Source organism: Pleurodeles waltl, chromosome 6, assembly GCF_031143425.1.
Source record: "Pleurodeles waltl isolate 20211129_DDA chromosome 6, aPleWal1.hap1.20221129, whole genome shotgun sequence".
NCBI lineage: Eukaryota > Metazoa > Chordata > Amphibia > Caudata > Salamandridae > Pleurodeles > Pleurodeles waltl.
The window spans coordinates 788,361,670-788,433,758 of NC_090445.1; the positions used below are offsets into that span (position 1 = coordinate 788,361,670).

The window sequence follows — 72,089 nt, forward strand, 5'->3', positions numbered from 1 at the left end:
GCTGACCTAGACAAACTACACCCAAAACAGGCATTTATCAACATTCCGAACAAAGAGAAGAGGGCTTTGTCATCTTTGTCATCAGATCCTGATATAACCATCAAGCAAGCTGACAAGGGTGGGGCGATTGTGGTCATGAACTCTACCGATTATAGGGATGAGTGCCTACGCCTCTTGAGTGACTCTTCTTATTATGCCAAAATAATGCATGATCCTACTACTAGATTACAGACCCAGATCAGATGCCTGATTGAAGAAGCCAGGAACAATCAGTGGATTTCACCTAAGGAGGCTGAATTCCTGGATACAAGCCATCCTAGAATTCCTTATTTTTATAGCTTACCCAAGATCCACAAGGGTAGGATACCACCCCCAGGTCGCCCCATTGTTTCCGGGTTGGGCTCAGTTCTGGAACCATTATCTATTTTTTGTGACTATTTTTTGCAACCATTAGTCAAGGATTCTTCAACCTATTTGAAAGACACAAAAGACGTCTTGAACTTAATTGAAACCATCAATAACTCTGAGATTGTACAAGGCATCATTACTTTGGATGTGGAGGCACTTTATACGAACATTCCACAAGAGATGACTTTACAGGTCGTCGAGACAGCCCTACAAGCAGTATCCACCAATCTCTCTTCACCTGTGCCTTTCATCATGCAATGTGCAAGACTGGCCTTGACTGAAAACTTTTTCCTTTTTGAGGATCAACTTTACCACCAGATACAAGGAACATCCATGGGCAGCACATTCGCCCCAAGTTTGGCTTGCCTGTATATGTACGATTTTGAAAAAACTTATATCTTACCCACCACTAACCCCTTCCATAGCCATATCACATTATGGCGTCGTTACATAGACGACATTCTGATAATTTGGCAGGGCCCACTGACATTGGCAGATAACTTCACAACCTGGGTCAACACCTTGGATCCCTTTCTGAAATTTACTGCCACAGTATCTTCTAGTTGTCTACCTTTTCTGGACTTAATGATTACTATTAATGAGGGTAAATTATCCACCAGTGTATATCAAAAACCCACTGACCGCAACTCTCTTCTCCTCTACGAGAGTCACCACCCTAAATCTTTGAGGGATAACTTACCGGTCGGGCAGTTTTTACGGTTGAGGCGTAATTGTAGTACGTCCTGTGAATTTGACCAACAGGCTACTTCCCTCCAAAGCAAACTTTTTGACCGTCATTACCCCCCAAAGATAGTCAACCAGGCTCGTAAGAGAGCCAGAAATAATAACAGGGATTCTTTGTTAGTCAACATTGAGAAGAAACCACAAACTAGATTAACATGTGTTTCTACCTACACTCCTTTGTCAAACACAATCAAGAAATTGATTAATAAGAGATGGACAATCCTCACTAGTGTGGGTCATGATATAAGCAGACCATTATTTGCTTTCAAACGTACCGCGAACATTAAAGACCTTGTGGTCCATACACGCCCACGAGTCCAAAGAGATACACCTACCCAAACAACTCTATGGAACCTTCCCCCTGTGGAAGGACATCATCCTTGCGGTAATTGTAATGTGTGCCCCCTTACCAGACATCTGCTGACTCTTAATTTGGACCCTGCGGGTATTTGGCGCCTAAAAAAACACACAAATTGTAACACTAGGAATTGTATCTACATGATTACATGCCCTTGTGATTTACGTTATATTGGGATGACAACCAGACCTGTAAAGTTACGTATCAACGAACATAGAAGTAACATTAGATGCAACAGAACAACGACTAAACTTAGTGCTCATTTTTTAGAATTTCCACACTCCCCGGACGACCTATGGTGGGTGGTAATAGAAGCACCTACCATGCGGTCTGATCTGCCCGGGACACTGTTAAGGATTGAACAAAGATGGGTGTACAAATTGGGCACTCACTTACGGGGTCTAAATGATGACATCCCCTGGCCATCCCTCTCTTTACGAGGATGAATGCTATTATACGCTACCAGGTCCTCCTAAAAGACGACCACTACTTCCTTTCATTATAATGACTTTGTGGTTCATCACACATCATAGCCTACCTTTGGAGATAGTGTAGCCCATACACTGGTTAATACATCCACATACCAGTGTTTATACGGTGGGAGTATATCTTTATCCCTGCTTTATAATGATACATACACGTTTATATTTATTTTTATTTTTTTATTTATTATTATTAATTTTTTGAGTTTCACTGCCAGTTGCCTCCCCCATGGCCCCGCTTTTTCTTGTGGCGTTTGTCTATAGGATCCTTTTGGCTTTATCACCAGACCTGAATTGAGAAACTTTCTCAATCCGACAGGGACCTCGTATCTCCGATATGAGTGTCCGTTTTCTATTTTCATTTCTGTTCTAGAGACTACAATCGGGTAGTCCCTCCTTTATTTTCATTATTACGAGACGCGCGTACACCGGAAGACAGTGTTCTTCCGGGTTCACAACGCCGCATTTATTTCTCTGACGGAGCCCGATGCAGGTTGTCATTCGGGACACCGTTCCAGAGGGTAGGTCCGGAGTTATGGACCAGCAACTAACTGTAAGTTCGACATGCGGCGGCGAGATTTGGGTTAAGATGATTGTTATCTACGTCAGGTTATATTGACTTTACACTGTTAATTTTAAACCATGGCACAATTTGACAGAGCTACACGTTTGTTTATGCGGGATTGCAAATTGTTTTAGCAAGACCTACCCACCTGTGGGCGGCATTATATTACAGATAATCTGCTCCTTTTTCTTTTCTTTTAGTAAATTGAGCATATATACGAATGGTAAACTTTATTCTTATTTGTTTATGTTCAGAGTCTATCTGAGTCCTAGGAACGTGCTTCCCAGGGGGCCCTTTCTCAAATTTGGGGATGGTAAGCCCATTTACACTCATTTAGTTTGGACCCATCACCTGTTCTATATAGATGTTCATTGGTTTGAGCACCACTAACCACTTCATGGGTTTTTCTTTGGTGTACTGTTTGTCTATATGTTTATATTCTAGGGTGACCTGATGTAACCAAGTGTACTTAAATGTAAGTCATTGGTTTTTCTACCTTATTAGAGGTGGTTTTCTTTATTTCTCTATATTATGTGAAGAGGTTATCTTTTGGTCCTGATGAAGCGTCAATGGATCCTGGAGGACCGACAGACGCGAAACATGTTGACCTGTTCCTAAAAGCCCTTAAAACATTCGGAGCCTTTAGTATTTTGTGAAAGTACCACGAGCATTACACTCGATTTATGACTTTCAATTTTTGTTTTTAACCTTGGTCTTCATCTTCACTACACTGATTAAAATTTATGATGTTGTTTGGGAGATGTATAACCAATTTTAAATTCTTTTGAACCTCTCTCTTTTTGCTCCGTTGCCTGATTAAAAGCACCTTTTTGACTATATAACAGATTTTAATCAATTTTGATTATATGAATATGGTCTAGAGCCCCCGTTTGGGGTGCCCCCCAGGCATTGCAGCGCCAGCTTGGTGTGGAGCATTTCCCGATGATGATACCCATCCATTGTGATGCTTGAGAGTTCTTGCTCCTGAGACTAGTGGTCCCCTAGATGGTACATATTTTTGGAACAGTGTACTTTGTATAATTTTGGTTAACTTTTAATGTACTTATGTATGGTTACATGTTTTTAGGGTTTCTTTAACTGAAATAAAGTTGTTATTGGCTGGACTATTTTTAACATACTCAAAAAACAGTTACAGATCATTCTCAATAACACACAGTCAGCATGGATGTGTACGCACACACACGTACATACGCGTATGTCAAATAGCAGTCAAGATCATTCCTTTCAACACAAACTAGCCAACAGCCATCAATATCACTGCTACAACAAAACATTAGTTAAAAGATCACGTTGTGTAATTCCCCTATTGCTTTCTTGCCTATGTGCTTCTCCCCTGTCTATCCACATTGCTCTCCCACCCGATTCTTCTCCTCCCACCCCGCCGTCTATGTTTCTCACCCCAAACCGCACCCATCTTTTCTCTCACCCATTGTTTATTCTCTCTACCCTGCATGTTACTTCCCCAACCAGCGCCCTCCTTCTCTCTCACCTACTGCTTTCCATCCCACATCTGCCCTCTTTGTTGTTTTCATTGCCCCCTACATTGCTTATGCCCACCTATGCCCTTCATGTTGCTTCACCCACCTCCACTTTCTGTATTGTTTCCCACCCACCCTGGCCCTCCGGTCCCCACTTCACACAGCCCCACTCCCCAAACATGAATCCTTTTGGCTTGTTTTCCCCAATCCAAATTGGTGTGTAAAAAAAAAGCACGCATCATTTTGTAGGTGCATACCTACAAAATGGCACGGCTGCCACATTATAGCTCATTTTTTAATACTTTTTTTTAGCCATGCTGCACAGCATCAGAGATGCTGTACAGAAAGGCTAAGTACCATTTGCTAAGGCAGTAGGAGGGAAAGGTGAGACCTTTTGAATTTGCCAGTGCTTATTGTTAAAAGACAACCATCCCGGAACAGTTAAGTTCAACAGCTGAGATGCCTGGAATGAAAGGGACAAGGAGAGGATTTCCTCTGCTGTAGAGGAAAGAGTGAGACAACTGAGAGCGAAACAAGAAGGTGCTTCCTGCCTAGAAAATAAGAACGTGTGTGATTGGTTAATCAGCAAAAGTAAAAGGCTGTTTGGAAGCTCCTCTTGACTTTGATTGATGGAGTCAGTTAAAGCCTCATGATGACAACCATTATCCACCAACTAAGATTTAATGTTGTGGCCCTCTGGTTACACACAGATGCCTTTTGTGATCCTTTAATCAATAGAGGTTTCAAAACGTAAAATCATGCATTTCCCACCGACTAGCTTACCTGGAATGACTTTTCGTTTAAGGTGGTAGCATCGTTTTATATCAGAATCCAGTAAGTGAAAGACCACAAAATAGTTACAGAATACTTTGTTTCAGCCACTCCTTTGACCCCCGCCACCCCCACACACAATTACTGACCTCCCACTCACTATCACAGTACTCATTCCTTTTTTTACTGCACTTCGACAGCAGGATTAGAAGGGCCTTTCCACTGCCACCCCCCTCCTTAACATACATTTTGATTTTAACAAACTATTGGTTTACTGGTACCTCTCTGCCACTTTATTCAAACTATATACAATACTTCCTATTGTGTTCCTTGGATATAAACACAAAAACAAAGAAATGCCACCTTGAGAGTCTAGAGAAGCACGGCTTTCATATTCACCAGCAAGGTGCACAACTATTCGTTTTGCAGCTTGTAGCTCAGAGGATTGGTATAAGACTGGCCTCTTTGCAAGCGCACACAATAAACGTTGTCCTGTGCCACTTAAGTAATAAAAGTGACTTTAATTCCTTTCAATTGTGCTCATGTGATCGAGTTCAGAAGGGTACAAAGTTTGAGGTTAGTATGGCGGGGCTCAACCCTGCAGCTCGCATTTCCCACAGAGAACACAGCAGCAGGTGGCGCATTAGCCCACTGGGCTGCATTCGCATCTTCATAATAGGCACAGGTAATGTTCGTGCTCCTTAGAAAGAAAATGAGTCATAATCGGAGTCCGGTGTCGGGTGCACAAAAAAAACGTTTAATCGTCAACAAGTGTTACCTTTCATGACCATCAATAACTTCCGCTTGGCTGCTCTCCGGCCTCACCCGCAGAGCTGCTGAAACCGGTGGAGCAGTTTGTTACTGCTTAGGGCAAATTATCTGATTCACGGTCACTTGAGCAGGTTTCTTCATAACAGCTGAAAGTAGCCGGGCTCCACTGCCCTTTTCCGGCTAACCACTTCCTGTTGTTTCCTTTGCACCCTGTTTGGCACTAATGAGGCCCCTGCTGGGATATATAATTGCACATCATAGAAACACACAAGAGCTTAGTTTACTATGCTTCTAAATCTGAAAAATGGCCTGGTGTGACTTGGATAATTAGCAGCTTTACACCTCAGACCCGCCTTCCTCTGCCCTTCCAGCCCGATTCATTGGCTCTCAAACGCGAACTAAAGGCTCCTTTTTATTTATGTATTTATTGAGTTATTAATTCAGTCATTCAGGTGTTAGTTAAGTTTACTATAAACAATCAGTAGAGATCAAGATCTCTTTACGAGGTAAATACCTTGTAGAACAACATAAGGATTAAATTAGGGCTGGAATCTCACAACCATATTCCAATGTAGTTCATCACTCTTCATTCTCAGACATGAAGAAGGAAATAGGAGGTCGTTGCAGAAAAAGCGGCGGGCGAGGGAAAGTGGGAGAAAAGAATAGAATGGAATTGAGAAGCCACATGGTAGGATGCAGTTTGAAGAGGCACAGTTTCAGGTTTTTCCTGATTTATTAAATATCATCTTATCATCAAAGGATCCATAGGAATGGAAAGACACAGGGAGGTGGGCATCTCTGAGAAGGACTAAGAAGCAGTCAGGTGAGAGGAAAATCTTTGGGCAGGTGTTCTTAACACTTTAGTGATTACAAGCCCTCCGATTCACTGACTCCAAGGGAGCAAGTGCTAAAAAGCTCTTTTCTATTTATGAAACCAGCTTTAGGTGTCAAGTTTTACAGACTTCTAAAAAAGTTCAGAAATGGTTACTGACTTGCAATTTGGATGGGGGGAGGGTTTGGGCGTCCCTTCCAAATTGCGCCTTGGTACCATACGTATCAATTTCAACTGTAAATATGCTTATAAATAATTGATTAGTTACTGAATACCAAGTTGGGGTGGTAACAGATTTAAAAAAGGGAAGAGGTTCCCCCTTCAACCTCTTGCCCTTTTGAAATTGTGAGGGCAGCTTCAGGGAGAGTACAGTTGTCCAGGGGCCACTTTGACTGAAGTTTTACAAACATATTCTTTTAAGCAGCCCTGTTTCCTTTAAGGAAATCTGACTGTTACAAAAAGCAGTTTTGGAATGCAATAAAAGGGTGCCACCATTGTTGTGGTCTAGCCATTTGGAGGGATTCACAGTTTGGGATCTGCTTAATTAAAATTCATTAAGCAGGCGACTCCATTTCTTTCACACATTAATCCATTGATTGATTTACAAAATAAGATACTGAAGTAGAATCGCAATTTACAACCACTTTTTACAACCAGTACATTTATTCATTAGTTTCAAGATAGCATTTTCTTTACCCCTGTGAATCTTACTTTTTCTTCACAATTTTAACAAGTATAAGTGATAACGTGGTAGCGAGTGATGAAGAGCCTTGAACTTAAGACAAATCATTCTAAACATAATTCTAGCTTTAAGCAGAAATCAGTGAATCTCTCTTAGAATGCGTGTGATAGGTTCAAAATGTATTTTTCCTTCCACTGTTGTAAAACTTGACCGGGTAGCTCAGATGCACAATGTGTCTGCTGAAGAGTTCTGTGTATAACCTGTTTTCAGAGGGAAGAAAATTATCACAGCCACCAACATGACTGTTATATTGTGTAGATCACTTTAAGTACGTATGTTTATGTTCAATCCTGATCTCATGCCAGCCTTTGGAGAAAGGGGGTTCTAAATCTAGAATGATATGTTCAGAAAAGTTGTGCTGCCTAAGCTTCAGGCTGGGACTGTGCTGTTCTCAAATAAATCTTAAAATGCTTCATTTGACTCCATTGTTTTGGATTTAACACTGGTGACAAGGAAAGAAGACATACCTTCTACCTACAGCACAGTACAGGAGTGGTATCATCTTCTAATATTATGTTCTGGACATTTTAAATGGATTTGAGGAGGAAGGAAGATTTTGGAAAGCCATCTATATTACTTATTTCTTGAAGCGGGATCTACTCCTGCATACCTCCTGAAGCAGGATCATTTTTACAGATATTTGGTTAAATTGAAGTTTATCGCTGGATTTATTGGTCATGCATTTTTCAATTTCACAGAGATACGTCGGCCCCCTGCTGTGGAGCGAGGCAGCATTCAACGAGGAAAGTGAACTAACAACACAAGACAAGCCATTGCAGTGACGTGTTACCGTTCCAAGAGGATTGCAGTGACGTTCTATGCACTGTTGTCAGGTTGACAGATGATGCTAGCAACGTTGGAGTGACACTTATGGTAACCATAACAACCTGGATAACGTGAGCTGCACAGCACCATCTTTGATTGGTTGTGGCACAGCTTTATTACTTGCTGTTTTCTGTATGCATATTGGGAATCAGACATGCACATGGCTGTAAATTCTGTAAAAACACGTCAATGCGCACTGTTGAGCACGGTTTTTGATAAAAATCATAGGAGTCATTTTGAGAACATGCCGATGCACATGGCTGTGCATGATTGTTTACAGATACTCAAAGGCTCATTTTGGAAACACACCAACGCCCACAGTGCTCATGGTTGTTTATAAATACTAAGGGCTCATTTTAGAAAATGCTGATGTGCATGGCTGATCTTAATAGATAGTAAAATCTGAAAACACGTTCCAGCATTGTGCTTCATCGGATTTTCAGTCATTGTAAATCCATCACATATATCATGCGGACTGTAGTATGACGTGACTCTATTTTCATTTCAAAGTTATAAGTATGCAGTTTGATCCTCCTCCTACGTTTTTACAATGTAAAGGTGATTCCTCCATTCCTTGGACTTGATAGAAAGAGGAATTCCTAACATACCTGAAGGCTATTGATGGGGTAGGATGGGGGCTGAAAGGAAGACAAATGTTTTGCTTCATTGTTTAGGCTTGGAAGGGAAAGTAACTTTTAGGCCCCTACTTCAGGTTGTTCCTCAGGAAGGTCAAGGAAACCCTAAAGTGTTTGAGGAGGCTTTATTGCAAATGGCACGTAGGATCAAACCTACCCCCAGCATAGCCTTGGACAGGTTTCAGTTCTATACCAGAGTTCAATGAAACAGAGAGTCTTTTTTGAGGATTTCCTTACCGCTGTAAGGATGCTTTCCTTGAATTGTAACTTTGGCAATATCAGTGATGAAATGATCAGGGATCAAATTACTGTGAATGTACAGTAAGAAAATATAAGAGCAATTGTGGGTAATGGGAAGCCCAAAGCTGCAGGATGCCACTACTACAGCTAAAGCTCTTGAGGAGTGTGAGAAATGCTCACTGCTGCTGCCTGACGCCTGCCTGCCACTGCTGATCCCGCTGACGCCGCTTCCTCCTCACCAGCGCTGACCTCTGCATCTCGGAGGTACCGCCCTCCGCTCGCTGCTCTCTACCTGCTGCTGCTGTCCACTCTCCTCGCCTTCTCTCCGCCGCCGCTGCCCCGGTCACTCTCCTTCCTGGTTTCCCGCCGCTGACCCCGCCGCTGACCCCGCAGTCCCGCCTCTCCCCCCTGCCCATTGGCCACCCAGCCTCCCGCCTCCCAGCTGACCCTCCCTCCCGGCTCCTTACTTATGACGCCCACCCAGCGACCGCGCAGCGGACGCGCGCAGCGGGAGCACCGATTGAGCACCGATTGAGCGCCGAAGGTGCGCCAAAGGTAAGCCCGTCTGCGCCCGTCCGCACCTGGACCGCGCCCAGCGCCAGAACCCCTGGCCCCCGCGTCCGCCAACCCCCCCGCAGGACCTACGATGCCGCCACACTCATCGCACTCAACACCGCCCGAGCCCCCAGGTGCTACCGAGCATCCCCGCGACGCACCCATGGACCCTTCGCCTGCCGATCCTGCAACTTCTCCTGCCTCCGAACCGGCACCGCACCCATCAAGACGGGCAACAGCAACCACCTCAAGTGCATCCTGATCAACACCCGCTCCGTCCACAGACACGCCGTGGAACTCTGGAACTTCCTCGACACCACATCTCCAGACGTCGCCTTCCTCACGGAAACCTGGATGAACGCCTCCTCAGCCCCCGACATCGCCATAGCCATCCCGGACGGCTACAAGATCATCAGGAAAGATCGCGTCAACCAGACCGGAGGGGGCATCGCCATCGTTCACAAAAGCACCATTCGCATCTCGACTGACTCCATCGACGCTTTCAACGCCGCCGAATACCTGCACTTCCAGATCCACACCGACCCCAAGACCACCCTCAGAGGCACCCTCATCTACAGACCCCCGGGACCACGGGCACAGTTCTGCAAAGACATCACGGACTTCATCAGCCCCCACGCCCTCCCCTCCGCCGACTACATCCTCCTCGGGGACCTCAACTTCCACCTGGAGAACAACAACGACCGCAACACCACCGCCCTGCTGGACAACCTCGCCAACCTCGGACTAAAGCAACTGGTCAACACCCCCACCCACTATGCCGGCCACACGCTCGACCCCCTCTTCTCATCCAGCAAGCACGTCACCTTCAGCCACTCCACCGGACTTCACTGGACTGACCACAGCTGCGTCCACTTCAGCTTCAAAAAGAACACGGTCCACCACCACCCGAAGCAGGTTCCCCACAGAAACTGGAGCAAGATCACCGTCGACCAGCTCGCCACCTCCCTCAGCCAGAACCCACCTGTCAGGACAACGGACCCTAACACAGCAGCCCTTGACCTCACGCAATGGCTGACCTCCTGTGCCGACGACCTCGCCCCACTGAAGAACCCACTCACCAGGCCCAGAAGCAAGAAGGCCCCCTGGTTCACCGACGAACTCAAAAACTCCAAGAAGGCCTGCCGCACCCTCAAGAAGGCCTGGCTCCTTGACAAGACCGCCGACAACATGACCGCCCTCAAACTCGCCACCCGCAGACATCATCAGCTCATCCGCACAACCAAGAAGAAATCTCTGAAGGAACGACTGGACAAGAACGCCCATGACAGCAAGGAGCTCTTCAACATCGTCAAGGAGTTCTCCAACCCCAGCACCGGCAACAACGACATCACTCCCTCACAGGACCTCTGCGACTCCCTCGCCTCGTACTTCCACTGCAAGATCGCCAACATCCACAACAGCTTCGGCGTTCCACCCCCGCACCCATCGGTCGAACCCACGCACCTCGCCGCCATCCTCCAGACATGGACCGAGGTGACCCCCGAAGACACAACACGCATGATGAACACCATCCACTCCGGATCGCCGACAGACCCGTGCCCCCACCATGTCTTCAACAAGGCCGTCTGTACCATCGCACCCCACCTCCGAGACATCATCAACACCTCCTTCGACACAGCCACCTTCCCGAAGAGCTGGAAGCACGCCGAGCTCAGCGCACTGCTGAAGAAACCAACAGCGGACCCGACCGACCTCTTGAACTTCCGCCCCATCTCGCTCCTTCCCTTCCCTGCCAAAGTCATCGAGAAGGTCGTCAACAAGCAACTGGCCGCCTTCCTCGAGACGAACGGATCCCTCGACCCATTGCAGTCCGGATTCAGAGCCAACCACAGCACCGAGACCGCCCTCATCGCAGCCACCGACGACATCCGAGCCCTGCTCGACAACGGTGAAACAGCGGCACTCATCCTCCTAGACTTCTCTGCAGCATTTGACACTGTCTGCCACCGCACCCTAGTCCAACGCCTCAACGACACCGGCATCCAAGGGAAGGCCCTGGAATGGATCATCTCATACCTCTCTGGCAGAACACAGAGAGTACGCCTCCCTCCATTCCTCTTGGAGGCCACCGAAGTCATCTGCGGCGTCCCGCAAGGATCATCGCTCAGCCCCACTCTCCTCAACATCTACATGAAACCCCTCGCTGCCATCACACGCCAACACAACCTCAACATCATCTCCTACACCGATGACACCCAGCTGATCCTCTCCCTCACCAGAGACCCCGACACCGCCAAAACCAGCCTACACAAAGGGATGAAAGACGTCACCAAATGGATGGACATCAGCCGCCTGAAATTGAACACGGACAAGACAGAAGTTCTCATCCTGGGACCGTCGCCCTCCGCATGGGACAACTCTTGGTGGCCCCCGGCCCTAGGCACCGCTCCCAAGCCAACGGACCACGCACGCAACTTGGGCGTCATCCTGGACTCCTCCCTCTCGATGACCAGAGAAGTCAACGCCGTCTCCTCAGCTTGCTTCCACAACCTCCGCATGCTCCGTAAGATCTTCCGATGGATCCCGACCGAGACCAGGAAGACGGTCACCCAGGCCCTCGTCACCAGCAGACTAGACTACGGAAACACCCTCTACGCCGGTACAACAGCCAAGCTTCAGAAAAGACTTCAGCGTATCCAGAACGCCTCCGCCCGACTCGTCCTGGACGTCCCCCGACGCAGCCACATCTCAAGCCACCTGAGAGACCTGCACTGGCTCCCTGTCAACAAGAGGATGACGTTCAGACTCCTCACCCACGCACACAAATCCCTCCACGACCTGGGCCCAAGGTACCTCAACGACCGCCTGACCTTCTACTCGCCCACCCGCCAGCTACGTTCCGCGAACCTCGCCCTCGCCGTCGTCCCTCGCATCAAAAGAGCCACCGCCGGAGGAAGATCCTTCTCCTACCTGGCGGCTAAGACATGGAACTCCCTGCCCGCCCACCTACGGCTGACCCAGGACCACCTCGCCTTCAGGAAACAGCTCAAGACCTGGCTGTTCGAGCAGTAGCAGACCCCCTCCCCCAAGCGCCTTGAGACCCTTCCGGGTGAGCAGTGCGCGATATAAATTCCTTGATTGATTGATTGATTGATTGAAGATATGCATACAGGATAGTAGCACAAAAGGTGTTAATGTGACAGAAGATGTGTGTGCTGTTAGTGATAGTTCGAATTGCAAAAATATGCAAGCAGGGATGAAAGTTGACAGAACTGTAACTTGTTACCAGTGTGGAAGTTATAACCACTTAGCCTCATCATCTCAGTGCCCGGTTATTGGAAAAGAATGTAACAAATATGGACATGTGGAACACTTTGCACATTTGTGCAAAGATGACAAGAAGAGAGTTTCTTATCCACCCAAGGGTAAGACTTTAAGTGTGAGGGAATTATCTTGTATGAGGTATGTTTGTGATGGAGAAAAGAATAGTGAGAAGGAAAAAGGACTAGTATTAGCCATGAGTACTTATGAAGACAATCAAGAGGAAGGAGACTTTAAGAATTCGCCCATGTGTAAGGTTCTTATACTTAACAAAGATTTTTAACCTATAGCAGATTTGGGGTACCCATGGACCATAATTACCAGACAGTATTTTGCAGAAACGTTTGATGATGTTATGATTCTACATGATTTGAGAGAGTCAGACATTGTGGCTCAGAGTTCTGACAGATCTGCTATTAATATGCTTGGCTTTGCAGAAGTAGTTATAACATTAAAAGCAAGGGAAGCTCAAATTAAATTGTATGTAGCAGAGAAAGGAGCAAATGTTCTAGGATGGAGAGGATCAGGAAGGGAAATGCATACCCCTGTTTGTTTGCAGAATCATATTTTGTCTTTAGCTCATGAGGGGCATGTGGGAACGTCACCCATGAAAAGATTGATAAGAATGACTTTTTAGTGGCGGGATCTTGTTAGAGTAGTGGACAGAGGTGTACAGGAGTGTGATGTGTGCCAGTAGTGAAAAAATGCTTAGAGTAGCACCAGCACCTTTGTGTCCTGTGGAACGGCTGAAGTTTCCTTGGCATGAAGTAGGGTTTCATACTTCAGAACCTTTCAATTCATTACTGTAGGAATACAGGTTTGCCCCGGTTTTAGTAGACTACCATTCCAAGTGGTCTGAGGTGAAATTTGTATCCTGAGTTACTACTGCAGCAGTCATTGAGTTTTTAGAGGAACATTTTGTCAGGGAAGCATACCCAGACGTTTTAATGGGGTGATGATGGGATGCAGTTGAAATCACATGATATGGAAGGTTTTCCTAAATACTGCAATATTTGTTATATCACCACTGTACTGTATGAGCCTCAAGGAAATGGACAGGTGGAGAGATCTAACCGCGTATTAAAGGAGAGTATTGTGTGGGCGCGTGGTTTGGAGGGGTGTGGAAGGATAAACTGAGGGAGAAGTTGTGGTCATATTGCATTACTCCACATACCACCACAGACGTTAGTCTGTTTAAAATACTCATAGGTAGAGATCCAATGTCTAAATTGTTCCCATGGTGGTTTGAATGAAAACAGAAAGGGATGGAAGAGGTTAAGGGTAATTAGGAGGAGGTAGTAAGAGTAAAAAGGAAACAGAAGAAGCTCAACTGTGTTTATGATGCCAAGTGGAAAGTCAAAAGTCTGATATGAAGTAGGAGATTGGATCAGGATTCACAGACCTAGGGTTTTGGGTAAGAGTGATTCAAGGTTTGGCAAGGCTGTGAGGGTGGTCAATGTCAACAGAAACAGTGTGGCCATGCATGATGGCATGGTTTGGAATGTCAGAGGAGTGACCTGATGTGAATGTGGTAGGAAGGGGTGTCACATGCTCATTCAAGTAGTGGGGACCCGAGTGAGAGTGTGGCATCAAGGATCAAACAAACATTTCGTGACAGATTGCCTTCCTGAAAATTTGTAGATTATGCATAAAGATCACATATTATTTTGTTTTGTTTCTTCAGTCCTTTTGTGTAAAATGCTTTGTTCCCTGCTGTCTTTCCTTATTTTGTTAGATGATTTTATGTGTGTGGTAAAGGGTATAAATGTGTTATATGTTGTAGTTCACTTTTAGTGTGTATGTTTATGTTCATCCCCGGTCTCATGCCAGCCATTCGCAAAAAGGGTTTCTAAATAATGGTGTGTTCAGAGGAGTTCTGCTGCCTGGGCATCATGCAAGTACTGTGCGGTTCTCTAATAATTTGTAAAATACTTCATTTGATGCCAGCATTTTAGATTTAACAAAAGCCCAATTCATATGTGACACTTTCAGCTAGTCTAGCTTTGAAGCCAACATCCACAAAGCTTGAACTATTGGAATTGAGGCTTTTCTTTATAATCATTGTCTTGGTTTAATATGCCAGTGTAAGATATTGGATTATTATTTGGTGTGGGTGACCGCCCACTTCAAAGAATAATCACAACCTTTGTCAAGGTGAACCATCTAAGTTACTAAATTAAACTGAGCTCAGCACTCTAGTAGCTATGGCACAAAGCAGACAGGTTGAACTTAGGGGAATATGTAAAATATTTATAATAACAAAAACAGTAATAAACTCAAAACACTGAACAATAAAAATTCCAAGCCAAATTAGAAAAATTGATACAAATTAATTAAACAAAATGGCACGCATTGGCAAAAATCCAATAAAAGTAACCAGAGATATGAATTTTTACATTCGGCCCAGATCCACAAAAAATAGGTTTTGTGATAGCTTCCTACACCCTCTAATAAGGGAAATTACCTCATACTTAAAAGACACAAGAGATGTCCACAGTGTTGTGAATACATGAGACCCTCACAGTTCATAGCAGACTCCGTACATATGGTATTAACACAGTTGTTTTATTTTTTAATACGAGAGACAGTTCTTCCTAAAGGTACATGGAACTTCCATGTGTAGCACATGTGCACCCAACCTGACGTGCCTCTATGTGCATAATTTTTAATCAGATTAGAACTTTTTCTAAATCCAACCCCTACAACATACAAGTGGTCCTGTGGAAGAGGTACTTGGGTGGTATCCTCCTGATCTGGAAAGGGTCACAAGAGGAGGCAAAGGCTTTCACTGAATAGCGGAATGTGCTAGACTCCTTCTTGAAATTCACAATAAACAACAAAGAGATATACTTTTTAGACCTGGGAATTTACCCAGAAGAGGGGACCTTGAAATTAAAGATGTACAGTAAACCCACTGACTAAAATAGCTTACTGCAATATGGACATTTCCACCTGCGTATCCTCAGAGAGGGGCTTCCTGTGGGTTGATTCCTGCACATGAGGCAAAATTGTACCAATACTGATACCTTCAAAAAACAGGCTAAATATCTAAGCACCAAACTGAATGCGAACCAGTGCTGGAATATCCTGAACTCAGGAAGCCTCAACATTGAGAAACTAATGTTTTTCTTCAGGAGATGCAAAAGCCTCTAGGACATCCTTCTACATACCCGCCAAAAGAACAGATAATGGGGGTCAGAACAACTACCCTGTGGAACATGTAAACTCCTCTGGGGCATGCCCTTTGTGGAGGATGCAGTTTGTACAACTTCATGGGTGTCTAAATGGTCCAACCAATTGCAATTGCAATTCACAGAATGTCATCTACATGCTTAAGTGCCCTTTTTCACTTATATACAAAGGAATCACAAACCGTAAAGTAAGACTAAGCATAACAAACATAGAAGCACTCTTAGGTGCAAGAGAGACAACACAAGACTAACCAGACATTTTCTAACAAAGAAACACCAGGACAATGAATTTGAGTGGTATATGATTGACAAACATAAACCACTTCATGAGGATATGATAAATGCACTGTTGATGGAAGAACAATGGTGGGTTTATAAACTACAAACAAACATGCAAGGTCTAAAAGATGAGATCCTCTGGTGTCACAAAGGAATTTTCACATTACACCAATGGTCACAATGATTGTGTAGAGAAAGGAACACAAGATAGCCTTTGAGGAATATTTAAGCCTTTTTCTTCCCTTTTTTTAAGAAATAGTTGAGGCTATACCAGGTACATACCACATAGTTTCCCAAATTATCAGGAGAATCATCTCAGTATTACTCAAAATCACATCCGCCGCACACAGAGTTAAGGCTAGACACCTTGGGAATGATCTTTCTCTCCTTTAGTGATATTACTGGTAGATGTGTTCTTCCAAACTAACTGCCAGCCAACTTTCAAACTATGATCACATGTGCAGTGTATAGAGCCCCCGTTGGTGGTAACACTGAGGGCCCGCACGATAAATAGACTTGGGAACTACATATACTATGACTACTATGACTCATGATTGACACTAGACCAATTACATTGTAGCTGAGCCCTCAAACTTGGAAACTACCTTTCCGATGACTACAGTCACTCATGTGACAGACACTTGCACCAATCATTCTGCAGTAGGGCCTTCAGATAATGAGAACACTACACATCAATAACCATGTGACAGATGGTAACCAGCCATACTGCAGCAAGGCCTTTAGCGAATTGGGGCATTACACATCGGTAACCAGGTGACTGACAGAGCTCTGCCCAAAGTTGGGCCCGACTGCATAATATTGTCAGTAGCACTTCGTCTCAAGCATGAGAGAGGTTGACTGGCACAAAGGAAGATAATATGTGTTTACACAGGCCAGTTCTCCTTGACAAAATAAGTACTTGACTCCTAAACTGATCCTGGTGTCCTCTAGATCGCCACAATAGATCAGATGTTTTTATATTGGAGTTAATGATTACTCATACCTTTGCTACCATAAACTTTAACATATGGATTAAGGGCTGTAGGTTTCTAAATTTTTGAGTATAGATCTAGTAACAAATAATTTACTTTAATTTAAAGATGGCATACAGTATCACAATGTTTCCACTAGGTGCCCAACCCTGCCAGACTATGAAGTAAAGAATAGCCTGGGGTGGCGTGGCCAAGCAGGTGAGCATGGCAAATGCATTGCGGTATTGCTCCATACCTTCCACCCTGTTATCCTTCAATCCTCCCAATCGGGACCCGGCATCCAAGGGGGAGAAGTTGCCGGTGCCCCACAATGACTTGCTGCATTCCTCGGCTGCTGAACCACCCTGAGAGATGCAGCCGCCCCGACATTGCCACAGCTATGCCATAACAAACATGGCAGTCGCGCTGCACTTGTCGCCCATGCCTGCTGCTACCTACCCTGGGGCAGCAAATTGCAACCCCCCAGGGCGCAACAGAGCCTTGACACCGCTGAAGCATCCCAGGCCATGCCAGTGGCCCAGAAAACCCTTCTCCCACTGAAGGCCTAACTCTGCTGCCCAGGACGGACTTCCCTGTGGTCACTGAGACAGAGCCTGGACCCGTACCGAGAACCTCAGGGTAAGTCCGCTCCCAGGTGTCAGGGTCCAGGTGAGCTGCAGCCCCTTCTGTGACTATCTCCCTGCTCAAACTTTCCATTGCCTTATGCTTGCAAAACGACAAGCTAGAGAGATCTTCACCCCACACTGACCTGTATAGATCAGCTCAGGGGAGTGGCGCATGGGGGAGCTGGATGGAGGAATCCTCCCTTTTGATATCCTGTGCTCAGTGTTGGGACTTCACCCCATGCCGGCCTGTATAGATCAGCTCAGGGAAGTGGCGCATGTAGGGGCTGGATGACGGCATCTCCCCCTATTGACATCCTGTGCTCAGTGTTGGGCCTCCTGGACACCTTGGGTCTGGACCATGGGGGCCCCCCTTCCATGCTGCACTCCCTGCCTACAGCTCATTTGGCCCCCACAGCAGGATCTCATTAGCCACACTGGAGACATGCAGTGGACACTATCAGACACTACAAAAATTGGGAGGCGCAGACCACTGGTCAACAACCTGAGCTCTCCTTTCACTAGTAGTACATTTCTACATTATGATGACTCCTCTCCCATAAGGCAGGGATCGCTGGGAGTGCCTGGGCGGCCTAGGGGTGATAGTGGAAGCTTCCTCAGATATATAATTATATCGCCCTCCTCTTTTAGCTAAGGAACCTATCTGCATTTTTGACTGTGCTTGGCAATACTGGGTGCCCCCCGCTGACCTGGACCTGCCGACAGAGTCCATTACTCCTGCCCTAGGGTGTGGTTCGAAAACTACGCAGGTGGAGGGCATCACATGAGAAGAACCTATTCCTGTTTACTACTGGCCACCATGGGACATCTAAAGGCCTCCACGTCCTCACTGAAAACCCTACAGCCACACACCCATGCACGATTCCAGACACCCTCCTCCAGGGCTCATCTGCCGCCCTGTCACAGCCCTCACCAGACCGCCTGTATCAAATATTGGCAGTCACACAAATACATGCAGACTGCCTTAGGATCATTGGCCATGGAGCTCACCTTCCTTAGAAATGACCACTGGAAACTCAAGCATGGTGTGGCTGAAGGGGAGCGGACTTTGGCCTCTCTAAAACTGCAAACCTCAGACAATGCACAGGCTATCCGTGATCTACCAGACATAGTTTGCAAAGTCGCAGGCAGAAAATGCAGAGGGTCGCTCACGTAGGAGCAACATACATATTATTGGGTTGCCAGAGGGTGTGGAGTGGGCGGATCCACTCCAATTCCTGGACACTTGGTTCCGCTCATTTGTTCCATCCTCAGACCTCACTGCCTTCTACTCACTGGAAAGGGCTCACTGGTTCCTTGCCATCTGGGGTCCGCCAGGGGCTCCTCCCCAACCCATGCTGGTGAAACTCCTCCACTACAGAGACTGTGATGATGCCATTCTGCAGGCAGCCTGCTTGAAGGGACCCCTCATACTGGAGAATGCGCATGTGATGATATTCCCTGACTACACTATCCCAGTACAATACCAATGCAACACATTCCTTGAAGCCAAGAGGTGCCTCCGACAGTTAGAAGTCCAATACTCCTTGTTGTTCCCAGCTAGACTGAAAATCAGGTACCCAGGCAAGACTTACTACTTTGCAGACCCTAAAGAAGTGTGGAACTGGACTGACAAATATTTTGGCATCTCACTAGCAGACTCTCCCTCCAAAGCCAAGACATCCACAGGCCCAAAAGTAAATGCATTTCCCATTCAGGGAAAAGCCTTCCATCTGCCACCGTGGAGTCCCCTCCTGCCCACGGCTCCAGACCTGGAACAAACTATAGTTGACCACTGCCAGGCACTACTGGCAGCGGCGCAGCTGAACTTAGAGACTGCACTCTCCGACATCAACAGCGGCTCTCACATATTCTCCACGGAAGGAGACTCAGATTCCTCCCAGGGGTCCACCCTTTCATCTCTCACCCTTCCATTGGTGACCCTCAAACAGCAGAAAAAATAACTTAACACCTGTACACCTAGTGGCTAACTGAAAGGGCCTTTGTATTTGTGTTTTTGTTAGACATGATACACCATGTATGCCGCTGAACTATTGCCAATTAGTCTACTGCTTGCAACCTTTGCTGCCTGTTAGACCTGGGATCCTTAGGGTGGTTTTACCCCAGACCTTTTGCCTTTACCGCCTGTTTTGTTGCTACATCGTTTTGTTGCCCTTAGGACTCTAAGCACTTTACCATTGCTAATCAGTGCATGCGCTTCTCCTTCAAAGCATGGTAACATTGATGTATCCACAACTGGCAGATTTAATTTACCTCTACGTCCCTTTTAAAGTGGTATACCATGTACCCAGGGCCTGTAAATTAAATGCTACTAGTGGGCCTGCAGCACAGATTGTGCCACCCATTTAAGTAGCTCTGTAAATATGTATCAGGTCTTCCACTGCAAACCCTGTGTGTGCAGTCTCACTGCCACTCACACTTGGCATATAAAACCTCTTGCCAAGCCTAGAACTCCCCTTTTCCTGCATTTACGTCACCCCTAAGTTAGGCCCTAGGTAGCCCATAGGGCAGGGTGCCATGTAAGCAAAAGGCAAGACATGTACCTTTAGGTTTTTCATGTCCTAGTGATGACAAACTCCTTTTTCATCACTGTGAGGCCTACCCCTCTCATAGGCCAGCAGGGGGAATTCCTTATAAACGTCTCTAAAGCTGTAATTCCTGAACTGAGAGGTGTAGCTGCATCATGTGTGGTACAATTGGACTGGAAATAATAAATCATATTTACTGGTAAAGTCAAATATATTATTACTATTTTAGAAATGCTACTTTTAGAAAATAAAAGCTCTGAACTCTGTGCTCTATGTGCCTACAGCCTATCTCCAATACACGTCTGGCTTGGGCTAGGTAACAGCTATACTTGTGCATTCCCTTCAGACACCCACAACACAGGATACTCAGCTACATCTGCATTCATCTGCATACTGGTGGGTCTTTCTGGGGAGCAGGTTGGGAAGGGCTCACACTTACATTTCAAAGGGTAGTGACTAGAGTCCACACCAAGGGTCTGATTACCTCCCACTGGTAGTCTGAAGCTGAGGCTGACCTGACAGGGGGACCTGTGCACTTCACAAGAAGTAGTAGTCATCCCCCCACTTCAAAGGCACTTGTCAGTATAAGTACTGGGCCTCTTAACCCACTCAGATAGTTCACTCCTGGATCAAGAAGAAACTCTGCTGGAGTAACCGCTGCATCAGCATCAGGATTGCCACTTTGCTTTGCCTGACTGTCACTAGGGACTGCTGTCCTGCTTCATGAGCCACCCTGCTGCCTGTTGACCTCTACCCAGCCCAACAAACTCTCGAGTCAATTCCAGGGTGACTCCAGGAGCTTGACAGCTAGCTCCTGCCCATGCTTGCAGTCTCAGGATTAACACCGCGCTTATGACTGCAAACTGTTCCCCCTGCCTGGCTCGTCTGCATTGTCGTAAAGACCTGATGAGGTAAGGGCCGTTCACCATCTCCTCCGACTCCGAGCACAGTTGCAGGACACCTCCTCACTTTGTCGGCTATACTGTGCCCAATAATGCTCCCCCGGAAGGGCTGTGTTCACATGCCAGTGAAGTGGCACCACCCGTGCCTCACTTTGAGCTTCACCATACCCGGTCCATGCTCCCCTCCTCAAGCTACTGAGCATGACTGCTGCACTTACCTGACCTACACCAGCCTGGCTGCTGCATCACGACTCCTGTGGACAGGGTAGTAGTGCCTTGTGATCAGGCAGCCCGTCCGCCAACTCTGCAACCGGGAACCTCCACTGTTGCAGCTGGTGCCATACATACCAGAGGAGAGGTGCAGTTAGGATCGACATGGGGCAGAGCAAGGAGGCACTCCACACCTGCACTGTATTCTTGCTGCCAGAAGTGCTGTGTACTTCCTCTGCTGACATTGTGGTACTGTATTCACTCTAACAGAGGCACCTACGGATTTGCCTCTCACCAGTTTGCTTTTTTTTCCAGAACCTTGCTGCATCAGGACAGCTCGATGCCTACAAGGAACTTTTCCCCTCCTCCAATGTTTTTGCTTCTCAAATTACTGAGACTATTTGGGAATACTCATTTTACTAAAGCACTGCTTTGATTGCACTGCTTGAATTATTGAAAGTAATAACCCAGAATTTGTTGATTGGATCTTTTTATCATTTTGTTCTCGTTTTAAACAGATACATTTTGTCTATTTTCTTTAAGCCAATGTGGAGTCTTTTTGGAGTGTTTCTCTGGGCTTGTTTGTGTGTTGCACAAATACTTTACACATTGCCTCTTAAGTTAAGCCTGTCAGCTCTGCGCCAAAGTACCAGAGGAGGGTGAGCACAGGTTAATGTAGGGTGTGTATCTGACTTAGCCTGACTAGAGTGGTGGATTCTGCCTGGCTTAGGTGTACACCCTAGCCAACCAGAAACCCCAACTCTAACACTGGTGATCATCGGTGAGGATAGGACTTCGGTGTTTGTGCAATACCACATAACTCTGTGTACACTAGAACTCCATACTTAGACCTTCTCTTCCTACTTTCCTCTGACCTATACCAACTGGCATGTTTCCTTTTTGATTTTATTTTTCAATTCTCCCTCACTGGCCTTTTGGACTTTTTTCTGATGAATTATGTCTCGCTGTGGAGAGGCCTCACCTGCACCTGCAGTAGTTGACTTTGAGCTGACCAGGTTAGAGTCTTACAATGTGCAATGACTGAAAGACCTCTGCAAGGACTTTCAAGTGTCTACAGAGGGGTTCACCAGGAAGGTGGAACTACATAAAGCCTTGATAGCATGGAACAGAGACCCAGGTGTGGGGGAGGATATCGCAGAGCAGAAACAAGAAATTAGGGAGGAGGGTGACCTGATCCTGGATTCCCATGAGGAAGCGGAAATGCCTGTGGAAAGGGCCAATGGTTTGCCAGTAGCAAACATGGCTTCCAGACCAGGGAGCAGTGTCTCTTCTAGAAACCTGTCAACAGATGAGCTGGCAAGCAGGAGGGAGGAACGAAAACTGAAATTGGAAGAAAACTGGCTCTTGAGGAGAGGAAATTAGCCCACAAGCTCAGTTTGAGAAAGCTGGACATAAGAGCCCTGGAAGTAGGGTCCAGCAATGGAAATGGTGGCAGCATATCAGCAGTACCTGCAAGTAAGTCCAGTGTCCACATCCAAAAATGTGGCATCCAGTTTCAGTGTGGGGGATGACTTAGATATGTGGTTGGCAGGTTATGAAGTGGTTTTAATAGCACACAGGGACCCAGAGGAATTCTGGGGAGGTAATCTATATCAGTACATGTCCCCAGTGGGGAGGGAGACTCTTCTTACTTTAGAGAGGAAGGAGAACACCCACTACCCTGCCATGAAGGCCATCCTAGTCAAGACGTTTGGTCTGACACCTGAATGTTACAGGCACAAGTTCAGGGCCAGTCGCAAACTCAACACAAAAACCTGGGTAGATTTTCTGGATAATGTTGGAAAGGTACTGCAGGGCTGGGTGAAGGGCAACAATGTGAATAATTTTGATAGGCTGTACTATATGTTTTTGTAGGGAGAACATGATTGATAGTTGTTTTACAGAGCTGCACCAACACCTGGTGGATAGCAAGCTGATTGATCCCAGGAAGCTTGCTGAGAAGACGGACACCTGGGTCATCACCAGGGTGTCCCAAAAGGTATCTGTAGGGTACTCCCAAACGGGTGGTCAGGGTTCCCACTAGAGGAGGTAGGGGGAGATAAAAAGAAGTTCTCCAAAGGCCCCCAAAACCAGGGAAAGGGTCTAGTTCATATTCCCAATCTGACCATCAGAAACCTAACTACCTTGACAAAAGTAAGCAGCCCAAAATGCCCATGAGCTATGGTTGCGGTGAGTATGGACACTACAAGGGGGACCCCAAGTGTCTGAAAAGGACACACCCTTCCATTGGATGTAAGAACCCAGTGTAGGAGGCTGGCTCATTATCTAGTGAACAAAAATGTTGTGTACTTTCCAGTGACTCCAGGCAACCCCACCTTGGTATTCAGAGGCAGAAATAGACAACCCAATGCTCTATTTTTGTGGTAGGACGGGTGAGCAGTTAGGCTTATCTGGGAGTTGTGCTAAGTATGTTTCACTCACAGTATCAATAAATGAAGACACACACACTCAGAAGAATAACTTGAATCCAATTTACAAAAATAACATGGATTTTTATATAATTTTTCAGATTTCAGACCAAGAACTTTGTTACAAGGTATGCAGTTTTTAAATTAAAAATACATTTCAGTTTAAAAAATCAACACAGTGCAATTTTCAGAAACTTCAATGTTAACCTATAGGATGAAAACAAGAATATAATTTTGGAGGTAAGTACATGACTTAAAGATGCAGTCTTTGGGGTTTTAGATCAACACCAGGCAAGGTTCAAATCAGCACCAAGAGTGCATCCACAGTGGCACAGGGGTAACCTGGTGCAGAGGTCCAATTTGGAGTCAGGTGTCCAATGTTAACCAATGGAGATTGGGGGTGAATGAAGATGGACTACTCACAGGTGGGTAAAAGCAGCATCAGAGGTTGGCCTCTGGGGGATGAGTCAAGCCCGGGGGCCACAAGGCAGCCCCAGACTTAAACCTCAGTGGCACAGGGGCGGCCTGGTGCAGAGTGCCAACACCGCATCAGGTGCCCATTGTTAACTAATGGAGATGGGGTAACCGGAGATGTGCTGCTCCCAGGTGAGTAGAACCGGGTGAGGGGTCAATCTCCTGGAGATGAGATAAGTACAAGGGGGCCACAAGGCTGTACCAAACATACACTCTCAACGGCACAGGCACAGTCAGGTGCAATATGCCAACACAGCTTCGGGAACCCAATGTTATCCAAGGGAGGAGATCAGTTTCAGAACCAGGCTGCAGCCTCTAGCCAGGAGGCAGAGCCAAGACAACCCAGAGCTGTTCAGGTAAGTAGAGATGCCAGGAGCCATAGGGACACTGACAGTCCAGCTCCCCAAGGCCCAAGTGCTCTGGGTACAGGGGTGTCTTTTGTCATCGGAAACACCTTACTGGGCAGGTCAAGGTCAGGAGAAGTCTTCAGATTGAGGCTGCAGGCATCACTGTGGAGTCTGGCCGGGGTCAGCCCATGGTGGACTCTTGCGCAGAAGCGCTAGGGAACCTTCACAGAACCGATGGGCCAGTTAGACTTGGGCAGTAGGCGTCGGGTGCAGAGGTGGGTCCAGCGGTGGTTTTGCGATTCCTCAGGCAGACTTCTTTTTCTTTGAGGTTGGTTTCATTTGGACAGGTCCGCTGTCCACAGGAGATCTTGGTCTTTAGCAAAGGCAGGCAGTCCTCCCAATGCTTTGGAGGTCGCTGGGCTGCAGGACAAGTCGCCTTTTTGTGCAGGGTCTTCGAGGGCTGCAGACAGGCTGGTAGAGGTAGGGCCAAGTCAGTTGGTGTCTTCAGTCTTCTCTGCTGGTGTGACTCTGTGGTATCCAGCTCTTCCTACGTCATCAGGAATCTAATGTTGTGGTCAGGTGATGCCACCTAAATACTGTATTTAGGGAGCATTAGGGGGAGTACCTGGTAGTAGCCAATGGGCTACCTCCCTTAGGGTGGTTACACACACTACGTGACCACATCCTTTGGGAGAGGGACACAACCCTTCCCTAATTGGCTACTTTTTTTTCCATTCAAAGGAAGGAAAATGAAATGGAGGGGTCACCTCACCTGTCACACCTGAGGGGTGGTGCTGCCTGAGGGTTGTTACTCCTCCTATTTTTTCTAGTTTTCCCACTGTTGTTTCCTCCTAAAGTAGGGGTTGAATCATGGGTGCCTTTTGCTTGTAGCAGCAATGACTGGAGTCGCATTTCAAAGGCAGTATAGCCTTAGAAGTTTCCCACCTGAGCAGGGTGGTTGCCTGGGGGAGGAGGTGTGATACTTCCACACCGGAAAGGCTTTGTTTTCTGCCTCCAGAGAGCAAAGGCTCTCACCCCAGGAGTCCAGAATCATGTCTGGTAGTGACAGGCTGGCTGAGACCAGTCAGCAACCATGCCAAGGCTGTTAGGTTTTCATTTCAGGGGGCACCTCTAAGGTAACCTCTGGATACATTTTATAATAAATTCAACACTGGCACCAGAGTAGATTTATTATGCTGACATGTTTGATACCAAACAACCCAGGACTCAGAGTGACCAGTGTCCAGAACATGCACTTACTATGGCTCCCCCTGTACACTTACTATGTCTAAGAATTGACAAAGACACAGTTGGAGCATATTTGGTCATGCACATATGCCCTAACATGTAATATAGTGCACCCTGCCTTAGGGCTGTAAGGCCTACTAGAGGGGTGACTTATGTATACTGCATGTAGTGACTGAGGACATGGCCCCCAGGCTGAGTGCCATGTTGTGTTTGCAATATTCTGGACACCTTGTCAAGCAGCCTGAAATGGCAGTCTGTATAAGGCTGGTGCTCTTCAGTACCCATGCCCTAGGTAGCAGGAGCTCCATTTACTAGGGACTTACTAGGGTGGCTGAAGTTGCCAATCACAGTACAGTTTTTGGGTAAGAGATCTGGCCCTGGGAACCTGTTTAGCAGGGGCCTAGGGCACTTATAGTTTGAAGCCAAATCATGTTCCAGGTAAAAGGTGGTGGTCTAACCATGTCAAAACTCACTCTCAGAGGTGGCTAGAATAGTGCTGGTGAGGGGGTTGTCCAAATTAGTGGGGAAGAGTTTAGTGGGGTTAGCCTAGTATTCCTGAGTGACCAGGAGATGGTTCCTACTATCCATGTTCCATGAAATACTACTACGTACCTGAAACCTCTCTCCACTCAAATGGAACCAGAGCCACTGGATGATGACCCTCCCTTTTGTCAACCACCACAACTTGGTGAAATTCATTGGGAATCACATGCTCTGGGGACACCAGTTGACTCCTTACCATAGTCATACTGGCACCATCAACGGGTAAGGTGTTGAGGCTTTGGGGGATATTGGTGCCAGTATGACTATGGTAAGGAGTCAACTGGTGTCCCCAGAGCAGGTGATTCCCAATGCATTCCACCAAGTTGTGGTGATTGACAAAAAGGAGGGTCATCATCCAGCGGCCCTGGTTCCATTTGAATGGAGAGAGGTTTCAGGCCATCCAAGAGTTGCTATGAGCCCTGCCCTGCCTGCAAACCGTTTGTTAGGTAATGACCTAGAGTCTTCTGCCTGGAAGGAGGTAGCACTCAAGGATCATATGGAGATGTTGGGATTACCTGTCTGGATCTGTGCTACCAAAAGATCCATTGCTGCCCGGGAGGGAAGTCAAGAAAGGCTGCAGCATGGAACAATGGCCTAGATAGCTGTTAAAAAGGGGAGAGGCATAGGGCATAGGAAACCAGCCCCTGAGTGTACTCCTAGTGAGATGGATGGGGTACCCACTGAGGCCAACCCGGAGACCACTGAGAAGGACACTGTTTCCCTAGGGGAATTACCTACCCCTGCAGACTGGCAGGTGAATGGAGGACCAGCCAAGGAGGAGTTCTGTGAGGAACAGAGAGACGGTCCAACCCTTGAGGGCATGAGGCGACAGGCCTAAGCCCAAGCAGCAGGTGATGTCTCTGGGAGTTATCACATTTACTGGGAGGATGACCTCCTATTTAGTGAGCCTAAGCTTTGAATGCATCCTACTCAAGGAATTTATTGGAGGCTTTGCCATAGTTTATTTTGAAGTAGATGTGATTAGCAAGGTCCCTGACTTAGCCAAAGAATTATTTCTACAAACTGATGCCTCAGACCATGGTGTGGGGCAGTTTTGTCACAGCTCAACGAAGAAGGCCTGGTTCACCATGTGGCCTTCATCTCTGGGAGGTTACTCCCCTGGGAACAGAGGTGGAGAGCTGCAGAAAGAGAAGCTTTTGCATTATTTTGGGTCCTAACGAAGCTGAGGTTATATCTGTTTGGCACGCACATCCCAATTCGGACTTATCGCAGGCCCCTCAGGTGGCTAATGCAAATGAGGGGGAAAAATCCCAAACTGTTGAGGTGGTTCAGTTCTCTACGGGGTATGGACTTCAAGGTGGAACACAGACCTGGGGTAGACCACGTCAATGGTGACGGTCTGTCCAGGTTCTTCCGCCTTAGTAATGAGAACTTCCTAGAGGTTGGGTAGATCTGCTTCTCACGAGTTCCCTTTTTTTCCACAAGCTTGATCTACTAGGAAAGCACAATGCCCACAAGTAATGTTACCCCAAAGTCCTCCAATGATTCTGCTTCTCAAATTACTGAGACTATTTGTGTACGCTTAACTTACTAAAGCACTGCTTTGATTGTACTACTTGAATTATTGAAAGTAATAACTGATAATTTATTGATTGCATCTTTTTATCACTTTGGTCTTGTTTAAAACAGATAAATATTGACTATTTTCTCTAAACCAGTATGGAGTCTTTTTGGAGTGTTTCACTGGGTTTGTGTGTGTGTTGCACAAATACTTTACACATTGCCTCTGGAGTTAAGCCTGTCTGCTCTGTGCCAAGCTACCAGAGGGGGAGCACAGGTTAATTTAGGGTGTGTATTTGACTTACCCTGACTAGAGTGGCAGGCTCTGCCTGGCTTAGGTGTACACCTTAGCCAACCAGGAGCCCCATTTCTAACACTGCCACACAGGTGCTCAGTCCTTCCCGAGCCTCCCTAGGCCTCCGGGACCCGACATGATACCCCACACTGTAACACCCGGGTGAATAATCCCACTTCCGCCTCTAAAAAGCACAGTGGTCACCCCGCACACACTAAAATTTGTTCTTACTGTTACTCAGTTTGGGCATTCTTCTTCTGCGGAAGGCTTAACTTGTTTGCACCTCTCCCCTCCTACATCAATCAACACTGTCCATACCCCAATACCATGGTTATACCTGGCTCTCTTGCTATTTCAATACCCCAGGGGTTGTATCATGGGCGGCTGCAGCGGTACCCAATACACTCACACGCCTTCCCAGCACTATCACGACTATTATCACCCCATCACTGACACGTGAAACCACTGCCAGCTTCCTCACACTCAATGTCAAGGACATGCACACTGCCCAGAAGCATCACTCCATTTATCCCTGTCTCAAACGCCAACACCCTCACATAATCTTCCTACAGGAGACAAATACGACTTCCGTTAAACTACCCAGACTACAAAAGTGCTGGCGAGGCTCCATGTACGCAATCACATACTCAGCGTATGCCAGAGGAGCCATGATATGGATTTGCTCTGAAACTCTTTACCAAATGCTTGAGGTTATTACGGACAAGGAGGTAGATGCGCCTTCCCAGGTGGGTGCCTGAATGGCATCCCAGTATTAATTGGAAGCATATACGTTCCAAATGTAGACTAAGATGCCTTCTGGACTACACTATCCACAGTGCTGTCCCAGAAGACTCACCTTCTCTGAATCCTGGTGGGAGATTATAACTGCACCCTAAACATCAACCTTAATTGCTCTCACTCGCCGCTCCTCCGATCTCCCCCATCCCCACAAGTTTCCAGATGTGCAGAATGGACAAAAAAAACTGGTCACTCGTAGACACTTGGAGATCCCTCAACTCCGCGGCTTGGGTTTACTCCTTTCATTCTCTGCCCCACAACTTATATGTAGGACTAGACAGCATACTCCATTCCTGCCCACTTACTCCCACACTCCAACAGCTAGACTATATGGGAAGAGTGGTCTCAGATCACAAAGCCCATGTCCTTGACATTCACTGGGCCACTCCTCATCCTGACTCCTACTTGGCGTCTTCTCTGTGAATGCTTGGATGACCGAGCGTTACGGGATGCCCAAGCTAATCACATTTTCTTCAAAATAAATGATGGCAAAGCCTCAAATAAATTCTTTGAGTAGGATGCATTCAAAGCTGTCATCTGAGGCTATTGCCTACAGGAGACTGTTGGAGTTCGACGTGTGCTAGACAAAGAGATTGAAGAAGTTGGGACCTGTATTCCCACATTGGAGCACCACATGAGCATGAGAGCATGAGTCCACCTGCGTTCCAGCTTTGGCAGAATCCAAACAACTACTTGCCTCCCAACTGGAATGGCTCAGTTGCTACAACTTAACTGCTTACACAAACAAAACTCATGGAGGGCGATAAATCAGGTTGCCTTTTTGCCTGGCTCATTCACCTGAAACAGAGAGAAACCCCCATTCTTGAATTGCAGTCCTCGTCTGGGACTCCCCTTTGTACACAGTCCAATATTCTGTCGGCCTTCCACAGCTATTATTCCTCCATGTATCGCACACAGAAGAAGGCCCCAAGGAAGCAATCACGGCATCCCTAACCCTGTCCCCCTGCCACGCATTGACATAACTACACAGACAACACTGGACATGCCTATTACCCCTGCTGACGTCAAACAGGCTATCCTATACCTTCCCAGAAATAAAACACCTGGTTTGGAGAATCTCCCAATAGGATATTACAGAAAATTTGCCTACATTGTCGCCCCCTTCCTGGAAAAAATGTATGAAGAGGCCCTGCCGCTCAGTAGCCTACCATCTTTGCTCTGAAAATCACTCCTAGTCTTGATTCCCAAACTTGGACGGGACCCCATGAGCATGTCGTCATTCCGCCCCATTGCTATCTTGGGCACAGATTATAAAATGCTGGGGAACGCCTTAGCTACCAGATATACATAGGTCCTACTGGACCTTATACACCCAGACCAGAATGGATTAGTGCCAGGTTGCAGTACATCCTATGATCTTCATCGGCTGTTCCATGTGCTGGACCAGACCTGCGACCAGTTCCCCTACTCAGTCTGCCTGGTGCTGGACTTGGAAAAAGCCTTTGACATCCTAGGCTGGTCCTACCTTTTCCATGTTCTCAGATGAAAGGGCATAGGCCCCCACCTCCTTGTCTGCACAAGACTTTTATATGCAGCACAATAATCAAGGGTGCTGGTGGGGCGTCTGATACCAAATGTGTTTGAGATTGAGTGCGATACGTGACAGGGATGCCCTCTCACCTCTACTTTTTGCAGAGGCTATAGAGCCCCTAGCTACCCTACTTCGCCTTAGTGGGGACCAATGGGGTATACTTTTTTGGACACAAAACATGCGGTGTTACTCTACGTGGACGACCCCCTTCTATAACTGCGTGATGCCCAGGAAACCCCTACTTTGATCCTAGTTGCCCTGGGGTACTTTGCTGAAGTGTCTGGCCTCTGGGTGAACTGGGATAAATCATCAATCTATCCACTCCAATGCGCACTCCCACCACTTGAACTGCCCATGGAGATATCTTCCTCCACAGGACGCTACTTAGGTGTCCACCCATACCATTCCCCCACAGACCTCTATGAAGGGAACCTACGCCCAGTACTGTCTTCGCTCAAGTCCCTATCATCATTCTTAGTCAAACTTCCCCTAGCCACCACAGGACGAATTGCTCTCTCAACAATGTTGATGCTACCCCTCCTTCTCTATTTCTTCACTAACCTACCGGTAATTCCCCCCAGAGCATTCTTTAAGGAATTAGGGGCCACATGTACGTACGTTTTGCGACTCGAAAATCGGTCACAGCGCTATTTGCGACCGTTAAAAATGCGAAATGGTATGTACAAATGCCATTTTGGAGTCCCAAATAGCGATGCGACCAATTACCGAATCGCAAACATTTGCGACTGGATTTTGCAACTTGCAAATTAGAAATCACAATTTGCAACTTGCAAACCGAATGTACAAGGCAGTCACAAATTGCGATTAGTCGCAAATAGGCCATTTTGCACACCCAGATTAGCACTGATTCTAAACAGGTGGTAATCAGAACCAAAGTATAAAAGCAGACCAAGAAGGCATCTGGGTTTTTCAAAATGGCTGCACTCTACGTGATTGCATGGAGGAGGCGAGTCCAGGCTACCCTGCAGAGGAGGAGGAGGCAGAGACAGGAGAGGATATACAGAACCAGGCAGACCATATTTCAACAGACTGAGGAGGAAATATATGATAAATACAGACTGTGCAGCACAGTCATCTTAGAGATCATTGAACTGCTGAAACCTCAGCTAGAAAGCCAAACCCTGTGCAGCTGCTCCATCTCCACACATGTGTAAGTGCTGTGCTCACTGCATCTCTTATCCTCGGGTAGCTACCATGGGGTGATTGCTGTCGCTGGTGGGGTGTCCCAAAGTGCCATGCCATGATTCTTTAGACGGTTCTTAGATGCCATACTCGCACACATGTCCAGATACATTTACCTTCCCAGAAATGTGGAGGAAATACACAACACCAAATTGGACTTCTACAGAATTGCAAACTTTCCCCATGTAATAGGGTGTGTGGATGGGACACATGTACCCATATGTCCTCCCGTAAATCTGGAATATGTGTTCCGCAATAGGAAATGTACTCACTCTTTCAACATCCAGGTGGTATGTGATGCCCATAATGTCGTAACTGATATAGTGGCAAAATTTCCAGGGAGCACACATGATGCGTACACATTCAGGCACAGTGGGGTACACCAACACCTAGAACATGGGGAGTTTGATGATGGATATTTATTAGGTACTGTGTAGTACACACCAATGTCATAAATACGTGTCACTGCATAAGCATTTGAAGCCATGCTCAGATCAGCTGTTTTGTTACACAGTTGGCAGTGCATATGCTCTGAGGCCATGGATACTCACTCCATACCTAACACCTGCCAATCAGAATGAGAGGTGCTACAACATTTGGCATCAGTGCACCAGAACCGTCATTGAAAGGACCTTTGGCATGTTGAAGTCACGTTTTAGATGCCTGCACAAAAGTGGAGGTGCACTCCAGTATGCACCAGAGACTGCATGCAAGATTGTGGTTACAAGTGTCATCCTACACAACATAGCAACCAGACGTGGGCTACATCTCACCCTAGATGACACAGATTCAGAGGATGAGGAGCAGGAGTCACCACAAGGACAGCCTGGGGGTGGTAGCATCGCAGTGGAGGGCAGCTGGAGATGGGATCACATAGCAACTCATTACTTTGGCAGGTGAGGGCCAACTGTAACAGCACTCACAAATGTAAGACACACATAGCCAGGTTGTGCAAAACAAAAATATCCTTTAATATCAGGAGTGCATAATGTAAATGGTGGTGTATAGCAAGCAGTAAACAAGTCTTATGTAACAAAACCTAACTCATTCCACTCATGTGCCTTAGGCTTAACATAGTGAGAAAACATCACACCCTCCTACGGCTACGACCACCAGGGCCTGTGCCTGGTTGGTCCACAGATGTCTAGCGGGCACTGCTACTACGCAGGATGTGGGCATCTGAGGCAGAAACGCTGCTTACACTTGATAAGTCCTCACTGTCCTGAGGGGTGTCATCAGTACCTCTTGCTGCCTGGGAGGTATGAATAAGGTCCACAGCAGCAGTAATGCGCCCTAATCCCCTTGCCACATCTCCAGCAAAATGCCCTAGTTCAACTTGGAGCGTGACAGTGCGTCTTGACAGGCATGTAGTTGTGGTGGCTAGGCAGCCAATGGACTGACTGAGCCGGTCCAACCGTGCAGATGTGTTGCGCTCTTTGCTCCTTAAATAGGCCCGATCTGCCACCATTTCCCTACATAGGTCAGTGATGGCAGTGGTGAGGTTGACCATGTTGGTGTTCATGGTGGATAATTGCGTTTCAATATTCCAAAATCCCTGTGTGAGGGTCTATTGCATTCAGTGTAGATTCCGGTTCATCAACCACATGTGTTTGTTTTGCAGGTGGTGACTGCTGAGTAGGGATGCCTCCAGTCCAAGGAATTGTTGTGTACTGGCATCCTCTTCATCTGCATCATGTGTCAGACGACGCCTTGTACGCCCAGACCCTGCTGTTCTCAGTGGTCGACTCTTACCCATCTGTGGCCCGGAAGTCAGGTTTACTGCCTCATTGTCCACATCTGTGTCCTCTATTGTTTCATGTGCATGGGGAACAATTGGTGTTGTGCAGCAGTCCTCTGCAGAAATGCTGACTCCCTCGTCTGCTGCTGTGGTGGCATTGTTATCTCTCTCCACACTGGGGTCATCAGTGGGTGCCTGAGAGAGACCTGTGGGACACAGGGGATACACTGTCAGTGCCTCGCAGATGTATGGCTTATCAAAATAAATATTCCTCAAATATTGGACTACTGTACCACATTGCCCTTAATGCAATGAGCTTGAGGTGGGCATTTAGGCATGGAACTATTTGGATGATGCATGCTTTTGTGAACTGTGGTTGTGTGCATGGTGCCTTGAATGGTGTAAATAAGTGAGATTTGCTACTTACTTTTGGAGGTTCCAGGTGCTGAACTGTCCAGATCCCCAATTCCAGCAACAACCTCTGGCTCCAGTGTGGTCTCCACCATGCTCTCTATTGCTGTGGATGGTGGTGCTGTGGATGGTCCCCCACCTGTTCCATGCACCTCCTTGATCCGCTCTGCAACCCTGTCCTTGGTTCTTGACCTGAGGTCATACCATTTTTTGCGCACCTCCTCGATGGAGCGGTGACTGACTCCAATTGCATTGATCTTACTTTGTATGTTGAGCCAGATTTTCTTTTTTTGTGAGTTTTGGACACTCATTGCTGCCTTCCCAAACAAGACCTCATGGTGTAGGCAGCACTCCTCAGTGAGGACCTCCAACTCTTTGTCCGAGAATTTAAGCTTTCTCTTCCTCCCTGTAGTGTTTGCCTCCTTAGTTTGGCTTGCCATGGCTGCAGTTGCTCCTCTCAGCTGGGTGTGCCTCTGCTGTCTGTTCTGGCTAGACTCGTCCCACTTCCATGGGTGGTACTTCCTGGTTCTGAGGTCATCATCCAGCACCAGGAAGTGTCACTTCTCTTTTCATTTGCACCCATTCGCTAATTGCGACTCAGTCACAATTTGTGATTCTGGGTCGCAAATTCGGATTCGGGTCCACCCCCATGTGCAATTTAGGAAAACACAATTTGCGATTTCTCAAATTGCAATGCGACTCGGCACCGAATCGCAAAATTGATATGCTATTTCTCGTACATTCAGATTTGCGAGTCAAAAATTGTGATTCGTGTGGAATCGCAATTTACGACTGGCAAATGTTTAGCTTCGTACATGTGGCCCTAGATTCCTTACTTATAGAACTTGTCTGGTTGCAGAGGTAGCCACAGAGTCGCTCTGAAAAAACTGCAGCTGCCAACAGACGAGGGTGGACTGGACGCCCCCTCCTTTAAGCTCTACTTTCTGGCTGCCAAGCTGCAATGGACAGCCATGTGGCCTGTCAGCCACAATCTGAGGGAAACATCCCAACATTCCCCACCTCTTCCCCTTGCCTACATCATACATCTTCTCCTCACATGGTCCACGCTTGACCTACCTGGCTCCTTGCTGGTAAAAGTAGCCCTCAGATGCCTTCATAGACTAGCTTTTCTTATGAGGCATATCTCCTCATATGCTCTAAGTTTCCCCCTGTTGGGCCTCCTGGGTAACCCAGGTCGCTACTTCATCGGCACCCTCCGATGCTGGCATGACTACTAGATTACCATGGCCGGGGATCTGTTCTCAGGTGGCCATGTTCTTTTATTCCCCCAACTCCAAACGGATTTTAACTTACCTCCAGGCTAGTTCCTAACATGTCACTGACTTCATTACAGATGTACACACTTGTGGGGGACTAGGGACAATGAACCATTCACTCACACTGCTCCACACCCTACTCACTATGGGAAACGGACACCGTCTTATCACGTGGCTTTACAAGGGCATCCGCAGTCCCACCAGTATATCACTCTCACCTCTCCGAATCAGAGGGGAAGACGAGATAGGGAGGATGCTTCACAACAAGGAATGGGCTAGAGCACTGAAATTCCAACACACTGTTTCCAGAAATGCATGCTTCAAGAACATACAATTCCACATCAATATTGTTATACAAAGGCACACCAAAAAAGTCCATTCCTTCTTCTAGCAGTCGGAGTTCCAATACAACTTGAGTATATTGTAGCAATTTTATTCATCAAAATAATTCAGAGAAGTATCAACCATGTTGAGTCACGAGATACAACAGCCAACACGTGTTTCATCAACAAGACTTTTTCAAGGCTGTGGGATGTACATACAAGAAAAAAATATATATCCATAATCAGATCTCACAGGCAATAAACAGGAAATCCACTTCACATAAATCACCCAATATAGAGACCTGTCACAGGCATGCTGCAAAAAATGTAACCCATGTGCATGTGCATTGAAAAAATAACCAAGCAGTGGATGTATGACGTGAATTAAGTCCGAAATTGGAAATATCCAGACTGGCTGAGTCAATACTGGTTTCATAACTAGTAACCATCTACAAATAGTGTGCAGTGACTGATCCAGCATGCAAAATGGGAAACACCTAAAAAAGGAACCCCGTACATATTCACAAAAAGTGTTAAGCAAAAAATAAGTTGGAGGAATATAACACATCCCGAGACTAGTTATATCACAATATCACCAAAATTTCATATCGGCTACATCGGTTCCTGAACGAACAAAGATCTTGCAAATAGGATGGTCAAATCCATATAAATAAATTATGGGCTATAGCCAATAAGCTCGACCATGATAAGCCTAAGTAGACAAAGAAAAGAAACTACAATGATGGCAAGGAGCGGCAATAATCCAGACAAAAAACATCTCAATATAATACGAGGACACAAGTGTGTTTATGATGCAGTAGAGAGAGAAGAGAGTAAACTGCAAAGCACATATCCTAATACACCTATCACAGAGAATATTAAGTAATAATACAAGGAGTGCAATCGTTTCCTTATTGACGAGGACACAAAACATGCTCAAGATGCAGTACAAAGAAAATAAAGTGAGCTGCAGAGTAAATGTCCTAATGCCACCATCGCAAAAGATATAGCTAAAAATAATAATCAATAGTATGGCAGGGGGGCACATAACTGAAAAATCTATGTATATATGTAACCACAAGCGTGCTTGAATAACATTTATGCCAAAATCATACAATAAAGTCGGCAAGTTGACCAATAATAAAACACGGAATCGCCTTGAAAGTAATGGACTAGCTAATACAGCTCAAATGAAAATTAGATATATCTATGTAGTCAATCAGACATTAAATATAATAGTGGTGTTGAGAATACATCCTCCTATCGGGATCTCCAGAATATCAGTAACTGCCCAAAAATATCAGTAACTGCCCAAATTGTACAGTATATAGGTGGTGTTAAAAGTTTGTCAGCAGAGATGCCAGGCCAACTGACGAAATAAACCCATAAAACGTCTTACCGTTTGGAAATCGTGACCATGATGAGTATTGCAACTATACGAGCGCCGCCATTTTGTCCTATTTATGAAAAAAAGTAATAGTCTTAGAAAGAGGACTGAAAACGCCGGGTCTACATAGAAGAACGAGGATAAATGTAATACATTGTCGCAGTGACACTGGAGTTCAAACAAGATTTGAAGAGACCGGTGAGTCGCAAATAAATAATAGAACGCGTAAGTGGAAGAGAACAAGCAAAATATGCACGCACAAAATATAGTGAATGTGGTGTCATATAGTAAACAACCAATCACTTTGCATAGAAAAACAATAGACATTTGAAATAGAGCCAATAGAGTCAATACAAAATCAGGCAAATACAATCCATATTACAACAGAAATTATAAATGCATTTTTTAAGAGCCTGCAAATATGGGCATATGACCATCATGTAACAATAGCCTTAGTTACATTGAGCTTACATAATGGAAAATACTATCAAAGGGGTAGGAGCACAGTCTAAGGAACATTCCTAGAATGTTATATATTATCAAACATCGCATCAAATCTGTACTGGAAACGTTTTCCATATCTAATCAACCACTGTTTTTTCAGAATGTAGAAGACTAACAAGTAAATAAAAATATAGTGCAACGATTGCACTCCTTGTCTCCTTGTATTATTACTTAATATTCTCTGTGATAGGTGCTTAGGATCTGTGCTTTGCAGTTTACTCTCTTCTCTCTGCACTGCATCATAAACACATTTGTGTCCTAGTATTATATTGAGATGTTTCTTATGTCTGGATTATTACCGCTCCTCGCCATCATTGTGGTTTATTTTCTTTGTCTACTTAGGCTTATCATGGTCTTGCTTATTAGCTATAGCAGCTAATTTATTTATATGGATTTGACCATCCTAATTGCAAGATCTTTGTTCACTCAGGAACCGATGTACCCAATATGAAATTTTGTGTCTCCTTTTTGAGGTGTTTCCCATTTTGCATGCTGGATAGGTCACTGCACACTATTTGTAGATGGTTACTGGATATGGAACCGGTATTGGACTCAGCCAGTCTGATATCTCCAATTTCTAATTCACGTGTGACTGCATGCATCCACTGTTTGGCTATTTTTCAATGCACACAGGTTACATTTTTTGCAGCATGCCTGTTTATTGCCTGTGAGACCTGATTAGGGATATATATTTTTTTCTTGTATGTACATCCCACAGCCTTCAAAAAGTCTTGTTGACGAAACACGTGTTGGCTATTGTATCTCTGGACTCACCATGGCATTTACTTCTCTGAATTATTTTGCTGAATAAAATCGCTACCATATACTCATGTTGTATTGGAACTCTGACTGCTACAACAAGAAGGAATGGACTTTTTTGGTGAGCCTTGGTATAACAATATTGAATTTGCAGGAGTTGTTTGAATTTTCAATTGACACAACTGCACCCAAAGTGGTTGGGTGCTTACCAGTTTGGGACCCTCAACAGTGTTTTATGAAACACATGGACATTGCTTGCTTTATTACAATATACTTATGTATAGGAGGTGCAAACCTTATGCACAGCCACTTTGTTTTGTATTCATACAATTCCACATCCTCCACCGTACATACCTAACCCCATCACAACTAAAGAAGTACTTTCCCACAGCGAACCTGGCCTGTCTTCAATGCCACTCGGATGATCTCTGCCACAAGGTATGGCATGCCCTGCACGTGATGGCCTTTTGTCATGGAATCCAAACCACCCTACGTGAAATCATGAAACTTGCTGACCTCAATTTTTGGGGGGCCTACACCCTCGATGTTTTCAAGCGCTCGAAGTGACAGGTTGTCTGTATTTGCTTCATCAGTCCAGCCATAATTTTGGCTAATTGTACACTCACCCTCCATTGGAAGGCTCCTGAGGCACCACAAATAGAGGCTTGGTGCATGGCAATGCGGAAGTGGAGAGCAACAGAGAGAGCTGCCTGACAGGTTCATAGGCGCCCCATATCCCCAGCATGGGACACTATGCTTAGGGAATTTTAACCACCTTATTGTTCAACCCCACCAAAGCACACAGACCCCTCCTCGCTCCCCTCTTGCCAAATGATTCTAGGAGGACTTACTTAACTAACAACCTTGGCTAGACAGCTCTGCTTCCTTGCAGCACCCTTGAGTCATACGCTGCCCAGTCACTGGCTGGGTTCAGTCTGTGTGTCCCTCTCACCTCCTCGCTACATCCTGCTAATTCATAACTTTGCTTCACCTCGCTGTGGTATCTCCATCCCCTCACCCACCTTCCTCTGCTTACTCACATGTTAATGTTCCTGATTAAGATCTGAACGTATCTGTCTTACGTATGGCACCTTGTCCAGAATAAGCATGGTCTAACAGACTTTTTCACAAGAAATGTGCTCTTATCTTCAGACAAGAGAACCTTCTGCATGCTATGTAACAGTACCTGATTTCTCATGTGCCCCATTTTCATTTCCCTTTGTCTAAAAACCTTCAATAAAAAGAATGCTTTAAAAAAGCAAAAGATAGTCCTAAATAAGCTAAATAAAGACAAACTAGCAAGCATGCTGACTGCCACAAAGCTGCAATCATGATATACATGTTTGTTTATGCATGTGATTTACAGTACAACCCTATCATGTGTGCTGAGTCATTGAATGATTTTTCCACAAATCCTCCCCATCTCAGCATGATGGATGATATATTTTCTAAATGTATGTGCTTTTGCCTAGGTCTTGAAATTCAAAAAAGGAGAGATGAGAAATCCCGGACTTTCCAATAGGGGAATTAGTGAGGAATTCTTTTTGCTCTGAGGACTATCTCTGATGGGGGCATGGTACCCCTAAACATCCAGTAATATGGCATTGCAAGTTGCATATTAATCATACCTGAAATACTGCATAAAAAAGCAGTACCACTCTATTCTACTTCTGCACCACTCCACTCTATGCCACTGCACTCTACATCCCTCTAGATTAGGTCACTCTACTCCACTCTACTCTGCACAACTCCATTCTACACCACTACACTCTATGGCACTCTGCAACACTACACTTTATGCTACTGCACTCTATGCCAGTACACTCTACATAAATGCACTCTACTCTGTACCACTTCAGTCTACATCCTTGAACTCTATGCTAGTCCACTATACGCCACTCTAATCTACCCTGCACCACTGCACTCTATTAGACTGCAATCTACACCACTTTACTCTACACCATTACACTTTATGCCTCTCTACTCTATACCACTTCACCCTACCCTGCACCACTCCACTGAATGTCACTTCACTCTACTCTGAAACAATCTACTCTTTGCCACTGCAATCTATGCTACTGCACTCTACGCTGCTTTACACCAGTCTGCACCAGTCCACTTGATGCCACTGCACCCTACACCAATCTACTCTAAACCACACCACTCTACGCCACTGCACTGTATACCAATGCACTCTATGCCACTGCACTCTACTCTGCACTACTGCTTGCTGTGCCATGGCATTATAAGCCACTCTACCCTATGCCACTGCACTCTATGACATTACTCTGCAGCACTGCACTTTCAGCCACTGCACTCAATGCCACTATACTCTGCATCACTGCACTCTATGCCACTGAGGTACTCCACTCTAAGCCATTCCATATATATACACACATATATATATATATATAGGTATATGTAGGTAGTTATAGCGAGGACCTAGTTTCCATAGGAAATACGTTTTTTGTTTTACCAAACACTTTGGTGCCGCTTCCACGAATCTTCACAAATTTTCCAAACTAGTACGCCACTCACTTCAGCTGCTGTCTTGAAAGTTTCAGGGTGATTAGTTATATGCCAGTGCAGAGAAAAAGGGGTGTTTCAAAACATGTTTCTGACCCCATAGGACCGATGGAGGGGTCAAGAGGGACACCTCTTGGGCAAATATTTGCCTAAATATTTTTCTTGGCTGATCCACGAATCTACTGTGGGTCTCAGCATGGCCCTCAGTGTAAATCTGCTACAGATCATGGAACCGGAGCCCAATTAAAAAAAAGTCCACTCACCAACCCTGCAAGGGGTTATATGGGGGGTTGGCCGCATGGCATGGCCTGCAGTCAAGACCCCGACGTGAGCGGCGGGGGTTGGCTCAATGCGAGGGATTGGCCACAGAGCCAGGTCTCGGGCTGCATGCAGCCTGGGGTTGGCTGCACACAGAGGCTTAGCTGCAGATGGAGAGTTGGCTGAATGTGGAGACTTGGGTGCAGGGCTTGGCCACAGGCTAGGCCCTGCGCCCAAACCCCTGCTGCATTAAAAAAAACATAGAAATTCACTGAAACAAACTGCCAGTAAATTCAGACCCCAACTATAACGTCCTTGTAACCTTGTTTTTTTTTAAGTGAATTTCGATGGGGTTTTTTAATACTATTTCCTACCCATAGCATAACCTTTGATTTTTCACTGAATTTCTTTGTTTTTTTTTAACATTAAGTAATTGTAATTACTTTACATTAATCCAACCACTGCTGAAAGCCGTGCACAGTATGGGTAGGCCAAACGGCCTAGCCTGTGGCAAAAACCGTGGCCAACCCCTTATATTCAGCCAGCCCTGTGCCATGCATGGCCTACGGCCGTATGCAATGGGGACTAAGCATAGGGTGCCTACCACCTATAACCACACAACCCCACGCGACTCATGAAGTGCATCTTTGTTTGGTGGAGATGTAATCATATTCCTTTGCATCAAAACCATATTTCCAAATCGATGGGCGATTTTAGATACTAGTAGTTTTTAAAAGAGAGAACATGATCTCTGTCCCAGTAGCAGATGACAAGAAAGAACCCACTCATCACAGCTACTACATGAGATATTGTGCTTGAAAAAAGCAAGGATGCAAACACCACTATCAAGGTTTACAGATAGCTTTTCAAAGTAGAAATGCAGGAAAAGAAACAATTGTTTTGTCTTGACAATGCACAAGAAATTAGGATGATTATTACTTTACAGAACTAAAGTTTCAACTGGGGCACCTGATTTGTTTATATCTGCAAATGCTCCCCGTTGAGGTTTAATTCCTGTGAAATGAGCATCATGCCAGAATGAATCCTGCCCTGCGTATTTATCCAAAAAGAGGCCAGCATTTTATGCAGAATGTCTACCCAACTAGAGTACTTTCTAAACTAGTATGTTCTGCCTCGTTGGGTAAATGTATAGTGCATTTCCTACAATACAGCTCTGTAAAGGATGCCAAGGTAATGTCTCCAGTGACATTGTGTGTAACTTTGCCATTTTGATTGTTCTTCGAGCATCTTCATCAGATAATTTTACAGGGTAGAACCACATAGAAAGGACACTTGGATGATTTGTACTTTATAGAAGCAAGTGCTTCTGTTTAGCTTTTTGAAGGAAGGGACCACGGGGGCAGCCTCAAGGCCCCCGCTGTCCCAGATGGTTCCTCACCTCCTGCTGGAGCCGCCATTTCTCCGTCATGGAGGAAGCTGCTGTAAATGCAGCTCCTTGCTTGTGGGAGCAATACTTTCATCTCTTTCCCTGCTCACATGTTTTCGCGCAGGGAAAGAGATGAAATGTCCACTTTCAGCAAGTGGGAGCATTTTGACAGCTCCCACTTGCTGAAAGCAGAGTGTTTGCTTTTGCTTGGCGGGAGCTGTATATAATCTATGCCACTTCTTTCTACGAAGCTGCATTGCACTATACTCTGCAACTCTCTACACCAATGCAGTCCACTCTACTCAATGCCACTCCACTCAACTGTACACCACTCCACACCACTGCACTCCACTCTGCACCACTCTATTCTATGCCACTGCACTTTATGGGACTCTATTTTACACTACTGCACTCTATGCCACTGCACTCTACTCTGCAGCACTGTACTCTACACCACTCCACTTCATGCCACGCTATTTTATGTCACTACACTCTAAGCCACTGCACTCTATGCCACTGCACTCTACACCACTGCGCTCTATTCTGCATCACTGTACTCAATGCTGCTGCATTTTACACCACTATCCTCTGCACCTCTCTACACCACTGCACGCTACGCCTATTCACTCTACACCACTTTCTGCAACACTGCACTCTACACCCACCACTCAACTCTGCACTATTCCATTTTGTGCCAATGTACTCTATGCCAGTCTCCTCTGCATAACTCCACTCTATACCACTGCACTCAGCAGCACAATGCTCTGCACCACTTCACTCTATGACACTATACTCTACTCTGAACCACTTTATGCCACTCTACTCTGTAGCACTCTACGCCACTGTACTCTGCGGTGCTCCACTCTATGCCACTATATTCTACTCTGCACCGCTCTATGCCACTGCACTCTATGCCACGCTACTCTGTACCATCCTACCATCCTACCATCCTACACCATTGCACTCTATGCCACTTTACTCTACACCACTCTACTCTACCCTACACCACTGAACTCTTCACCACTACACTCTAAACTACTGCACTCTATACCACTCTACCATGCCCCACTCCGCTCTGCGCCACTACACTCGATGCTACTGCCTTCTTTTATACACCATTCTTATCTATGCCACTGCATTCTAAGATGCTGCATTGTATGCTACACTCTATTCCTTAACACTCTATACACGATACTCCACTACACTCTACGCCAATGCAGCCTACACCAGTCCACTCTACTTTGCTCTACACCACTACACTCGACCGTACACCACAATACACCACTGCACTGTACTCTACTCTGCACCCCTCTACTCTATGTCTTTGCACTCTACACCACTCTACCTTACGCTACTACACTCTACACCACTGCACTCTACTCTGCATTACTGTATTGCACTCTATGCCACTCTACTCTCCACCACTCTATGCCACTGCACTCTTCACCAGTGCACTCCATGCACTGCACTGTATGCCTATGCACTAGATGACACTCTACTCTGCAACACTGCATTCTCTTCTCTACACTGCATAACTGCAATCTATGACAGTGCACTCTACGCCACTGCACTCTATGCTACTTTACTTTGTATCACTTCACTCTATGCACTGCACTCTACAGCACTCAATGCTAAACCACTGCACTCTATGCCACTGCTCTCTAGGGCACTATACTTTACTCTGTGCCACTCTATGCCAATCTACTCTGCAGCACTCAACACCACTGCACTCTGCCCTACTCTGCATTACTGTACTCTATTCCAATGTACTCTATGCCACTCTACTCTACACCACTCCACTCTTCACCACTGAATTTTAGGCCACTGCACTCTACTCTGCAACACCCCAATCTACACCACGGCATTCTATGACACTGCATTGTACGCCGCTGAATTCTATGCCACTGCACACCCATACCACTACACTCTGACACTATACTCTGCAACACTCTACACCAATGCACTCTACACCATTCCAATCTATGTCACTCCACTGAGCACCACTCTATGCGGCTCCACTCTATATCACTCAAATAGATGACACTCTATGCCACTCCGCTCTACAACACTCTACTCCACTTTTTGCCCTTACACTCTATGGCACTCCATGTAACTCTTCTCTACACCACTAACATTTAGCCATACTGACAGCAGTCACCCTGGTGTACAACATGGCAAAACACCTTGGCAGGGCCAATAGCTCTTTCATAGGTGAGACGTATTGGATTTGCCAATGCTTGTTTCCTTTGAGGAACAATTCCCACAGGCTTTCATAAAAAAGTTGGGAACTCTCACTGTGGTCGCTTCTTCACTGCCAAGTTGTTCAAAGTGATAGATATTTTCTTTTTCTGGCTACTCCCTTGCTTGTAAGACTGCGTTCTGCTAGATGCAGTACTGTATATGTTTAGACTAAGGCCCTCATTCTGACCCTGGCGGTCGGTGATAAAGCGGCGGCCAAGCCGCCAACAGGCCGGCGGTCTAAAATATGCAATTCTGACCCTGGCGGGAACCGCCAACACAGCCCGCCAACTTAACACTCCGACCGCCACAGCGGTACAAACAAACAGCGCGGCGGTTCCCGCCAACAGCCCGGCGGCAGACAAAGTACCGCCCACCCTATTACGACCCACCAATCTGCCACCTTTTCCGGGGCGGGAGCACCGCCGATAAGAACACGGCGGAAACAGACTACGAACGGGAAAACGCTCACCTCTACGCACTCCACGCGAGATTCCGGCAGTATGGAGCCAGAGTTACAGGTCATCCCCGCACTCCTATTCCTCCTCATATACCAGGAGCACGCCCGGCGGCGCGGAAGACATCGGTGAGTACTGCACCTACGACACAGGGGAGGGAAAAGATTACCGGCACACACCCACCCACCCACACCCACTACAACACACACATCAATGCATTCCCACAGATCACTGTCACAACCCACAAACCACCCCCCTCCGAAATAATGCAAAGACCAAAAGAAGAGATCATAAACGGGCAGATATATTGAAATATGTACGCCATTAATCCCAATAAATAAATAAACTATGTACAAAATATATACAGCTACTAAATGTAGTCCAACCACTGTCCGTGGATCACAGGGGTCCTGTGCAAAGGGGCAAGGCCCAGTCCCACGACAAGAACTCCACGGAGAGAACACTGCAGGGGCATCAGAAAGAAAATAGGACAGGCACCTCAGGGGGAAGGGAAGGGGGGGCACCTCAGCCACTTGAGTACACGACGCCAGATCCACGAGGGGACTCCATGACCACTGGGCCATCCTGGGGAGAGCAAAGCCACAGTCCATACAGTCCATACAGTGGGTGGCCTGCCCACTGGGCCATCCTGGGGAGAGCAAAGCCACAGTCCATACAGTCCATACAGTGGGTGGCCTGCCCACTGGGCCATCCTGGGGAGAGCAAAGCCACAGTCCATACAGTCCATACAGTGGGTGGCCTGCCCACTGGGCCATCCTGGGGAGAGCAAAGCCACAGTCCATACAGTCCATAACAGACCCCACTGCCACTGGAGGAGGCAAGTTGGCCAGAGGACATCCTGCAGCCCTGCCCGAGATAGATCCTGCCCTGCCACGTCTGCCAAAGGGCCAGCGGTTCTTGCCCTGAAGGGCCCAGTTCAGCGGTTCATGAGACGGCGGGGCCCAGTTCAGCGGTTCTTGCCTTGAAGGGCCCAGTTCAGCGGTTCTTGCCTTGAAGGGCCCAGTTCAGCGGTTCTTGAGACGGCGGGGCCCAGTTCAGCGGTTCTTGAGACGGCGGGGCCCAGTTCAGCGGTTCTTGCCTTGAAGGGCCCAGTTCAGCGGTTCTTGAGACGGCGGGGCCCAGTTCAGCGGTTCTTGAGACGGCGGGCCCAGTTCAGCGGTTCTTGAGACGGCGGGGCCCAGTTCAGCGGTTCTTGAGACGGCGGGGCCCAGTTCAGCGGTTCTTGAGACGGCGGGGCCCAGTTCAGCGGTTCTTGCCTTGAAGGGCCCAGTTCAGCGGTTCTTGCCTTGAAGGGCCCAGTTCAGCGGTTCTTGAGACGGCGGGGCCCAGTTCAGCGGTTCTTGAGACGGCGGGGCCCAGTTCAGCGGTTCTTGCCTTGAAGGGCCCAGTTCAGCGGTTCTTGCCTTGAAGGGCCCAGTTCAGCGGTTCTTGAGACGGCGGGGCCCAGTTCAGCGGTTCTTGAGACGGCGGGGCCCAGTTCAGCGGTTCTTGAGACGGCGGGGCCCAGTTCAGCGGTTCTTGAGACGGCGGGGCCCAGTTCAGCGGTTCTTGCCTTGAAGGGCCCAGTTCAGCGGTTCTTGCCTTGAAGGGCCCAGTTCAGCGGTTCTTGAGACGGCGGGGCCCAGTTCAGCGGTTCTTGCCTTGAAGGGCCCAGTTCAGCGGTTCTTGAGACGGCGGACGGTCTATGGCCAACTGCTAAATGCCTGGTGGTGCCCTCCTGGGCAGCGGGGATGGTGCTCCTTCACTGCCCACCTGGGATGTGGGTGGTGGGGCCCTCCTGGCCAGCTGGGCTGGGTCCTCCCTGGGCAGCGGCTATGGGGCTGGTAGGCTCTCCCGGGGCAGCTGTGCCGGTTCCTCCCGGGGCAGCGGCTATGGGGGTTGTGGGCTCCTCCTGGGCAGCAGGCCTGCTGCCTGACCTCTCCAACTTGCTGCCCTTGCCCTCCTTAGTCGTCGGCCTGTGGCCCTTTCCTCCCTTTGGAGCTGTGGCTGGTGACTGTCTCTGGGTGGTGTCCGGGGGGGATGTAGAAGGCGGGCTCCTGCGGCGCCCCTTCCGCCTTCTGCTCCTCTTCCCAGGGGGTGGGCTGGCTGTCCCCTTGCTGCTGGGCGAAGATCCAGACATGCGGGCTGGCGGGCTCCAATACCCCTGCACCCTTGTCAAGGGGGCTGCAGGGCTGGTGGTGGCTGAGGTGCTCTTCTTACCCCGATGAGAAGGAGGGGGGGGCTCAGGGTCAGGAAAGAAGTTAGTAGTGGCGAGGAAGAGCTTCTTGGGACAATGGAGAGTGGTAGGTACAGTGGGAATGGGAGTGGAGGGAGAGGATGTGGTTGTAGGTGAGTCACGTTTGCTGTCTTTGGGTGCAGGTGCAGGAGGGATAGGCTGTCGTGAGGTGGATGGCTGTTGGGTGGGTGGGTGGCTGCGTTTGTGTGGTGTGGAAGAGGGGGTGACAGACACAGTGGGAGAGGACACAGGGGACGTGTAAATGGCAGTGGGGGTGGTGACTGCACGTGTGCGGACTGGAGTGGAGGGTGTGCTGGTGATGGAAACACTGGCTGATGGTGAGGTGAATGGAGGTGTGAGTGTAGACGTCACAGGGAGGGAGGAGGGAGACGAGGAGGTGGGGGTCACAGAGGTGGTAGTGACTGTTGGCATGTCTGCATCGGAATGTTGCGTGTGTGAATGTCTGCGTGATCTGTGGTGCTTATGTTTGGATGAGCTTCTCTTGGGTGTTGAGGTGTGTGCAGGCTGGTCTGATGGTGTGGGTGGGACAGGCAGAGGAACAGGAGACTGGGAGGAGGGAGTTAGTAGAGGCAGGCAGGAGACAGGGACAATGGCTGCCGTCAGTGCTGAGGCCAGAGCCTGGAACGATCGCTGATGGGCAGCCTGACCCGAATGAATGCCCTCCAGGTACGCATTGCTGCGATGAACCTCCCTCTCCACCCCCTGGATGGCATTCAAAAGGGTAGTCTGCCCAACAATGAGCGTTCGGAGGAGGTCAATGACCTCCTCACTGAGGGCAGCGGGGGTAACAGGGGCAGGGCCTGAGGTGCCTGGGGCGAAGGAGATGCCCGGCTTCCTGGCAGAGCGGGCACGGGGCGAACGCGGAGGGGCTGCTGGGAGGGCGGAGATGGTGCGCTGGGTGGCGGCTGTACCTGTAATGGCGGGGGGCACGGATGGTGCCACCCCCGCAAGGGAGCCCCCTTCCGAGGACGTGTCCGTGTCGCTGCAGGCTCCAGTCGTCCCCGTCGTGGAGCTCCCCTCGCCCTCCGTCTCACTGGTCCAGTCTGACTCTGTGGCATGGCCCTCCTGGGCCATGTGAGATGCAGCTCCCTCCTGCCCCGATGCCACTTCTCCTCCGCCTGATGATGCTGATGCACACAAGCACAGAAAGACAAACAAAAAGGGGGGGGGAGAGAGAAATAAAGGGATATTGAGTACATGGATCTCCGGTACAGTTAGCGGACATGACAGACACAGATGCCCCCTGCACTAAGTTGCGCACTTGGGGTCCGCTACGCATTCCGTGGAACATGCCCTACACGCCTAGAGTTGACAACTGCACCCATGGATGACACGGCCCAGGGATGGCTGTACTGACAAACTACTGAGGGTGGTGGCTGGGGACACAGGGGCTTACGGGGGTGCCCAGCCTACAGATATCGCGCTGGCCTAGGGGGACCCCCAGCCCTCCTCCCCCACCCAGACACCTCCACTGCGCGACAACAGAGTAGATAATGCTTGTACTCACCCCCTTGTGTCTGCTGTGCTGCCCTCACGCGCCCATCCAAATCAGGGTAGGCCACCGCCAGGATCCGGAACATCAGGGGGCTCAGTTGACGGCAGGCACCCCGCCTACGTTGGGAGGCCATCCCCAGCAGAGACTCGGCGGTCTTCTTGGTCCCGCGGCGGATGTCCTCCCACCTCTTGCGGCAGTGGGTGCCCCGTTGATGGTGGACCCCCAGGGCCCGGACTTCCTTGGCGATGGCACGCCAAATCCCGATCTTCTCATGGGCGCGGACCTATGTGACACGTACAGGGAGGGAGAAATACCACGTTCAAGTTACTCAGCATTTTCCTTTCCAGTGGCCCAACGCCCCCCATCCCCGCCAGGCCCCCCGCCATGCCCCCCGCCATGCCCAACATGCCCCCCATCCCCGCCAGGCCCCCCGCCAGGCCCAACATGCCCCCCATCCCCTCCAGGCCCCCCGCCATGCCCCCCGCCATGCCCAACATGCCCCCCATCCCCGCCAGGCCCCCCGCCAGGCCCAACATGCCCCCCATCCCCGCCAGGCCCCCCGCCATGCCCCCCGCCATGCCCAACATGCCCCCCATCCCCGCCAGGCCCCCCGCCAGGCCCAACATGCCCCCCATCCCCGCCAGGCCCCCCGCCATGCCCAACATGCCCCCCATCCCCGCCATGCCCCCCGCCATGCCCAACATGCCCCCCATCCCCGCCAGGCCCCCTGACAGGCCCCCCGCCAGCCCCAACATGCCCCCCATCCCCGCCATGCCCCCCGCCATGCCCAACATGCCCCCCATCCCCGCCAGGCCCCCCGCCAGGCCCCCCGCCAGCCCCAACATGCCCCCCATCCCCGCCATGCCCCCCGCCATGCCCAACATGCCCCCCATCCCCGCCAGGCCCCCCGCCAGGCCCAACATGCCCCCCATCCCCGCCAGGCCCCCCGCCATGCCCCCCGCCATGCCCAACATGCCCCCCATCCCCGCCATGCCCCCCGCCATGCCCAACATGCCCCCCATCCCCGCCAGGCCCCCCGCCAGCCCCAACATGCCCCCGATCCCCGCCATGCCCCCCGCCATGCCCAACATGCCCCCCATCCCCGCCAGGCCCCCCGCCAGCCCCAACATGCCCCCCATCCCCGCCATGCCCCCCGCCATGCCCAACATGCCCCCCATCCCCGCCAGGCCCCCCGCCAGGCCCCCCGCCAGCCCCAACATGCCCCCCATCCCCGCCAGGCCCCCAAGCCAGCCAGTGGCCCCAAATCCATATTGAATTAAACTCACTTGTTGGTCTGGAGGACCGTAGAGTAGCGCATACTGGGGGAGGACCCCATCCACAAGTTTCTCCAACTCCTCTCCAGTGAAGGCAGGGGCCCTTTCCCCAGTCGCAGCAGCCATTGTCCCTTCCAGACCGAGGTCACAGCAACACTTGCAGTATAGGTCCTCTCCTGTGAAAGTTCAAGTCGCAAGTGGATAAGTAGATAGAAAATGGCGGTCACGTCCGCGGCGGTGCGTACCGCGGCGGTGCGTCCCGCCACCGCCGGCGCCCTTCGCCATTGGATCCTGAAACCCATAGGCTTCAATGTTAACCAATGCGGCTTCGCGCCGCGGTCTTCGCCCGCCGCCCGCCGCGGTGTGCCACGCCAGCGCATTGACCTCACATCCCATTGTCACACTTCACAGGTCAGGCAGCCGCCATTTCCAGGGCCCACATGGCTCAATTTCAACTGCGTCACACAGGCCTAGGCCTTGCATAGCCACTCAGACACGCCATTCACTGCATAGAGAATCGTATACTGTGCTAGCTGTGAGTACGTACCTGTGGGTTGCTTGACTGTGTGCTCCATGTTGTCCTTCCTAGGCACCGTCCGCTGGGTTGGGCGAGGAGACGGATGAATCCTCCCGTGTACCGACCGCTGGTGGACCTGTCGACAATGGAAGAACGCCACATTATCCTGACCTACCGTCTTAACCGTGCCACTATCCATGAACTGTGTGCCCGGCTGGAGCCCGACCTGATGTCCCCCATCCGCCAACCCACAGGGATTCCCCCTCTGGTGCAGGTCATGTCAGTACTACATTTCTTGGCAAGTGGGTCATTTCAGACAACCGTGGGAATTGCTTCCGGGATGTCTCAGCCCATGTTTTCGAAGGTGTTATCCAGAGTGTTGTCTGCCCTGATGAAATCCGTGAGGAACTACATCATTTTCCCTGAGGTGGGCGAATTGGCTACAGTGAAGGGTGATTTCTACGCCCTTGGACATATTCCCAACGTAATTGGTGCCATTGATGGGACCCATGTGGCTTTGGTTCCCCCAAGAGACAGGGAGCAGGTGTACAGGAACAGAAAAAGTTACCATTCAATGAACATCCAGGTGGTGTGTCTGGCTGACCAGTACATCTCGCATGTAAATGCCAAATTCCCAGGGTCAGTGCATGACGCCTACATCCTCAGGAATAGCAGCATCACTTACGTGATGGAACAGCTACAGAGACACCGTGTATGGCTAGTGGGGGACTCTGGGTACCCCAACCTGTCGTGGCTACTGACCCCAGTAAGGAATCCCCGGACCAGGGCAGAGGAACGGTACAATGAGGCCCATGGGCGTACTAGGAGGGTGATCGAACGCACCTTTGGCCTCCTAAAGGCCAGGTTTAGGTGCCTGCATATGACCGGTGGATCCCTAATGTACTCACCTAAGAAGGTGTGTCACATCATCGTGGCCTGCTGCATGCTTCACAACCTGGCTTTGCGCCGCCAGGTGCCTTTCCTGCAGGAGGATGGTCGAGACGGTGGTGTTGTGGCAGCGGTGGAACCTGAGGAGAGTGACGAGGAGGAAGACGACGGGGCTGAAACAGACAACAGGGACAGAATCATTGAACAGTACTTCCAATAGGACACAGGTAACATTTCAAATATAATTTAGTAAATGTTAACTACTCTGCAGCATCTCTGCTGCCTGTCTATTTGCCCCAGTGTATGATGACTGAGTTTTGGCTTTTCCCTCCCTATTTCAGATCTGGGGTCCCCACTACGAGTCCTGTGCTTCGTTTCCCCATGGACTACAGCTTTGTGGCAGCTGTTTGTTGACTTCACCATGTACAAGGACATATTTGCACTGTCATGTCAATTACAATCTATTGAAATCACAGCCAGACTCCTGATATTTTGGTGCAAAATAGGTGTTTATTGAAGTGCTCAAAATGGGATGGGTGGTTTCAAGTGGGTGGGGGCTATGGTGAAGGAATGTCCATGGCAGAGTCCAGAGTAACAGTCACACAGGTGCATTGTCCAGAGGCCTGTGGAGAGATGGAGCATGGGCAGTTCGAGGATGGACAGGGTGACAATGTGGGACAGTGGGATGACATCAGGTGGTATCCATTGCTGGCGGGGGTCTTGACATCCTACTCTGTCTTGCGAGATCTCAGGGCCCTCTTGCGGGGTGGTTCTTCTCCTGCAGGAGGTGGGGGTCTGGTGGGCTGCTGCTGTGCGGGGGCCTCCTGTCCACTAGCGCCGGCGGAGGTGGATGGCTGTTCTTGGTCCAGGCTAGTGGCAGGGGCCCTTGGGTGTTGTTCAGTGTCCGCCCTGCTGTTTACGAGGTCCTGCAGCAACCCTACCATGGTAACCAGGGTGGTGTTGATGGCTCTGATGTCCTCCCTGTACCCCCGATAGTGTTCCTCCTGCAGCACCTGGATCTCCTGGAACCGGGCCAGTACCGTCGCCATCGTCTCCTGGGAGCGGTTGTATGCTCCCATGATGGTGGTGAGGACCTCGTGGAGAGTGGGTTCCCTGGGCCTCTCCTCCCCCCCCTGTCGCACAGCTGCCCGCCGAGTTGCCCTGTTTCCCTGGGCCTCTGCCCCCTGGCCGGTGTGCCCACTACCACTGCCCCCAGGTCCCTGTTGTTGTTGGGGTGGTGGGTTATCCTGGGTGCCCTGTAGTGGTAGACACACCGCAGATTGACGCGCCCTGGAGACAGAGGCATGGGCCCGCTGGGTGGGAGCTGTGCTGGTGTTCCCAGAGGGGTTAGGGTCTATAGTGGCCTGTGCCTGTGTGAGTGGAACCGACTGTCCAGAGGTCCCCGATGGTCCGGGCTGGTCATCGGTGTCCAGATCGACAGAGCTGCTGTCATCGCTGACGGCCTCTTGGGTGGGGGGTGTAGATAATTCTGGCCCCTCCGCCGCGGTGTGTTGACGGTCGGGTCCTGCAGGGGTATAGAGGTATGGTTATAGTTTCAATGTGTGGCATATGGGTGTATCTGTGGGTTCCCGTGTCCCCAAGTGCTGGCATTCGTGTGTGGGGGCTTTGGTGAGGGTGGCTTGTGGGGGGGATGTGTATATGCATTGGGCATGCTTTGGTGATGGGTGTCCATGCTTAGTGGACGCATGCAGGCCTAGGTTTTGGGATGTGTGGGTTGTGATGGTGAGACATTGGCGGGGAATAGGTGTGCTGGGGGTGGGGGTGAGGATGGTGGTGGGGGTGAGGATGGTGGTGGGGGTGAGGGTGGGGGTGAGGATGGGGGTGGGGGTGAGGGTGGGGTTCGAGGATGGGGGTGAGGGTTGGGGTCTGATTTGGCATGCAGGTGGGGGGGAAGCAGTATTGAAGCTTCAACTTACCAGTATCCATTCCTCCGCCGACTCCTGCGAGGCCGTCAGGATGCAGGATGTTCAAGACTTCCTCCTCCCATGATGTGAATTGTGGGGGTTGAGGTGGGGGTCCTCCGCCAGTCTTCTGCACGGCGATGTTGTGCCTGGATACCATGGAACGCACCTTCCCCCGTAGGTCGTTCCATCGCTTCCTGATGTCTTGCCGATTTCTGGGGTGCTGTCCCACTGCGTTCACCCTGTCGACAATCCTCTGCCATAGCTCCGTCCTCCGGGCAATGCTGGTGTATTGTATCTGTGTGCCGAACAGCTGGGGCTCTACCCGAACGATTTCCTCCACCATAACCCTGAGTTCTTCGTCTGTGAAGCGGGGTTGTCTTTGGGGTGCCATGGGGTGGTGTGTATGATGTGTGGGGTGGAGTATGTGTATTTAAGTGAGTTGAGTGTGGTGGTGTGTGTTGTTTTGTGTGTGGATAGTGTGTGGGTGATGGTGTTGAGTGGCTGTGGCTGTTATGTTTTGGATGCTGGTGTCTCGCTCTTGTCTTCTTTACGAATTTTTAAGCGTAGGGGTTTGTGGGTGATGTGGGTGGGTGTTTTATATTGTATTGTGTGTGTGGGAGTGGTGTGTGTATGTGTATCAGGTGTGTGGGATTCAAATCGTCCAATGTGGGTGAGTTTTGTTCGTTTGTGTGTATTCTGACCGCGCCGGTGTGTCCCGCCAATGGAATACCGCGTTTGAATGACCGCCGCGTGGATTCGTGGGTCGTAATGGCATGGGCGTATTTCTGTTGGCGTGGCGGTGGAGGTTTGGTCACCTCCACCTTTCCGCCGACCGCTGGTCTGGCGGTCTGTTGTGGCGGTCGGATTTTCGGAGGTTTGCCTTCTGCGGGTCAGAATGACCGTGGCGGGTTTCCGCGACCGCGGCGGGATTATGGAGGATTTCTGACCGGCGGTAGGCGCCTTTTACCGCCGAGGTCAGAATGACCACCTAACTGTCTTATTCTGGGAGGCACTAGAGTGTTCCCTGATGGAAAGCATTCTTAGTTGCAACAACAGTTTTAAAAAAACGATATTTGTGTACTGCCATGCAACACAAAATTATTAATTGCTAGTACACAACATACTGAATAGGATATACTGAAAATGTATTATTTTCTTGTCCATGGAAGATATTGATATGTGCAATTTATAGCAGTGGAATATTTTATGTATTAATATGTGTTAAAATGCTGGAATAGCTAGATAATAATGCCACAGAATCTGCTACATGTGTTGTCTTTGCAGGACAATTTATTCAACCTAGCAGCATAAACTGTTTTTCCTTTGCCTCGTTGTTCTAGTGTCCCTGCCAATTAGAATTGATTGAGCAGCTCTTTATAAGCTTCTAAATAAATAAATATAATGTCAGGACTTGCTTAATAAGTCATGCATAACATGAACCACTTGGCAGTTATGAATGGTGTGATTTCCTGATACACCAATGACTCCCGTATGTGACTGACTCTGTCCAAACCCTACAGGTCTTTCCCTGGTCCCTACATTGATCTATCAAGAAGAGTATAACACATGACTGACTCTTCCTCAAAAAGAGCAACCACAGTTGAAATTTCGAGAAGACAAGTATTGCTCAGGATGTACCTAAATATTGTTTACAAACATATTATGCCATTGTGTGCAGCTTTTCTGTTATTAACCAAATGGGACAATATTTTTGAAGAGCTGTGGATCTTTTGAAAGTAACTTGATACAGTCCTGGGTAACCATTATTCCCTATCCATTTAAACCAGCTTATGATGTTGAAAAACGCAGTGTTCTCCGATATACTTATTAAATCCCAGTATTTAGGGCAGTTTATCTTGAATATGAAAGCAACAAATTCAGAAGTATTATAAAATATCAGAGATGTGGTAGCTGGAGCAATAATAAATCTCCGTTTTGATCACTGAAAAATTGCACCTACCACTAGACACCCATGAAAGCACCCAAAGTACCTTCATTCTGCCTAGAATCCCACAGATATATTTGTTTGTAGTCTTAGAAGGCAGAACAGTGATACTGGAGCATGTTGAGTGGCTTACTGATCTGCAGTAGCATGTACATTTTCCTTCAATATGTCTACTTCGACTACAGATGTCTACTAGACAGTGCCGCTAATATATGGGCAAAAAAACAGCTTCTTGTAGTTTACCAGAACATTGTGGCCAACTGGACTGAAGTTCATGGCCACCCCTACTCATATTGTATGTTAATGGACAAGCCATGCAAGGCATATATTTATTCTAACAGGAACTATAATGGTTTAACAATGGTATTGACAAAGCATTTCACCAGGGACATTATTTTCATATTGTTTCCATTCAGGAGGAATTCACTTCCAAAGGACATTAGACACCACTCTTCTGGGTCTATCTCCAGAAAACAGGTTAAACTCTGTGCTTATACAACCCAGTTTAAAGGTCCCCAGGGCCCAGAGATGACCTACAGGTAGTCTGAGAGTCTGACCACTTTTTTATTTATTTAGAAGTTTTACATAATGTAGCACTTTTAAGGTGTACAGTCGGGATGTCTGTTTTTGAGACCTGTTTGGCAGAAGTGGTACTAGGTTGCAGCTATTATTTCTTTATTGGCTATGTTTTGGGATTAAATTAATAATGGTTGTGCTTATGTTTTGACGTGGATTGTACTGTGTGTAAGTCTGAAGGCTACGAATGCAGGGAATATTCTAGTGCCAGCCAGAGCTGAAGAAAGTCTGAGCTGTCATTGTGGAATGTTGGAAATCCTAGCCTGAAAGCAGAGTGCCTAAGGCCGCTGGATGTGGGATGCAGGCTGGGAAAGAGCTGTAGTCCATCATATCTTATTAATAAAGCAGTACCAGGTGCCCTGTCACAGTCAGTGTGTGGCGAATCCCAGGGTCCAGAATTATTGACTCGATTCTGTAGAGCCATCACTTATATCACTGTAGCACTTTGGGTTTAGGTGAGCCAACAGAATCATGATTAAAGCCCTGATTTACAGTTGGGAGTGTGGACTGTATTTTGTCAGGGCAACACAGTACAATACGAAGTACTCATACTCCTAGTGTAGAGATGTCTGCTGGCAGAAGTTTGTGTCAGGGTTGATTTTAAATCAGAATATGGAATAAAGGAAATATGATTATGGAAACATTTGACTACATCGTGATAATGCACTTCTAAAGTTTGACACAATCGACATCTCCTAGTGAGACAAAATAAATTGGAATTACTGTTGTGCTCAAGTGGTTCTACACAAGAACAATGAGATAGCGGCATTTTCTATGTTGGATCTGATAGAGCGAACCGTAGTAACAATTTACCTGCGTTCGGACGCTCTTTAGGTCGATGAATCTTTTGACTTAGTGGGAACTCTCTGTACTCTTAATCAATCAACTTCATCAAATCGATAATCAATAACGAACATAAGCAACACCTTGAACAACATAACACTTAACAATTAATCCAGAATACATGTCGGCGAAACCCTGACCTTTCAGCCAGGAATAACCACACCAGTTTATTGCAAAGTTAGTGAATTTATTTCCCTATATTAACAAAGCTAGCACGATATAGATGTGTCTCAACACCAAATGATAAACATAAATGAACATTAATAGCTGTCCATATCGTCGAAACAAGTGTAATCTATGTAGCATTTGAATCACAAGGCATTCGATAGTGGTAATACAAAGCACTAATACGATAATCTGTAATGGGCTAATTGCGTACATTTAGTCAGCATAACAAGATCTCAAATTGCATCGTGCGACATATGGAATCCTCGTCTAACCTCAAATTAGCATCAGCATGTGGGACTTCATGCAAAAAAACAATTTAGCAACATTAATTTAGAAAACTCCTAGCTAGGGTCCTTATCAAAATCAGCAGTTGGTTACCTAAAAGAAACACAATGCAATTTTACAATTTCCTTTCATAATTACCAATTCCGATCAGCAATCAATGAATTCTTCGTCTCACAGGTATCGTTTCTCGATCAGCATAGACACCGTTTCGATCGGCATGGGACTGGGCAAAGGGGCAGGGGTGAACGGGGCAATTGCCTCACGGTGGCAAGATAAGATTACTACTTCATGCAAAGGGGCAAATCAAAGTTAAAGTCTCTAGGGCAAGAATCATTAAAGTCTCTTTCTCTCGACTAGAGAAAGCATCAAAGTCTCTCAAAATGGCGTCGCAGCAAAGTGGGCCATAATAGCTCCGAAGTCAAAATGGCGGGATGTCCGAAGATAGAGAGAGAGCTTTCCTCTCGTGCACCTGGGTTTTATAGACAACAGTTCAAGTCCAGTAGGGTCTCCATTGGTGGGTTCATAGGTTAGCTGCAAATTGACCAATCAAAAACGACAGTTCTCAAGCTTTTACTTAAGCATACATTATCCTTGGAGATGGGTACGTAATTTGCAACATTGTCTCTCGATTAGCTTACTCTCAGAGCCTCCATTGTCCGCACCTGCAAGTCGACCTTGAATTAAAGAGAAAATATGCCAGGCTGGCACTAACTTTAAGATAAGCATGTGAACAGTTTCTGTGGAAAAATACAGCTTCAAGCAGAAATACACGTTTAATAGCACAGTGGAAAAATACGAACATTTAAACCGTGAGACCAGGCAACTAGGCCAAAGCCTCCGCTAAAGTAATGCTAAGCTAAGGCATTTCAAATAAGCAAATCGTAGCACATGTTTATGATTATGTCGGATTAGTGCAATTCTAATACACCACGTTATATAAAGCACGCGTATAAATGATGGCAAACTACTCTGAGGGCACATTTTGTCCCCGTACAATCTTTATTAGTTCGGTTAATATCACACATGATTGTTTCACACTACGTTTATGCGTTAATAAATCAAAACCTTCATTTTCTGCTTCATCAATCCCTCCTCTGATGACTACTTGTCATCACACAAATTTAGCCCACAAATTTTATCCCATTAAAATTCTGTCAGCTCCCTTTTCTATTTAGTTCCCCTAGTTTGCGCCTTGTATTCTTCTGCCATTCTTTTCATTATTTTCTCCTCCTTTCTGCTTTTAATTCTTTCCATAATCATTATTATTCCCCTTTTTATTCCCCAAATTCCAAATACACAAATTATCACTATTAATATTCCTTCTATTATTTTCAATAATATTCCATTCCAAATTCCCCCAATCCAATGTCCCACTGAAGCAAGTCCCTTTCCAACCTTTTCCCACACTCCTGGTTCTTTCAGTTCTTTCAAATCTGCACTTTCTTTGGTTAGATTAGCAAGCATAGTTTTAATTTTCACACTATTATCAGGTATATAGGTGCAGCAGTGACGTGCACCAATCATTTTGCAAACGCCTCCATCCTTTGCTAAAAGAATGTCTAAAGCAAGCCTATTTTGAAGAGTCATAGCTCTTTCCGCTGCAAGTTCAGCATCCATCAGTATTATAGCACCTGAAAACTTTGTCAGCATGTTATCCACTATAGTAGACAACTTTCTTATTTTGATGGAATTCAGCACAACTCCCAATGAAGGAATCATGGCTCCAAATATATCACCTACCACAGCAGCTGCGGTCTCTCTTTTCTGGATACGATGGGATCCAGGTGTCTTTTCAATCATCGATATGTCATCCAGCTGATAAACCTTTGGAAACACTATACCCAAATAACATCTTCCCCACCATCCCTTTGGAAGACGATAATAGGCATTATGCCCACAAATGTAATACACCCCTGGAATGACAGGGTCAAGTCCGTCCATCATGAATGTCCATTTGGCCTTAAAGATAAACGTATGTTTGCATTCACTCGCTCCTACAAAAATATTGTCATAGTAAGATTCACCTCGACATATACAAAACTTCCCTACATGCCAAGCATCTAAAGCAATTTTCCCTTGTGTCTTTATAGCAGCAAAATCATAATTATCTACTGAAGTCCTCTTGTATAGCTCCTTTTCTAATTTCGCTTTCATTTGAGCCCTTCTATCGTCTGTGCGATCTAAAAAGCTTATTTCTACAGCAGAGACGGAGCAAGTAAGGTTCTCCCTATGGGCATGAGCCGTTTCAAAAGGTTGCATTGGCTCGAAAAAGTCCCTCATAATTTTGTAATCCCAATATTTTGCAGTCTCGCTTAGCTGCGCTATTATAGGAACATAAGCAAAGGTAACATCATAATTTGAGAAAAAATACTGTATATTAGATTGACCATAAAACCTAGACATTACTATACTACATGTAATCCCATATGTAAGAGGCATGTGGTGATAAGTCACCCCTTCCTTTACTGATGTCGGTATCTGGGTACACACATAACAATCTTTCGCATCCATAGTCTCAACATACTCTGTTAGTAAGCGATAGAAAACGTTATACGAAAGCTCTTTCTTATCATGCAAGAGCCTCTCATCCATTGCTAGTCTTTTCAACGGTGTTAGTTCAGTGACAGTAACAGGAGCAATAGTAGAAGCAGCAATAGTCTCATTCTCACCCTTTCCATGCATTCCAAACACAATTGCCATTATTATTAGTACACATGTAATCACCAAGCCTATACACACATATTTACAATATTTCTTTCTATTATTCTGCATAGCGTACCTAGGCATGATCTGTATAGAATCAGAGAGCTAGAAACACTTATAAATGAAACTACTTAGCAATTCAGTTACAAAGCTGAACGAGCACAATGTTCACACCGTCTTCTTCAACAGGCCAGTCACTTATCGGTTAGCAGCATTTGTCTCAATTCGGTTTAGCAATGTCTCAGCTGGTTGTTTGTCTCACGTTAGTTGCAGCAAGCAATACCATTTACTACCGTTTCAATCAACAGAGTCTATGAAACTTTTCTTTTCTATTGGTATCTCTTCTTCTTCTTCATTCTCGATGCTTAGAGATACAAACTCATCAGTCCAATCATCATTTACTGCATATGCCCACTCAGGACCAGAATACCTCCTGTTTGGTATCCTTTTCCTTTTCAATTTTGCTTCTCTTTTCGATTCTGTTTCGCTGGCACTCTCCTCCTTCGCCAAGTCTTTTTCTTCACTTGACCATTGTTCCACGACAGTCACTTCCTTTCTTTTCTCTTTCACTTTTGGCCTTCCTCCTTCGTTCAAACCTTCTTTACCCTTTTCTTTTATCGGTGAGATACTTAGTCTTCTTTTTGCACCGTGCCCGTTTGATGGACCTGCGATCTTTTCTGTAGAGGTTTGAACTCTCTCGTTCTGCTCTTCTCTGTCCCCACCTTCAGGGGAATCAGTCACGTTCTCTTTTTCCTTTTCTGTATCGTCTGTTTCTGGGAAAGCCCCCTTCTGCTCAGGCTCTCCTGCTTTCTCACTTTCTTCGAGCCCTTCATCACCGTTACTTTCTTCAGGCTCTGTATCACTTTCAGCTGCTTCAGGTTCCTTGTCACCTTCAGCTGCTTCAGACTTTTTGCTACCCTCAGCTGCCTCAGGCTCTTTGTCACCTGCAGCTTCGTCGTCGCTGTCTGAACTTTCTCCTTGGTCTTCCCCAAGTGAGTCGGACTCTTCGTTCTCCAATAATATCTCCTTTTCTCCTGCTGTTGCTTGTTCGCTTTCAATTCGCTTTTGTTCTGTCTCAGCACTCGGCACCGTTTTATCAGGCACTGGTAGTTTCAGCGCTTCAACTTCCTCATCTGTGGGACACAACACCTTCTTTGTATGACTGGCGTGAATCCAGTTGGGAACCCCCGCGCACTTCACAGCGGTAGTTGTCGTCAGGATCACTTGGAAAGGGCCTTTCCAACGGGGTTCCAGACACGACTTCCTCACGTGCTTCTTTATCACGACCCAGTCACCTGCTTTCAGTGCGTGTCCTGGACCTTGGATCGGTGGCAAGGTGGTCGCTTCCACCTGGTGAGAGAAAGAGCGAACCACGTCAGCCAGACCTTTGCAGTAGTCTAACACCATATCATCTGTAATATTCAAAAGCATGTTTGCGGGAACTGCAGGAAGTCTCATAGCCCTGCCCATGAGAATTTCGTGCGGAGACAATCCAGTTTTTCTATCCGGAGTGTTTCTCATTGACATTAGCACTAAGGGCAATGCGTCAGGCCATTTCAAATTTGTTGATGCACATATCTTTGCCATTCTCGATTTCAGCGTACCATTCATCTGCGCCACCAGTCCTGATGCCTCAGGGCGATAGCTACAGTGCAGCTTTTGCTCAATGTTCAGTGCTTCGCAAAGTAACTTCATCACCTCGTTATTGAAGTGGCTTCCCCTATCTGATTCTAAAGAGATCGGGAATCCGAAACGTGGTATTAACTCCCTCAATAATAGCTTGGCAACTGTAAGGCTGCCGTTTCTACGTGTGGGGTATGCCTCAATCCAATGACTAAAAATGCACACAATCACCAACACATATCTTAAACCTCCATGCACAGGCATTTCAATGAAGTCCATCTGCATACGACTAAAAGGACCGCTTGCCCTACCAATGTGACTCGCGTTCACAACCGTCCCCTTTCCTGGGTTCATCTGTTGGCAAGTGACACATCGATGGCAAACTGCTTCTGCAGCTTGACGAAATCTGGGGTTAAACCAATCAGTTTTGAACAATCTTATCATGGCATCTCTCCCTAGGTGAGCTTGCCCATGATAGAACCGCGCAAGCTGTGATAAGAGACTATTTGGCAGAACAAATTTTCCCTCATGTGAAACCCATAGCTCGTCTTGTCTCTTTATACATTGTGATTTAATCCAGGAATCTCTTTCATCCTCCCTGACATTATTCTGTATTGCTTTTAGTTCTTCTATTGTATCTACGACCTTCAAGGCAAATGCTTCAGCTGGTTCGAGTTCTGGTTCACTTATTGTAGTCCAATCATCCCTTAACAATATACAGTTCAAAGCGCAAAATCTTGCGACTTGATCTGCATATGCATTTCCCAGAGACACATAGTCCTGACCCTTCGTGTGAGCACTGCACTTTACTACTGCAACTTCAGCTGGCACTTGAATGGCATGTAACAATTCCCTTATTCTCTCCCCATTTTTCACTGGGGATCCTGAAGAAGTCAGGAAACCTCTCTGTGACCATAGTTGTCCAAAGTCATGCACAATCCCAAACCCATATTGGCTATCAGTGTAAATGGTGACTTTCATCAATGCAGACAATTGACATGCTCTAGTAAGGGCTACAAGTTCTGCTACTTGTGCAGAATAGACTCCTTGAAGCCATCCCGCTTCCAAGACCCCTGTTACAGTACACACAGCATATCCTGCTTTCAAAATTCCCATCCCATCTCTTAGACACGAACCATCAACAAAGAGAATTTGGTCATTTTCATCAAGTTTAGTATCCTTGATGTCCGGTCGGGGTTTTGTGCAAAATTCAGTCACCTGAAGGCAGTCATGCTCGACGTCTTCAGCGTTCTCAATTTCAGCATTTTCTCCAGGAAGCAAGGTAGCTGGATTCAACGTAGTGCACCTTTTCAGCTGCACATTCGGTGAGCCCAGAATAATCGTTTCATACCTTGTGAGTCTTGCTCCAGTCATGTGCTGCGTTCGGGAGCGGGTCAAAAGTATCTCGACTGAGTGAGGGACCATGACTGTTACTGGGTGTCCCATCACTATTCCTTCACTCTGAGTGAGGCTGATACCAACTGCTGCTACGGCGCGCAAACACCCTGGGAGTGCTGCTGCAACCGGATCCAAAGTAGCTGAAAAATACGCTACTGGTCTGTTTACGCCACCATGGGCTTGAGTCAAGACAGACAAAGAACATGCATCACGTTCATGGCAAAACAATGTGAAAGGCTTTGTGTAATCAGGCATACCTAAAGCTGGAGCCCTGCACATGCACTCTTTCAATTCAACAAAAGCATCCATCTCATCCCCTTTCAGTTCGATCTGATCCAAGGCATCCTTCTGGGTCAATTTCAGCAAAGGCTTCGCTAGAGTCGAGAAGTTGGGAATCCACTGGCGACAGTATCCCACCATTCCCAAAAACTTCCTCACCTCCTTCCTTGTCTTTGGTGGACTCATTTGAAGTACACTGGTAATTCTTTCCTTCATTATTTTCCGTGACCCTTTTTCTATTTGGTGACCCAAGTATTTCACTTTCTTCTGACAGAACTGCAGTTTGGAAGGAGACACCTTGTGTCCATTCCCTCCCAAATGATTCAACAGAGCAATGGTATCGGCTGTGCAGCCACTTTCTGTCTTTGATGCAACCAGTAAGTCGTCAATGTACTGTACTAAGGTTGACTCGAATGGCAACTCTAACTCTTCCAAGTCTTTCTTTAGAACCTGATTGAATATCGACGGTGACTCAGAGAACCCTTGAGGAATTCGACACCAACTGTATACTCTGTCTAGGAATTTGAAACAAAAGAGGAATTGGCTGTCCTCATGAAGAGGCACAGAAAAGAATGCTTGTGACAAATCGATGACTGAGAACCACTCAGCTTCGCAAGGGATCTGAAACATTATCACAGCCGGATTCGGTACGACAGGGCAGCACTTGATTATGATGTCATTTATTTTTCTCAAATCCTGTACAAGCCGGACTTTCCCACTTGGCTTTATTAGTCCCATTATCGGTGAATTACATGGGCTGCTTAATACTTCTTTCAGTACTCCCTGCTTCACAAATTCGTCAATAAGTTGGGCAACTTTCATGAGGGTATCTTGTGGCATGTGGTATTGTGGGGTCTGGGGAAAGATCGCATTGGGCTTTACCATCACTTTTACTGGTTCTACTCCTTTCATCAATCCCACCTCTCTCCCTGTCATGTCCCACACTTCCTTTCCGACTTTTTCCCGTAATTCTGCTGGGATATCTTCTTCAGTTATCATCGGTAAAAGACAAATCAGAGGATACTCTTCGTCGACTGTTTCTATCTCATCCCCCTCTACACTGTCCTCGTCTTCCCCATCATTGCTCGTCTCTATTGTTATTCCTTCATTTGAACACATGATCGAGCAACCCAATTTACACAATAGGTCTCTTCCTAACAGTGCAATCGGGCTTGAGTCACACACCACAAACTGATGTACCCCTTGATAGTTACCAATGTTGACTGGTACCGGATCTGTTATTGGGTTCGTCAGATGCCTGTTTGCTACTCCCACCACTTGAACTGTCCTCCCTGAGAGTGGCAAATTTGGTACTTCACTGCTCTTAACAGTTGAACGTGTGGCTCCCGTGTCAACCAAGAATGAGACGCGATGACCCATTACTCTTCCCTCAACGTACGGACCCCTTTGATCAACTTCTAGGGATGCCGCAAGCACACAGTCTCCTTCTTCTCCTGAACTTTCACTCTCCCATACGTTGTTTATTCCACTTTCACTGTGTAATGGGAACTGTTGTACTGTGCCGTTTGTGCTCATTACCTGACCCGTTACCTGTGGAGGAACCATCATTTGCTGCTGACTCATTGGTGCCAAAGGTATTTGCATTTGCTGATTAGGTACCAAGGGTAACTGCTGTTGCATCGGCTGCATCTGCGTCATCTGCACACGGGGCATCTGCATCTGCTGCGGCTGCATAGGTTGTAATCCCTGCAATTGATTTATGGTCTGAAAATTTGCGTTCGGACCTCTCATTTTCGGGCCTCTCATTGTCTGAAATGCATTGACATCATTGTTTTGCTGACCAACACCTACACCTGCACCTGCACCTTCCTGCACCACCATCGGACACTCGCGTTTCCAATGACCTACGTTTCCGCACGCGTGACACGGCATCACTTTCTTCATTGCCTGCACACCTGTCACAACAGTGTTCAAATCCGGACCATTATTCACAAAACCTCCTCTGCCTCTGCCTCTGGCCTGTGGCTGAAACGCCATGTTTCCTTGCAACTGCGGCTGCTGTTGCTGAAACACCATGTTTCCCTGCAACTGCGGCTGCTGTTGCGGTACCTGCTGTTGGAACCCTTGCATCCCTGGCAACCCTTGCAGTCCCTGCAGACCTTGCAAGCCTGTCTGAGCCGCCTTAAGCTGCATCATCATCACCTTCTCTTTCAGCTTTTTCTGTTTCACCTCAATTTCGTTGCTACACTATTTCGCATAAGTCAGGACTTCATCAATCGGTTTCGACTGCCAGCAGATCAAATGCGATTTTATCATCTGGCTTATCTCTGGTTTCAGCCCTTCCACAAATCTGAACACAAAATGAAGCATATCCTTCGCCTCAATTGCTTCCGTGCCACTGTAATTTTTGAACGCCTTCAACAACCTCATATAGTAACTATGAATCGATTCTTTAGCCTCTTGGGCAGTTCGATCAATTTTCTGCCAATCCACATTTTTCGCGGCAACCTTCGTCTTCAAATGCTCAATCACCTTATAGTACAGACACATCACCATAGGTGATGGTGCACCCGTCTCTCTGTCTCTCTCTGGTTCACTTGTCGGCCAACCTACAGCTCTTTTGCAATCCTCCCACAAATCTGCCGGAACCACAATCTCGAATAAAGTGTTCAGGTCTTCCCAGAGACATTTGGCAAGCTTCACAAACCTATCAGTCTGTTGATACCATTCGATCGGCTTCTCCCTCAGTTTGGGAAAATCATTCGTAAAAGACTGAATATCGCTCCTGTGCCATGGTACATGTACTAATTTTCCCCCTGCTGTCTCCCTCATTGGTAACATGGTTACTGTCTCGCTGCTCTGCGGTCTTCTCTCATTATGCTCTGTAGCACTGTCCCTCCTCTTATCCTTCCTCTTTACCCATCTGCTTTCCCACTTGTCTAGGCACCTCCACACTTGGGCACTCTGCAACAATTCTCTAAGGTGTGCCTTCATGCCTGCTGATCTCATGTGTTCAAAATCTGTGGTCCCAAAATCCAACCTATAGCTCCTGCTCAAGTGTTTCGTCTTGCCTATGTCAATCCCGTTCCTGTCTGCTACTTCCTGCAAACTTTTATGTACCTTGTTTACTTCTTTCGTGATCTTTGGACATAGATACCTCAACTCCTCTTCCGTGTAGGATTCTAACCTGTTCACACCCATATTCCCTTCCACCAATTCTTGTGCTTCCATGTTCAGCCTCATCCTGCTCAAGTAATCGTCTCCTTTCCCACTGTCTGAACTTTGTGTGGAATTTAGACTGTTGAACCACTGTGTCAGCTGTTGCGCATTTACCCCCATCAGCGTAGCATTCACATCGACTGCCATCGATGGTTGCGGCAACCTTTCAGTATTCGATGTTAAAGGTATTATCAGTGGGGGGCTCGACCTCACCAGTGTTGATTGAGCGCATACGGGACTAAACTCCATCAAGGACCCGGACCCAGTTGGCTGAGTCGCTATCGGGGTTATCCCTGGAGTATTTTCTATGCACCTTCTTTCTGTCCCATTCTGCAGCATTTGTCCCTGACTGCTCATACCTAAGTTAGGCTGACTATACAAAGGTACCACTGGACCTACAGTAATGGGCAGTGATATGGCATCTGGATTCTGTCCATTTCCCATATTCTGAGGCATGTTCATCCCCATACTATGGGTCATCATTGCCGGCATGCCCATCTGACTCCCCGTCATTTGAGCATGAACATTTCCTCCCTGCATCTGCTTTTGAGGCATCACAAACTGAGTTGATTCAGCTTGTGCCATTGTTGGGTTGTAACCATTCTGCACGCCCCTTACGGTTGGATCTACAATCATTCCCCCACTGTTATCACTGCTGTAGTACCCTGGCATCTGCGGCTGATAATGTTCTGCTGGTTTCAACACGGGCACATCTGGATACATTCTCCTGACCTGCGGTATCTGTGGGGTGAGCAGTAAGCTCGGATCCTTAGATCCCGATGGTACTCCTGTATTCTGCGTTTCACTGTTCTGTACCGATGCCGGAGGGGCAGAACTGGTACTTGGACCTTGTCCATTCTCTGCATAAGGCGGTGGACGGTCGTTCAGCAATTGCATTATCAACTCCTCGTCCTCTAACTCCTCTTCTCTTCTCAACTTTTCCTCGTCCTCTTTGTCCTTGGAACACTTCCTGTCTGTCTTACAGGTAGCTTTCTTACCTGTCTCTTCTTCATCTTTAGTAATTGCGGGGAACAATTTTATTCCCTGCAATACATCTGACCTCCACACCTTCTGCGCATTATCCCACCTAGCATCCGCTAGTGTCTTTTCTACCTTCCTCATCCTTGTTTCAAACTTGTTCTTCTGTTGCTGTCTAGCCATGAGTTCCCATATTGCTAGAGCCTCAAACTGTGCTGGCCTTGGAGGTACCTTCATGTCATACATCGTGAATCTCAAATTCTCTAGGACCCTTATATTGAATGTCCCATGTATCGGGAATGCTACGCTCCCATGTTTCTCTGTCCACCTGTGCCATTGCTTTAGCCAAAGACACGGAGCTACCCCTTTTTCCTCCATTACAATGTAAGCTGGTGTGCCCTCGGGCGGCGTCTCTTCCCCTACGCTCGCTTTGATGTATGACTCTCCCTTCATCGCGCTCCTGAATGCTTTAAGGAATTTCATTTTCTCGTCTTTTGATTCACAAAGTTTATAATCAATGGGTCACTGTTATTTCACAAAATTTGTAATCAATAGGTGACTTTAATTCCCGGAATACTCTTCACCTGCCTTTCCCCTTCCAATCGAGTGCCACGGACTGCGTCCAATTCGTGCGCGACCCTTCTCTCCAACCAACCTATCCCAGCGCGGCTCTTAGTGACGTCACACTCACACACACTGCGGCTGACAAAGCCTCGCGGCTAGTCCTCCTTCACTCAGTTCCTTCCGTAACAACTTTTTGCATGTATCGCGAGCTACCAAAAACTAAAACAGATCTGTCGGTTTACTACAGGAAGGGTAACATAATCGCTTCAGGACCTTAGGGATTTTTCACTAACCTCGGCCACTATTCGATCTCTTTCACCAGCCTCTTCCGCTATTCCGTCTTTCTCAGTCCCCACATTCGCAAGCAAATCTGACCCGCAGACCTACTCTCAACTTGTCAATGATCTGTTCTAGTGCACTTAGAATCTTGTCAAAGCCCGAAGTCGAAGTTTCTATCACTCCCTAACACACGTACCCACTCGTTGACCACGCCCGATCAACCTACTAAACCGCCCAGACCACAACATGGATCAACATACTCCGGAGTCTCTTGACCTCGCAGGGCCCGTCTCAACAACAACAACCACGTGGACCTTTTTATGCACAAAGCGCCAGACGCACATGAAGTTCGACGACTTCCCTACTCTCGTACTCGGAGCCGCACCTCCGCTATCTCCATGAAGTTCGACGACTTCTCTACTTCTACACTCGGAGTCGCACCTCCGCTATCCTTAAAAAAAAATCCTCGCAACCTTTTCACACACCCTGCGGCAATAAGCTGTGCAAGCGCAAAACCCTAACTTCACTCATACCATCACTAGTACCGCCAGCGCTGATTCCACACCTCCGTCCTCTCCATTCGCAAGCTCCGAGATCCCGGGAAAGTCGCGGTGGACCTAGCCCATCATCATCTTGTCAACTATTTTCATCCAAGAAAATCTAATTCAACTTCTCGAATGAGGCCTCAAAATGCGTAACCGTTAATTCAACACCATGTATTCTACTGATACAGGGTCCCAAAAGACGTAACCGTCCTCTGCTACCATCTACTGATAGAGCGAACCGTAGTAACAATTTACCTGCGTTCGGACGCTCTTTAGGTCGATGAATCTTTTGACTTAGTGGGAACTCTCTGTACTCTTAATCAATCAACTTCATCAAATCGATAATCAATAACGAACAGAAGCAACACCTTGAACAACATAACACTTAACAATTAATCCAGAATACATGTCGGCGAAACCCTGACCTTTCAGCCAGGAATAACCACACCAGTTTATTGCAAAGTTAGTGAATTTATTTCCCTATATTAACAAAGCTAGCACGATATAGATGTGTCTCAACACCAAATGATAAACATAAATGAACATTAATAGCTGTCCATATCGTCGAAACAAGTGTAATCTATGTAGCATTTGAATCACAAGGCATTCGATAGTGGCAATACAAAGCACTAATACGATAATCTGTAATGGGCTAATTGCGTACATTTAGTCAGCATAACAAGATCTCAAATTGCATCGTGCGACATATGGAATCCTCGTCTAACCTCAAATTAGCATCAGCATGTGGGACTTCATGCAAAAAAACAATTTAGCAACATTAATTTAGAAAACTCCTAGGTAGGGTCCTTATCAAAATCAGCAGTTGGTTACCTAAAAGAAACACAATGCAATTTTACAATTTCCTTTCATAATTACCAATTCCGATCAGCAATCAATGAATTCTTCGTCTCACAGGTATCGTTTCTCGATCAGCATAGACACCGTTTCGATCGGCATGGGACTGGGCAAAGGGGCAGGGGTGAACGGGGCAATTGCATCACGGTGGCAAGATAAGATTACTACTTCATGCAAAGGGGCAAATCAAAGTTAAAGTCTCTAGGGCAAGAATCATTAAAGTCTCTTTCTCTCGACTAGAGAAAGCATCAAAGTCTCTCAAAATGGCGTCGCAGCAAAGTGGGCCATAATAGCTCCGAAGTCAAAATGGCGGGATGTCCGAAGATAGAGAGAGAGCTTTCCTCTCGTGCACCTGGGTTTTATAGACAACAGTTCAAGTCCAGTAGGGTCTCCATTGGTGGGTTCATAGGTTAGCTTCAAATTGACCAATCAAAAACGACAGTTCTCAAGCTTTTACTTAAGCATACATTATCCTTGGAGATGGGTACGTAATTTGCAACATTGTCTCTCGATTAGCTTACTCTCAGAGCCTCCATTGTCCGCACCTGCAAGTCGACCTTGAATTAAAGAGAAAATATGCCAGGCTGGCACTAACTTTAAGATAAGCATGTGAACAGTTTCTGTGGAAAAATACAGCTTCAAGCAGAAATACACGTTTAATAGCACAGTGGAAAAATACGAACATTTAAACCGTGAGACCAGGCAACTAGGCCAAAGCCTCCGCTAAAGTAATGCTAAGCTAAGGCATTTCAAATAAGCAAATCGTAGCACATGTTTATGATTATGTCGGATTAGTGCAATTCTAATACACCACGTTATATAAAGCACGCGTATAAATGATGGCAAACTACTCTGAGGGCACATTTTGTCCCCGTACAATCTTTATTAGTTCGGTTAATATCACACATGATTGTTTCACACTACGTTTATGCGTTAATAAATCAAAACCTTCATTTTCTGCTTCATCAGATCCCATTTCAAAACGTATTTTATTGGACTGTGAATTAGCTGTGAGTTCTGTGCCAACTTCTCAGGGTATATTGGTGACTCTGCTTGTGTGCTGAAAGAAATGACACATTAAATTTGTAAATGTCAATCAAAATGTGTTTTAGAAGCAAGCCAACCTCCCCAGTGCTGAAACCTGTTTCTAAACCTCCCGGGTGAGTGTCACTGGGAGACACCTAGTCAAATCAAAGTAACAGTCGGATAAACCTAAGTAATGCTATCACTCTGCCCCCTTTGAAGGGTTTGTGCCTCAGGTAGGGAAGAACAGCTGATAGACATGCCCGCATCCTGCTGTTGTCTCCACCCCACCTCATCTGGGGAGGAGCCTGGGAGGTGGGTTTGAGTAAGGTGGGATTTGGACCACCGACCCCCTAAAATCCTCGTGATGTTAGGTCATGCCTGGCGTGGGCTAGGCAGCTTAACCTCCAGCAGAGATGTCAGCCTGACCTCATTTTGCGTTTTTTGTCACAAACAGGTGGCCACCAGGAACAGGTAATGTGGGGGCTCAATGTGGCAGACTTAGTGGAATGACTTGGCTAGCAAACAATGTTGGTACTCGAAATCAGCCAAGATTATGTGCCCAGAGAGGGGGCTTTGTGACAATACCTCTGCCATCACTTGGTGATAACCCAGTGAAAGTGACAGCGTCCCTGTATTCTCTGGGACAGTTTGCAAGCCGGAGCAGCTGAGGAGGGGATGTTGGCATGTGTTCACTGTTCACTCCACCTTCGGTGGGAGCTACGTTCCCGTGGAGTATACGGCTTTGAGAGGCAGAGTAAAGCAACTTGAAACTCTTACATCAGTTGTATGTTGTACTGATGCTGGTTGGTTAATCAGGCTGGCAGCCAATTTAGGTTGCCTCATCGCCGGCTACATTTAAATTTCCCATAAGTGACCCCACTGTCTTGTTTAATAAACCTGCAATATAACTTTTTTTCCATCAAAAAAGGGTGTCCTTGCTCTTATCATGCAATTCTTTTAATGATCTCAGGTTGATTGCTTGGCTGTGGGATCATGTGTCGTGCACGTGTGTGCATGTTTCAGGTGATCAACCGGTTTTTATTATTGAACGGCAACTCTACGTCATAACATTAAAATCTAAGATGCTGGTCTTTACATCCCCATTGTCACCCTTTGTTTCTGCCTTTCCATGAATACAAAATAATAGGGTGTTCTGGCTGAGAGGCCTGCCACGCGGAACCGGACAAGCCTTCTGCTGGCAGCATCTTTGCCCAGCTTGCCTGGGCTCCACTTTGAGCGCCAGGAAGAAGAAATAATTCGGAAATGAAACACAGTTGAATGGGGTGTTGATTTGGACAGAACGTGAGACACAAAATAAATGACGCATCCAGTCCTTCTTCAAATAATGTCAACTTTGCCCAGCGGGATCGTTTATA

At 47.3% G+C, this 72,089-nt stretch overlaps 1 long non-coding RNA gene across 1 annotated transcript; it reads left to right on the plus strand.

The window, feature by feature from the left end:
* Positions 1–6,278: 6,278 nt before the first annotated feature.
* Positions 6,279–33,829, plus strand: LOC138302043 (uncharacterized). Its single transcript, XR_011205238.1, has 3 exons — positions 6,279–6,421; positions 7,871–8,045; positions 33,466–33,829. It is a non-coding gene; the product is annotated as an uncharacterized lncRNA (long non-coding RNA).
* Positions 33,830–72,089: the final 38,260 nt, after the last annotated feature.